Raw genomic sequence first — 60,948 nt, 5'->3', positions numbered from 1 at the left:
GTCACAGATTCTGAATGTATATTGCAGGACAATCATTCCCTAAAGAAGGTTGGTATTGCTAAGTTGAAGAATGGGTTATACACTTTGAATGAGAATGCAAATAGGACTAGTGAATATCCTTGTATAAATTTGTTTCCTACTAATAATAGTGATATGTGGCACATGAGAATGGGACACCCTCCATAAAAAAGGATGCATGTTATATCAAAATTCTATAATTTTCTCAAAACTAATAAAAGTGCTACTCCTTGTGGTATTTTCCATTACTCTAGACAAAAGAAACTTACATATGATATCAATGATTCTTGTGCATTACATGTTTTTTATCTTATACATGCTGACATTTGGGGCCCTATATCCATTCCCTTTATTCTTGGTCATAGGTATTTTTTGACAATTGTGGATGATCATGGTAAGCATTCTTGGGTGTTTTCATGAAAAACAAGTCTGGAAGATCTAATATTATTAAATTCTTTGTTGCTCTTGTTGAAACTCAATTTGACAAGTTAAAGGTGTAAAGACTGATAATGGTCCTGTATTCAAGCTAAATAATTTTTATGATTCCAAAGGAATAGAACATCAAACATCATGGGTGGAATGCCCTCAGCAAAATAGGAGGGTAGAAAAGAAACACCAACACATTCTAGCCATTGCTAGAGCCATCATGTTTCAATCCAATGTTTCTAAAGTTTTCTGGTTTTTATTGTTGCACATGCAGATTTTCTCATAAATAGGTTGCCTAGTTACAAGATAGGAAACAAGTCTCCATATCACTTAAAGGTATTTGGAATTTTGTGCTATGCAAGTACTTTGAATGTTAACAAGAAAAAGTTGGACACTTGAGCTAGAAAATGTATTTTCTTAGGCTTCAAGGCAGGTGTAAAAGATTACATCATGTTTGATCTTAATAACAAAGAATTATTTCTCTGTACAAATGTTAAATTCTATGAATCAATTTTTCCATATGCTACTGATCAAACTTTTGTAGATACAGGAAATAAGAGCATAGTTGTTGATGATCCTTTGGAGGATTTGTCAACAAATGCCAAATCAGAAGATAGAGATTCAAATGAGGTGAAAGTTCAAGTTGCTAGGCCTAGAAGGTCAAGGAGGGTGAGATCAACTCCATCATATTTAGAAGACTACCACTGTGAGTTGATCAATAAATCAAATGCTACTGACCATTCACTAAATGGAATTCAGTATCCTATAAGTGACTATATGTCCTACAGTAAGTTATCCAATAATTTTAGACATTTTTGTTTGAACATTTCTACATATATTGAACCATAGAGTTCTGAGGAAGCATTCAAGAAAAAATGTTGGAGAAAGGCAATTTAGGTTGAGTTAAATGCTCTTAAGGGGAACCAAACATGGAAATTAACTTATTTACCTGCAGGAAAGAAACTGGTTGATAGTAAATGGATTTTCAAAATAAAGAGAAAAGCAAATGGGGACGTAGAAAGGCACAAATCCAGACTAGTTGCAAGAGGTTTCACTTAGACTGAGGGTCTAGACTATACTGAGGCATTTAGTCCAATAATAAAAATGCCAACTATTAGAATTTTTTTTATCATTAGTTGCTAAAAATAATTAGTTTTTGCATCACTTAGATGTTAACACAACATTCCTCCATGGAGATCTAAAAAAGGATGTGTATACGAGGCTTCCTTATGGTTTAAAAGTGAAGGACTCATCTTCAGTGTGCAAGTTGTAGAAGTCCTTATATGGACTCAAACAAGCTAGCAGGGAGTGGAATCATAAACTCACTTCTTTTCTTGTTTCCTTGAAATATAAGAGATCCAAAGTTGATTATTCACTATTTTCTAAGAAATGCATAGGAAAAGTAACTTTTATTTTGATTTATGTAGATGATCTATTGGTGGCTGAAGATGATACAAAAGAAATAAGAAAGTTAAAGAAATACTGGATGAGAGTTTCAGCATTAAAGATCTTGGACCAGCAAGATTCTTCTAAGGATTTGAGTTGGCCATATCAAGCAAGGGAATTCATTTATGTTAGAGAAAGTATGCACTGAATTTTCTACAGGATTTAAAAGCTTTAGCCATCAAGCCTAGCAGCACACCAATGGATTACAAATTAAGATATGAAAAAGATATGGGGACACCTCTCAAATATCTAAATCAATATAAGAGAATGATAGGAAAACATGTACTTGAGTCATACTATACTAGAAATAAGTTTTGCAGTGAACAATCATAGTCAATTTCTTAATTACCCAACATATGCTCATCTACAAGGAGCCAACAAGATCCTTAAATACATCAAGAGTTCACTAGAAAGAGGAATAATGTTCACTATAGAATCATACAATAAACTTAGAGGATTTTCAAACTCGGATTGGGCAACTTGCCCTAATATCAGGAGGTCAGTCACTGGTTATTGCTTCTTCGTAGGGTCATCATTGGTATCCTAGAAAAGTAAAAAATAGGCGACTGTGTCAAAATCCTCCTTAGAGGTTGAGTATTATGCCTTGGCACATGCAACTTGTGAGGCACAATGGTTGATGTATGTTCTAAGAGACTTTGGAGTTGATCATCTTCAACCAATACCTTTGTATTGTGACAATCAATAAGAAATTTACATAGGAAACAATCTGGTATTCCACGAAAGAACCAAGTACATTGAGCTTGATTGGCACATAATAAGGGAGAAAGTTCAATCAAAGCTCATTAAGTTGATACTTATTTCTAATTCAGAACAAATGGTAGATATCTTCACTAAGAGTCTAGCTCTTGGTCTTTTTCATAATCTTCTTGACAAGCTTAGAATGTATAATATCTACATTCCATCTTGTGGGAGGGTGTTAGAAGACAAGGAAGATAAAAAGGAATAGAAGTGATAGTTGTGTAGAGGTTTACAACTGTTTTCTATTATTTCTGTTTTTTAATGTTGAATTTTCTTTTCTAGTTTTGGGTGCATATATAAGCTTCATTGTGTATGATTGGATCAATTAAGGAATGAATCATTTTATTTTTTATTTTTTTCTTCCTTAACCATAGTTTTATCACAAGTACTTTGTGTATTTTAATGTATATTGTATATATGTATAAGGTATATATGTAACCCCATAAAGGGGCTAAGTTTTTCAAATTTATTAGTAGGAACTATTTTAGGATTTTTGCACTCTTAAACATATATCTGTTGCATGAATATTTAAGTGGCTGTTACATGGGTATCCTACTATAGTTGATTATTTTATATTTTTCATTGTGTAGTAATGATTTTATGTTAAGTGTGATGATATATTAGATTATTACAACATCTTAAAATCAAAATTCATTTACATATTTTAAACCATTCAAGAATGGAAAATTCATTTTCAATGATTAATTTTAATTACTCGACAACTTTCTATTTTCTTCCTTTTGATTGTGGTATACTAGTCATTATGACTTATGTTAATCTTTCACATTTTGTAAAACAAATAAAAATGTTTATTACTAAAACATATTGAAATCCCATTTTTCCCTTTTTTATTTGTTTTTTTAAAATTAAATATGTAAATAATTTATTTTTTTTTGTGTTAAGAAGATGCCTAAGAACAAACCCAAAGTGTTTTTTTAAAAAATAATAAACCTAGAGTATTAGCCCAGCCCAAGTACTGAGTAGTATCGTTTAAACCCACCAAAAGAAAGCAATAGCAGATTTCCAAAAAAAAAAACACTACTGGATTGCTTCTTGCTGAGCCCTAAGCTTTTACTTACATCCTTATCTGGACTATATGTTTTTTCAAAAGAAAAAACCCGTTTACTCATTCAGACCAAAAGAGATGACCACTGGTAATATGCTCAACCCCGGCAGTTTTACTTTACAATTCGACTTTTTGTTTATAAGTAAGTACTATAATATTATTTAAGTAGTAAAAAAGGTCACTTGAATAAAAATTCTTTTAAATAAGTTGTGTCACATTTCTTTGTGAAAAATGTCATATTTAAAATCAAATTCTTAATTTTCAGGGTGATCACGGGTAGATTAAGGTATGTTTGAAGCTTTAATTTTATTTGTTATCTCTCAATTAAAAAAACCTATCTTATTCCAAACTTAATTTAAAAAAATTATAGGTCGACCGTCTATTTAAATGCGACCCCTACCCAATTAAAAATAATAATAATAATATGTAGAATAAGATTTGATTAACTTAATTTGTTGCTACAATATATCAATTTTAATATTATATATTGATATATAATCATAGAGATAAATAAATTTAAAGCTAAAATTAAAATGTTATAATTTATATTTTTAAAAAAATAATATTCATATATAAATATAATAATATCATATTATATGTAAGTTTTTTTTGTCAATCATATTATATAAGTTATAATTCATTAAATTAAGAAATTTATTTATCAGTATATAATTATTTAATATATATAAAATTGAAAAGAATATAATAAGATATCACATTGAGGTGGAATAACTCGAACTTAATTTTAAAATAAAACCTAATTCCATATTCAAGACAAAGAAATTAAGTTTAATTAAGTTTTGAACCCATTAAAATTAACTTTAGATCGGATTACTTCAATGGGACATAACCTAAGCTGTAAAATTAGGTTTAGGAAAGGCTAGTTATCTAAAAATTCCTGTACTGCACTCAGCTTGTGTAGTTGGAGAGATGTTTCAAGACAAATCTATGAGTAACTTACAAATGAGGAAATTTTATGCAAAGGAAAGAAGAAAAACTTTTGGGACTTGATAGTTACATTCTAGAGTTCACACTTCACTATATGGCCACCGTAAAGTCCACGTAAACATGAACTCAAAGTTAGTACAGACAAGCTGGAAGATAAAGAGAAAGAAAGTAAAGCATTTTGCATTCTTAAATTAACATATTAAAATTTGTATAAAGTGGTAGCTTTTGCATGCATCATTACCCTATAGCAATAGATGGATCTTCTGATGCATGGAAAATTAGAGACCGTCGTACGATAGGTATAATAACTCTTACCAACTCAATAAAGAGAACATTAACTCCGACAAAAATCTTGCATGAAAGAAATGTTGGAGTGTTTCATTGCTTTTGGGTTTGGGCACCGCCACAGTTGACTCAAAAATCACACTTGGAGCGGAATAAGGGGGATATCTCCACCACTTTATGAACAACAAAAAAGTTTGTTCTATAAAAAGCAAAGCAGGGACCAAAACATTGTCCAAAGTCTTAGAAGACACGAGTCACACCCTATGTTACGCAGTGGAATCCTGCCAACTTCGTACTTACTCTGAAGTTTCTTGGAAATTCTTATCCCATGCATGTGTTACTTTCCCAACCACATCGATGTATATTAATTAATTTCGAACCAATTAATTAATTCATATTCTGAAAAGGAAACACCCCACCCATATGGCCAGTGCCCCACATTTTTCCCTTTCGTTGTTGCATATGGAAACAATAATGCTCCCTAAGGGTACAAATGCTGAAACATATAGGGTAATGTCTTGACAATATCTCCATTCAACTAAAGCTAACCCTTTCGGCAAGGGAAAAGTTAGAACGTAAAAGAGAAGAACAAATGCTTTCCGCAACTAGGCACAAGGAATCCATAATTGAAGTCTTCGTCGTCCTCACCTTTGAACTTTTTATTTATTCTTAGTCCACGAAACATATACTAATTCTTTGTTTGTATTGCTGATGGAAGTGATGGATCATGCTGGTCAAGGGACAGAATCTGCAGCATGTTGTGTGACTTTGAAAAACAAGTTCATGGATAACTGGTGGACTGCATGCGCATGAGCAAAAGTAAAATCAAATATATAATACACGCACTCTCGGTGCATGTTTGGATTGGATTTTCAAACTTGATTTTACACTCTCTCTCCACGTTGAAGATGAATTTTACGTGGAAGCAAAATTTTTTTGCTTCAACTAAACGTGAAAATTCACATTTGCATTGAAACCCAAACATGCACTCAGTTGGACTATACCCATAAGTGCTACCAACAAATCAGTTTTCGATCGGAGTAACCACAAGTAAATAATTCATTATATAGTTTATGGATTTCTGAAACCAAACCTTTAGGTTCTTATTCGCCTTTCTTTTAGAAAAGGAAGAGATTAATTACTGAGAATATGAGAAGCATATATATATACAAATTATTCATAAGAAGGTGACTAGAAGTTTCAAATAAAAATTTCAGTTCTTTAGTGTAATATAACTCCTTTAATTTGGCATAATACGAAAATGAGTAATGGTGTCATACATACATACATATATATATATATATATATATATATATATATATATATATATATATATATAAAATTTGAATTTGTCTTTACCTTAAACTTTTTAAAACTTTTTAATTTGCTATTAATTTCATTAAAATTTTATTTTGAGCTTAACATTCTTTAAAAAAGTAAAATTGCAAACGTAACTTTTAATTAATATACAAGAAAAAAAATGTTGCATATAAATTTATTGAATTAAATAATAATAATAATAATTTATACTATTAATGAAAAAGGATTATTCCATTACGCATATACACTTTTTTCGAACAATTTTGTTCTTATAATTATGTCTCAAATTATTTTTTCTTTCTTCACTATTTTTAAAAACTGTCCTTTCAACTATAACTAACAAAAAAAATATTCAAATCCTCTTATTATTAAACGCTTATTATTATTTTTTTTAAAAAAAAATTGAGACGAGGTGTTTTTATTTTTTACACTAGTAGTAATAGTAATGATAAAATGATTCCTTACATATTTAACTTCTTTTATCCATTTATGTTCATTCTTCCTCTAGGTCAGGATTAGGCTCACCTCCACTCATATGGCCGAAAAAGTTAACATGTTGGCTCAATCACTAGACCAAAACTGGATTCACAACTCAAATTCCTCCTTCTTTACTTAAGAACCTTCTTATTAGCACAGCCTAGGAGCCTATACGGATGTCAAGTATGAGAATAAAATCTTGAATAATTAGTAACGACCACTCGAAAATCAACATATTTGAGATATTGAGGCATCGATCCTTCACACAACCATGCATACTCAATGAGAATTTTATAAGTCTAACAAGTTTAATTAAGATATTCACCCTTTAGTTTCATCTTACTTTATCATATATATCTCATATATATCTTGAGTTTGGATATCCTTACAAGTGACCACATCACACTTTACCTCGCAGAAAATGACTGAAAATTTCAAATTCTATCATGAATATTCCTCGCCACCTTGAGCCGTTGAACTCTAATAAATTTCGTATAGCATATAGATTAAATTTCGTCGTGAATGAAACTGTTATATAAACTTGTATAGTGAATTTGTTAACCCAAATAAAATGATATTCCGCGCTAACATGTCATGATAGATGTTACAAGGTTATTAATTAAGCTGACAATCAAGGATGCATGGCAATCCCATATATGGTTTCATATGAGATAATTTAGTAATTGATCAATGTATGATTCAGTGCGAAATCTCTACATCGTGATGGATTATCCGGAGCAGACCCATGGGACCCAAAATTAGAATACTAAAATTGATGTATGGCTTATGGGTGAAAGAGCATTATTATGAGAAGCAAAAGGCCATGTTCATTTGACCCTTCATGTCGCCATCAACAACGGAAGGCCTTTATCTGCAGCTTGCTATCTAGCTCCTACCATGAGGAACAAGGAAACCCTAATAGTCTCTCTCTCCCCCCCACTTGCAGTATTCAACTGGTGCAGGTGTTCTCTGTTCCCTAACATGTGCCACATCATGTGAAACCCACATGTCACCCATACCACGTAATCAAATTGTCACATCCTGCCCAAATCTCTATATCAAAGGGAGGGGGTAAGATCCTACCTAGTTTCATTTTCCCACTACCTTGTTTTCATTATTTGCATATGCGGCCAAACAAGGAGGATAATTTACACCATTAATACCAACGTTTTTTCATCATAGCCATTTTTTTTTTTTTTTTGTGTGTTATTCCCCCGATACTAACTTTTTTTTTTTTTTTTTTTAAAAGTTATTTTACTCGACAATTCATTATATATATTAAATTTTAATAATTCAATCATTAAATTAAAAAATTTTAATGTATAGATCAAGTTTATAATTTTTTTAAAAATTTTAAAATCATATGATACTTTGTCATATAGATTCAAATCAATGTATAAAATATTTTTATGATTATCCGTTCATTAGAATTAACGAAACGAAATATCAAATAATTTTTAAAAATTTTAAATTTGATCTATACATTAAAAATTTCTGATTTAACAGTTGGATTATTGAAGTTTAACACATCATGAGTTATTCAGTAGAGTAACTTAAGTAAAAGTTACTCTTTATATATATATATATATATATATATATATATATATATATATATATATATATAAGGAGGGATACACTTACTTGAAGAATAAGTCTACCTTGATTTATTTATCCTCGATAACTTATATTCTATATCAAATTTCAACAATTAAATTGTTAAATTAAAATTTCTTAATGCATGAATTAAGTTTGTAAAATCTTAAAAAATTTAAAAATTATTTGATATTTCGTTTCATTAATTCAAATTGATGGATAATGATAAACAAAAACTTTTATACATTGATTTGAATTAATGAAATAGAGTGTCAAATAAGTTTTTAATTTTTTTAATTTTATACACTAAAAACTTTTAATTCAATGGTTGTGTCATTAAAATTTAATGTAGAATATGAGCTATTAAATAAAATAAGTCTATATAAATTTACTTTTGTAATAAGTGGATATCACTCTTATACACACACATAAGGGATCAAATGACACTAGTATAATTTTCATCAACTATTACATTGTTAAATAACTTTCTATTAAGTGATTACTTTTTCAAAAATTAATCTCAATTAGATTAAAAGTTTCTTAATCCTAAATTATAAATACAAAATTCCATATTAATATAAGATAATTTGATACCTTATTTATGTAGATCAAAATTAACCTAATACACAAAATTTAAAATATATTAAAATATGAATACTTTGATTACTTTCAAATTATTATTCAATTTTAACAATGTTTGACATAAATATATAAGTTGGTATGAAGTTATAATTCAACAGTTAGAATGAAAAAATTTACATTTAATTTAAAATTATTGAACGGTGTAATAGTTAGTAAAAGTTATATTGGTGTGATTTAATCTCATATATATATATATATATATTAGTATCTAAATTTATTTTAAGGATTTAGAATTTGTTTTAAAGCTATTGTATGTTGATACAATACCGCAAATATATGCGAGTGTCACCTAGATATTTAAGAAAAAATTATATTTTGATTAGTTAAAAATTGGTTTTAAATAGTTCAAGTTTTAAAAAATAGATTCTTATTTTGATGATAGACTTATATAATATTTTACATTATCCTAACTTTCCCCTCTTAAGTTTATAGATTTTTAATAAATATGTATTACTAATATAAAAAATTTAGGCTAAATTAATTATATGTTGGTCATTTGTGTTATTTTTAAGATTTATTTTGATGTTTTATCTTTTAAATTTAAATTGATTTGATTCTTTTGAAATAGTGATCATTTTCAATTTTTGACATGATTTTAAATTTTTATTTGATTGATTTAAATTGTAAAACTTGTCTTATTAGATTCAACTAGAAAAATTATGAAATCTAACAATGTTTAAACCCAAAAAAAGAGTTATATATATAGATAACGTAAATTACTTGAAAAATATATCATATAATTAATTCAAAAATAATTTAAAATGAAATTTTTTAGTTATTCCTTAAACTTATTTTCATTGTTTATGAGACTCTTTTTAGTTTAAATATTAGTAATGTTAATAATTTTCATGTAAGTAAATATAATAAAACAAATTTTATTTTAAATTAATTAAATAAAGTCGTATTTTAAAATTAAAATTGATCATTATTTTAAAAGGATTAAATCGACTCAAATGTAATAGATAAATAATTAAAATAAATATTTTAAAATATAAAAAATTAAATTAAATCCTAAAAATGAGATAAAAGACAAAAAAAAAGTAATAATTTAACTAACTTTTTTAATTTAGATTTATTTTTTTTATAGCCAACATATACGTAAAATAACTTGTATATACGTAAAATTTTAGTAATTTAACTGTTAAATATTTAAATAATTATGCATACCAAAATTTAACTAAAAAAATAATTTATAATTTAGAAATTTTAGAGTTTATATTATTACCTATATTCTAGTACAACAGAAAGTCGCGTTATTTAAGGAGTTCATTAAAGTAAAAAAAAACATGATATAAACTATCAAAGATAGAGGACAAGAGTGATATATGTGACTCTCCTTTTATAATTTGTTCTTAGTATCCTTGACTCTTGCGTTATCTCAAGTCCATTAATATATGATTAGTATCATTGTACTCAAAGTATAATCCACTTAATTTATCACTCAATATGAACCATTACAATTTTGTCTTAAAGATGAATCTTAGTGAATTAAAGAAAGAAAGTGTTTATAAATTAATTACTATTGATCTTAATTCTTAAGCAACATTAAACCTTTTAAGATGCTGAAATAATTTATAAATACATTCATCTCTCAATTAATTAACTTAGGTAAGGTACCCAATAAAATTAAGAATATTTTATAATCATTTTATTCTCTTAATAATCCTATATATGTCTTTCAAGTCAAAATTATAATTAAGTCTCAATAAAAAAATGTTAAAATAGACAACATCTCATTAAATAACTTATATCTCAAAAAATAGATCATATGTTAAGTTGCATTTATTATATTATTAGTATAAAAATATTAAACAATTTTAAATTTTAATAAAAAATGTATATTTAATATGTTAAATAAAACTTTCTAATCAAATAGTTAAATTGTATATAGAAATATGTTGTATTTATAAAGATTGATTGAACAGGGAAACTCTCAATTTATATCCCTAGACAAACTAGATTTCTACCTAAATTATATGGAGAAATTAAATTGCGTTGATATAACTTACATTAATTATTACAATATTGATATGTTATACCGTTTATTTTCAAATTTAAATGATGTTATTTTAAATTCTTAACTGCCAAGGTGACATTCATTTTAATTTCTTTATTTATGATATTTAGGTATCTTTGTTAAATAAATTTTATTTTAATAATATTTAATTTCTTAATTTTATTTGGGAGTAGATTAGAAGTATGAGACGTAGATTTATTAATTCTCATTTTTTATTTTTTATTAATAAAATATATAAAATTTTCCATGTCTAACAAAAAGTCAATTATAATGACCAAATCATTACTCTTTACATTTTTTCTTTCTAAAGAAGAACTTCCAGATTGATTTGTTTTCTCTTTTCTTCATAATCAGTAATTTAGAATCTCTCTCTAGCAAATGATTAATGCAAAGAAATTCGTCTGATATCAATCATTACATGTAGCTAAGATTATAATCAAATCAAAGAAGAAGAAAAGGAAGAAAATCTTTAAGTGGCCCCCTTGGACGTGGCCGGATAACTAGAATTATGGCTAAACAAGCTTTTTATTGATCTTTTCTCCTTCATGATATTGTATATATTTGGATTCTCCAAAATGCAATAGATATACTTCATGTTCTGCTGCCGTTCGAAATCTGAGACGCGTTCAACAAATCTTAACAGAAAACCGTGTTGACATGTTTTCTGTTTTGAGTTCTAAGGGACGATAATTATTTTATGAGAATATCAATATTTTTAATACATGGTTATACAATCATGCTCAAACCTACCACAAACGAACCTCATGATATGTTAGTTAGTTGTACCCACAGAGCATTAATTGTTCAAAGTGAAGGCGTATATGTAGCAAAAAAACAGATTATTTAGCTTCTTGAGCACATGCATTAAGTTGACAAGAATGTTGAAATCGACCAAAATTCCCACACCTTGAAATTTTATAAACTCAATATAATTATAATTTGTTAATTTACTATATTATATTATTACTCTTCAAGTCTGCGATTAATAATTAATGAAGTCCTGAGACTCGAAAAGCTTTTCTTCACATGTAAGGATGATGACTGGTATATAATAAAGGTCGTAAAGCAATTAAGAACATTTAATTATTTATTAAAATACATGACAAAAGAAATTAAGAAACAAAAAATTTAAATATTTTATTTAGAAGTAATGAGATCTTGTATATACACACACTAATACGGCAATATCTTATTAATTCAAGTGGATCCGCCACATATAATTAAGTCGTATGGACATAGCCCATGGGATGGTGCAAATTAGGTTTCTTAAGGCAACCAGCAGCGACCTCGATTATTGACACCTGTGAACATGCCATCAAGATGTTGAATTGACAAAATATATATGAAATAAGACACCCCGATTTTTTAAAATAAAAACTACGTTGGTTTCCGACGTAAACAATTTTGTATGCTTTTTTCATTGAATCAATGTTACGTTATGAAACTGTCAATGGACTTATTTGTCTACAATTTAGTATCAAGAGATAAAACAAATCCGAAAAATAAATTGTATTCTTTAATTCCTATACTTATAAACACCGTGTTTTGTTACAAGTGAAAACGGGTTTTACTTCTTTAATATTGTAGTCTTAATAAACTCCTGGGATTGATTTCAAAATTTGTGTATGAAAAAAAAAATACTATTTAATTTATGCAAGACTCAAGTGGAAATTTATACATTCATCTCGAATGAAATGTGCAATTACCTTGATTTTTTATTATACAAGTAATAAGTGCAGTGGAATGCTAACGACACTTATTCTAGCATTTTTTTAACTAAATTTTTGTAAAAATTAATTAAATTTTTTATTAATTTTACATCCTATCTAATGAATCTTTATTGATTTAGTAATAAGAATTATTAAAATGTGAGTTTTAATTAATAGTATAGAGAGTAATAATTAATATAAAAAAATGTGAGTAGCATTTCTTCGAGTGACCAAATTCAATAAATTAAACTCTATATATCTGGAAGAAGAAAAAAGTCGGAATCATCAATTTCATCATTGCACTAGCTAATATATATGTGACAAATACCCCCAAAGAAAATGAAAATAACCTCTATATAGTTGTTTAGTTGCACTATTGTCTTAATGATTTACTGCTGACTAGTCAGGGAAGAAGAATAAAATGATTTTCTCAAAATTTTCTTTAGACCTGTTGGACAGCCCTAGAGAGTACAATAAATACGCTGATCCAATAATAACTGGTATTTTTGGTGTTAGCTAGAAGTACAATAAAAACAAAATAATGTATGTTAATCAAATAAAATGTTTGGTTTAAATTATTTGATTTTTTTTTAGTTTTATTGATATTTTGAAAGAGCTTTTAATTTGGAAAATTAGTAATTATTTCCTATAAAAAAAAATTCCCACACATGCTTAAAATTTATATATATATTTAATTTAATTCATGGGATGATGAATTCAATCTTACCGCCCTCAGCATGTTCTTCTAAATAAAAAATTGAATAACTAATTCTATATATATCATTGATTTATGAGACAAGCAACGCCAATCAGATCCATGTTTAATGGTTGTTAAATGTAACTACGAACATAGATATAGTAATTATTCTCTCGGTATCATTTTGTACCCAATATTTTAGCTTAAAATTTGGTTGACATGACTTGGATATTCAAGTTTTTTTCGCAATTAATGTTAAAAATAAATTAACTAACAAACAAACAAAACACAATTTTATTTACTTTAAATTATTGTTGTTGTAAAAGGAATTAACTTAGGTTTAGAATAAATTAAAACACACACATACACACAAACCTTTTTTTGTTTTTTTTGTTTTTGGTACACAAACGTTTAGTGAAAAATTAAAGGTTGTTTATTGAAAAAAAGTCATCGATCGAGGTCGTTAGTAGATTCGATTTAGTTGGAAAGAGAATCACCTAGATTTATCCGGTTCATGTTGTTTTGTTATTATGCGAACCCAATTTGGTACATATGAATATACATTTTTATTCGCATATTATTCTCAAATAAATGATACGGAATATTAATTATACCCTAGTTTTGCGATAGGTTGGTGCTTAAAAAATTGTATGAGTGCGTTGTAGACTTGTAGGGAAGATATATGATTTCTATTATTCAAGTGTGAACGCATGACCATAACAGGAGTTATAAAGGCAGGGTCTGCTGTTGCTAACATGGGCATAGACAATTAGGAATGAAGATTAGGGGTCTATTAGCTAACTTGACACTATTTTATTTTTCATTATAAAAACACTATTTTGCTTCTATTCTTTTTTAAATATATAAATATTTAAAAACAAAAAATATAGAAATATTACATTTTTGTAATTGTAAATAAAGCTAAAAATATTTTCTCAAACCAAATTGTTAAAGAAGATTATTTTTTCTCCAATAAATGATGTAGTATCTCTATAGATTGAAGAAACAAAAAAATGTACGAGTCTGGAAGCTGGGCTAGCGTGTGGAAGCGACATATGTGATTGAACTGCATGCGTCAATTTAGTGAACGTGTCATGTGTGTGTGGGTGAACTGAGAATGTACGTGATGACTAATTAGGTAGAGTGATCCTGGGATTTCACCACCTCAACGAAATTCCAAACATCAATTCAAACAGCTTTTGGCTTTCTTAATTCTCTAAAAGTGACTCAAAACAAAAGGATACTCTAATTGAGCCAGCACATACATACGTACTCCTCACCGCAAAAGATGTTGGAGACAAATTTACTTTTTCAGCACTGATGATTATGATTACTCCCAGAAAGTTCAACATACCTAAGTGTTTTTCAACAGTTTAAAATATGATTTCTTGCAAGGAACTCCAGCGCACTTTTTGATTGCGTAGTTGGTTGCCAGATTTTTAAAAAGTGTAATTCCATTTTTTAAACTTCATCAACGTCTTCCCCCACAGATTTCCGACTTATATATTATTTTATACTATTATCCATCGTTATTCTATAATTCTTTTCCTAATCACAACATTACTGAAATTTTACATTTTTACTTGGTTTAAGCGTAGCCCTTTCTTACGGTCCAAGAGAAAAAGGTGGAGGTCGCTCGATTCGACCTTGTCTTAAAGCTAGCATTAACCCATATAACCCATAAAAAAAATTGTTAATATATGAAACCTTATTGACTTTTTGTCCTCTGACCCACTCACTGCAAATTCTCCTATTCATACGCCTTGAAAAATGTTATGGTTGAAAACGGTGAAACGGGTACGAAGGTCGGTTTGTTGAAAAGTGACCGTCAACGGCCGTTTATCTCGCCGGTGCCACTAATTACGTACAAGTAAGCTCTTATAAGCACTGCGCCTGTTCAACACATGGCAGGGAAGAAGCTACAAGCATACACATAATACTAATATAGTATAACATGATATTAATTAATATAGGAGTATCAAACTTTGTAATTATGAGATTTTTTGGTAACATTATTCTATTATTTAAGCTGTGATCACATTAGCTAACATTATACAGTAATCAAACTTTCTGGTTGATTATACCAAGAAGATTTGCATATGATAGGGGGGATTAATTAATCATTAATAATTAATAATATAAATCAAACTCTTCATTAATGACTGAGATATGGAACAACTTATACAAATTATGAAGGCTGACTAGAAAAGCCCACACACTTCACATCCACATGGACAGAGTGCTTTTTCTCTCTACATAAAAAAATAATAATAATAAAGAAAAACTAAATGGACATTCTTTTGGACTACTCCACCAAAAATATTGGGGAGACCAAAAAAGAAAAAAGAAAAAAGAAAAAAGAAAAAAGAAAAAGTGAAATGAATTTGTGCATGGGTACAGGACCAGGCTAACGTTCTTCCTGTTCACGATGATGATCGCGAGACGATAACCGGAAAACCCACTTGGTGAGAGACTTTCTCTTGTTGCTAAACAGAGGACTAGTCCTCTGAGTGCAAGTGGACTCTGCGACGAAGGCTTTGAAGCGCTTCATGGCCAATCCGAGAGTGTCCTCGGACATGTTAGCGAAACAGACGCGGAACCACCCTGGCTCGGTGCAATGGCACGACGACCCAGGGGAAATGTTTAACCCAACTTTGTACACTATCTTCTTCCACAGCTCCATCTCCGCTTCGAAAGTGTTGGAATGCAAAAGGTGCCTCATGTCAACCCAGCAGAACAACCCCGCATTGCTCTCCAGGCAAGAAATACCAGCTTTTTGTAACCCCGAAACCAGCATTCTGTGTCGTCGTTTAAGCCTCCTCTGGTTCTCAGCGGTGTAGTTTCGTCTGAACTTCTTGTCCCCCAGCATGGCAGAGAGCAGGTACTGCGTTTGCGAGGAGACAAGCCCGAAGCTCGACATCTTGGTTGCCGCGGCAACCACAGTGTCGTTTTCGGAGTAGATGGCGCCCACGCGGAACCCCGGCAAACCCAAGTCCTTTGAGAGACTATAGACCACGTGAACTCTGTCCCAGACTTCGTCAGCCACGTCGTTTCGCTCCTTCAGGATCTCCATGACGCTGACGAAGCCCGGGGAGCTAAAAACGGTCCCGGAGTAAATCTCGTCGCTTATCAAATGCATGTTGTTTTTCTCTTTGATGAAGTCCACCAGAAGGTTCAACTCACTCCGAGACATTGTCGTGCCTAGCGGGTTTGACGGGTTCGTCACCAACACGCCTTTCACTCTTAGGTTGCGCTTGCGTGCCTCCTCGTACGCTTCTCGCAATGCCGGCTCCGTAATTTGGAAGTTGTTAGAGCTTCTGCATTGTATTGGAACTATCTCTGCCCCGGTTCTCCACTTTAGGTCTCTGTCAAATCTGTATAACATAACATTAAGCAAGGTCAGGGGAATGTGTATGTATGATTATTTAATATTTAATATTTAATATTTAATATTTAATATTTAATATTGAAGCTAGCGTATGCTTGCTTTTATACTTGGGAGAATATTATATTATATATGTACGCACCCTGGGTAATAAGGAGTGGGAAGGAGAAAAGCCTCTCCTTGTTCAGCCAGACAGAACATTAAGGTTTCGTTTGCGGAAGTGGCACCCGCTGTGAGAACGATGTGGTTGGGGTCGAAAGTGACTTTGTTTCCTCTAATCTCAGCCATGAAATCTACCAATGCCTTCTTGAAGGAAGGGAGACCATGGTAGTCTTGGAAGAGACCTAGCTCTCTGAATATGGATTTCCCATCTCGCTTGAACCCTGCCACGTCAGGGTTCTTTTCGAGCCACGACTCTAAGAGGTCGAAAGAGAGCTGCATATGAAAACATAAATTTGGTGAGCCAACATGTTGATTATACTATAAAGTTTGAACATATACATGTTAGCTAGTGTGTGGTTAATGGTTATGAAAGAAAAAAACAATGAATGTCTAATTACCTGATTCTCTGCGAGGCCCATTTGGATAATTCCTTTGGGATTATGAACCTCGTCGTAAGGGTTTTTCTCATATTCCTGCCATCCTAGAAAGTAAGAAGAATCTTGGCCGTGACTATTGCACGTAGCTTTTGTGGACAAGAGCCTCATTTTTGTGTTAGGATTAGGAAGGAATGAAGAGGTTGATATGCGAAGGAAGGAGAAGGGAAGTGAGAATTGAGAAGAGAAGAGAAGGAGAATGTTTGGAGACGAATTGGTGTGTGGAGTAGTAAGGTTGGGTATATATAAAGTCGTAGTGGGATAGAAGGCCACGTGGTCTTGGGGAAACTATTTTGACTAAAAAATATGGGGAGAGAATAAATAAATAATGGTTAATCTAAAAGCACCGCCCCAACCATGTCACGAGAAGTCCACGCTCTCTAGTATCACTCAAAAAAGAACAGCGACTAAAATGTTATTGACACTACTTGTGGAAAGTGTCTCTTCCACCGGGTATTTTCTCGCGTGGGGTTTCGAGTTTATACGAGTCAAGAAATAATGAATGTTTTCCTCTGTTTCTTGTTTTCATTGCCATCAACTCAAGCCGTATTATTATGTCTACACTGGTTAATTCAATTCTGTAGATGCAGATAATGAAGTGAATAACATTAACGAATAGAAGAAGGTGTATTTTTTGCGTACTTGGTAGAGACGCATAGAACTGCCGACAGCAAATCTCATGGAAAGTGGGTCATTGTGACCCACGAGGTCCATCAAGACTTAATATGGACCCTAAGGCATGGTCCATGTGCTCCCTGGTTACCCTAACCCCGTCCAATTTGTGTCGGCCATTTTCTACGACTCACTTTTTACATACCCAAACATGCCCCCAGTGTTTCTCCCTCCTCGTTTAATATATTGGCACTAGCAAACTAACAAATTTCTTGATTTCGAGTCATGACTATAGAATCTCAATTCGGCATCAAGACAATATCACTCATATGTTCCTCCCCTTTCATATACGTTTTAATAATACTCTCGCAGCAACAGATTGCATCACGTAATAAGCATATCAATTTCATTGGTCAAACTTTGCAATTTATATTAATATATATTATTATCGCCATAATGGGTTTGAACCGTATGTATATATACTACAGAAAGCTAAAAATGTAAAATTGTATATAACTGCAAGTTGCCATGTGACATGTGTGTCAATGGCTCAATGCCCGCTTTGTTTCCCTAAAATAGGTCTTCCTTTTATGAGCAAAATTATAAGTTTCCTTTTATTTTTGTTTATAGTTTGTTACAATTGAAATAGAATAGAAGAAAAGAAACATTTTTTGGGGTTCAAGACTCTGATTTTCAACAGCTACTCGTGGACTTTATGAAGATCGGTTCTCGCAAAATTTGTTTATTACCATAAAATTAATTTGTTCCTACCATCCTTCAAAAGAAATCAAACTCTTTATTCCTGTAACCAATAAATATTGGTTAGATGATAAAAAATATGATAATATAAAATCTAGGTTTTGATTTTCTTCTGTCACGACGATGATAATAGTTTGTTTTCAATGAATTTAAAATTATGATAACAAAGATTCTCAATCAGGGGAGGCCCACGCTAAAAGGAGTTGATGGAGGGTAATACTTTCTAGATATCTATGAAGGTTGAAGATTGGTGGGTTAGTTCAGGGATGGAACAAGAATATAAAATCTAGAAAGCAAGATTAAAATAAATAAAAAATAAAAATTACAACATAAATAATAACAATTTTAAGAAATTTGGGGAAGATGACCCTTAAGCGAAGAATCAAATCTTTGGTCGTTATTCCTTGTCTGTTTCCAAGTCTCTCAAAAACTTACGTGAAAATTCTTTTGTTTAATTTAAAACTATCATTTTAGTTTGTATATTCCATATTTATTATATATTAATATATAACTAAAATTTACAATAAATTGTATATAAAATAAATAACATATAAGTTATATTTAAAATTTGTTTAAATAGATACTTTTAAACATGTAAATTATATTTTAAATTTATGATAAAGAATTTATATTGTATCGTTAGATTAATTTTATATATAGATGATTATTTTAAGATATTAAATTTTAATTAATAAATAATTATGATAAATAAAATTAAATTATATATATAGAGAGTTAAAAAGAATTTTTAAAAGTTCTCTTGTCAAAGAAAAATAGATAAATTTTTTTTAAAGCAAAATAGTCATTTATATTTAATATATAAAGATTTATAATACCTATTATTATTATTATTTCTAATTTTTTGGGTCAAATTTTGTTTTTCTTATATTTCAATGACACATTCTTAGATTAATTTCCTTTTACATTTAAATTTTCACTTTTTTTATAAAAAAATATATCCATTCATATTTATCTGCTTTTAATTAATTTACTTAAAGTTATAAATACTTTGGATGAATTGCTATCATTCTCCTAAGAGAAAAAATAGAAAAGATTAAGAAATGTGGTGATCGATTTGACTCTTTTAAAGAAAATGTGTGTAAAATAAAACAAGCAAAGGTACATCAATTCTTTACGAAGAAAGTTAAATTTATGTCTTTTTTCAAATTAAAGCAAACATGTTCTATTTTTTTTCTTCTCATTTTAAAATAGCAAATCTAAAAGAGAGAAAGTTCCTAAATGTAGATTCGCCCCTAGGTTATTGTATAAACAAGAGGCTAAATAAGGAAATACAAAGCTTAAAATTTTTACGAAGTTGGTAGGAAGATTTAAAAACAATGGAAATGAAGCAATAATTGATTATGAGTTGCAAACTGTCATCCGCCCTTAGTTTTTTTAGCTACCTGATTTCATAGTATTCAATTCGATAATTCACATGCATTAGGTGAAGTGATAGGGTCACATAAGCCGAAAAAACAATTGATATCTTTTTAGTTATATCCCTATTAGTTGGCACTGTTAAAATGTAGAGACAAGGGTGAAAGCGTTTATCTGTTTTAGGCAATAAAGTGATCAAAGTGACACTTAAATATATAGCTGGGTGCGTGTGGTAGCTGGTAGTCACTTTCACTGTCACTGCGTCACTCTAGATCTAAGACCATTCTCGCTCACTCATTTGCTTTGCCTCTTTTATTTATGAATATTTTATTATATTCAAATATTAATTAAAATCATATACAAAATCACTTAATTAACATTAATGTGGTTTGATATGAAAGTTTATATACAAAACGTGTATTTTTAGCGAAGCCCTTTGCTTTTAACATCGTTGCCAAGAATTGTGAGCGCCAGCTAATGTTGCATTTTAACTTTGGCGTTTCAAGGTTTAGGTGGGTTGCCTTGAAACAAACAACGTAATTACAGTAACCCTACCTAGCAGCTAAAAGCATGTGTAGGCATAATATATATATATATAAGAGATATTTGTTTACTTCAAAAAATAAATCTACCTATACTTATTCATTCAATAAATTATATTCTATATTAAATCTTAACAATCAAACTATTAAATTTAAAATTTTTAATACACAGATTAAATCTACAAATTTTTAAAAATTTTAAAAATTATTTAATATTTTGTTTCATTAATTCAAATTAATGGATAATTATAAAAATATGTTATTCGTCAATTAGAATTAATAAAATTAAGTATCAAATAATTTTTAATTTTTTAAAAATTTATAAATTTAATTTGTACATAAAAATTTTTAAATTCAACAGTTAAATTATTACAATTTAATATAAAATATAAGTTATTGAACGAAATAAGTTTAAATATATTTATTCTTAAAATAAAAAAATCTCAAGAATACACAAAATTATAAGTAATTTATATATATATATATATATATATATATATATATATTATAAGTGTGATTAATATTGTTCTTTAATTAAAATTAGATCTTGATAATATATAATTGTATATTAATAAATTTCACATTAATTGTGAATGAAAGTTATTGAGGTAAATTTTAAATTCTCACACTATATATATATATATATATATATATATATATATATATATAATTATATTTAAGTTCTATCTTTTTTATCGGTAAAATGAAAAAGTTAAAATAATAAATATAAGTCATTTTGATTTTACTTTAATCTATTCTCATTTTTGTTAACTTACAATATTGTTATATATGTGAATTTGAGGTGATATTATTGAAATTGACAAATTTGGAGTGGGAATATTAGTGGTAAAGAAAGGACTTAAAGTTACTTACTCTTTAGTCTGAAAGGTATATTCACGTATATCCAAAAGTTGTGCGTCTTGTTCAAGAGTTAAAACTAAAAATTATATTTAAATATTTTCATTTTTTAACCTATCAAAATATTTTTCAAAAATCTAATTGTGATAAGACAATGAACATCAAAATAATCAATATACATATCAAAGAACTTAACTGCCACTAACTTAAAAGGGATATTTTTTTTTTGGGAGGATCTGTTGTTCTAGTATAAATGTTTCTAGTGTTTAGTGCCATAATTTATTTTGGGTGGAATATCTTTTAGTTTAGTTATCAAATATTTATAACATCATGAAAAATTGTAGATATCTCATAACTTTCTACTCAAGATGCAAGGACTTAATTATTGATTATTCCTCTTTTAATTAAGGTAATTTTAATTTGAACTTCTAACTTACTCTATAAACTTTTACATTATTAATAAATAACTTTATATACGATCTAATTTTTATCAATTGTAACTGTACACCGAATGTTACTTCATTATTTGTTGTATTAAATTTTTATAAAAATTTAACAATTATCAATGTATAATAAGAGTTATTGTTTTTATATATTTTAAAAATATATTCCATTAATTTTGATGTTCACCAATAAAGTGTTAAATAATTATATGTTAATTACATAAGATTTTAAAATATAATTTATACAATAACAATTTTCTATCTAATAATAAATTTTGTGATAAAATTTACTTAAGAAAAGTAATTGTTAATGTAACTTGTAGCAATGTATTCTGAACCTTCGTTATATATATAGTGCGTATGTTTGTATACTATTTAATAACTTTTCCTTAGATAATTTTATCTCAAAATTTACTATGACTTTTTTTTTATATATTTTATTTACAAAATTTTATATTAATCTTGAATTATTTGTATGTTTCATTTGTATGAAATATTTGATTACCCAGCTATTATTATTCATTTGACGCAAACAATAAGGTAATGTATACTTTTAATTAATTAATTTACAATTTTTATTGACATAATTATTTTTTCATATAAAGATTAGTTAAATTGATATGAATTTATCTTATGAAAAGTTACTAATTATGATAATTAGTGTCATTAAGTTATATTAGTTATGTAATTATTATTATTATTATTATTAGTATCTTCTATTTATAAAAACTCGTTAAGGGTCATGTTCTATTTCTATATTTTTATTCATATTTTTTTTATTGATTAATATAATTTAATTCCTAAAATTTGTTGTGTTTTCTGAAAATCCTAAGATTAATCTAGTAGTAGAGATAGAAATAACATTCCCATGGTTCTAGATTTAATTAACACTGTAAATAAAAAGAAAATATAGGATTAATGGATCTCTTCCTTCCCCATTTTACGTAGATATAGGTTATATTAATATATGAGCCAAGCTTTGTACTCTCACCGCAGCATTTTCAATGTGACCATATATGACATCCAAATACTATCGTTTTCTGTCACCAACCACAATTCCATCATAGGTGCAACTTCATTTCTCGGCCAACATTTCATTAATTTTTTAAACCTACTCTATTCTATACCTCTTTAATTTCAAAACTGTTTCCAGGACCCTTAACAGTGTTACACTAGAAGTTTTATGATTTTTTAATGATCAAAATTTATTTATCATTCTCCATCCATTTGAATTGATGAATTCACCAAAAAAAAAAAAAAACCAATCGAATTAATGAGATAAAATAACCTTGTTAAACGTCTTTGAGCCTCTACCTAAAAGTAGGTGGTTAGTCGTAAGGAAAGTAAATTACAACTTCCAGCTAGTTTTACTCACCGTAAGTTGTTTGAATCATGAGGCGTTGAAATTTCCATATTCATAATTAGTAAAACACCCTACTTTCAATATTTAAAAGTGGAGGAAAAATATTTCCAAGTTTTAGAAAATATTATTTGGTTGAGTTTTTTATATGTAATAAAAAAATGAAATTTAAGCTTCAAGAGTAATTAGAAAGAATATATATTACAATAAATATTATATACGCATAATTACACATAACAAAATGATGTATAATATACGTAAATATAAATTTATTTAATATATAATTACACATATTCTTAGTGTTAATTATGACGAGTAAGATTTAACAACATATATTATATATCACTATAATTTATATTTACACTTTTTAAAAATATATCAACATGTATTATATTTATTGTGTAAGTAAAAATATTTTTCAATAACAAGTATTGTATTATTATGGGATGTGCCACCATATAACAATTTTTTTTAAAAGTTATATGTGCATTTTATCTTTTATATTTAGAAAGAGTATTTTATGGGATCCTATCTTACTCTAAAAATATATTTAAATACTTAATCCATTTAATTTATTCCTTTCCTTTTCAAATATTCCTTTCCTTTTCAAATGCTATTTATGTTTTATCTTTTGTACTTAACATAATTATAATTTTAATTATTAAAAATTTTATTTCCATATTAGTTAAGATAATAATTGATGTATAAAGTGCATTTTTACATTGTTTCAAATATCGATACATGAAGTAACCAACTTTCTACATCGACTTTATTTATGTTGATAAGAACTAATGTAAAAGATTCAAAATAACTAATGTACAAGTGTCTTATTGCATTAGTTCATGATATATACAACAGATGGATCAATAAAATTTATTTTTTACAAAAAAAATTATTGAAAATATGATTTTATTAACTTTAACACCCAATGCCAATGATCAATGATCATGATATGTATATATTCATTTTTTATTCTCTTCTTAATCAATCCTTTCTTCTTTTAGGTGAAAAAACAAATCATTTTAAAATTTAATATTGATTAAAATTTATATTTAATTAATATTTATTTTAGTTTTTATTATTATTGAAGATTTCACATTGATTAGTGAGATGACTATATTAATATATAAGTGGTGATCAATCATCGTCTTTTAAATCAATTTTATAAGATTGAGTTAAACTTTATATTTTACTTTCTTAATTAAGATATACAGTATCTAGCGGTGACAAATTAAATCATTTTTATCCATTATCAATTCGATCCATCCACAAGTAAATTTATCCAATCTACCTATTACAATAAAAATAAATAATAGATCAAATTCAATCCATCCATATTTAATTTTATAGATGGTTAGTGATTCATTCATCAAACTCCATCGGATTACAATATGAGATGTTTATTGAATTAAGATTTTAAAAGATTATTTTGACATAAAAAAAAGTCTTGTGAATTTTATAGACTATATAAAAATGTAATGACTTATAAAAAAATAAAAAAAAAAAGAGAAATAAAATATTTTAAAATAAAAATTATTTAATTTTTAAAGAAACTTTTATGGATGAATTGGATATCCATCCATGAAAAACATTGTTAATGGATGTATTGGATAATTTTTTTTTTTGCTTTAGATGAATTGGGTGGATTGTATTTTCATGTGAATTTTTAATAGATATGAATTGATTAATGAATTATTTTTATCTGATTCATTATAATCCACCTAAAAAATTATCCGGTTCATCTATTTATCACCTCTAATGATATTAGAGTTTATCTCAATGATTATTGATTGTTATTAGGCCTATTAGGCTATCAGTTATTGATTCACTATCAAACCACCTACAAACATATAATTCTGTAAATTTTTTGATTAAGATGTTTAGTCTTTGACACAAAAAAATGTGATGGAAATCTTACATTAATTATTGATAGGACCTTAATTAATAGAATATATAAGTGAGGACAATTCACATGTTACAAACCAATTTTATAAGCTAGATTGTGTTAGGTGGATATACCTTATTTAGATATAAGTTTAAAGTATTTTTGAGAACTTTTATACTGAAAATAAAGAATTAGTAAAAAAAATTATGTGTTATATTCTAAGCCTTTGCTTTTTTAAATAGTAAAAATATTTAATTTGAAGACCAATATGAATTCATTGTGTTCTTGGAATTTCAATAATGTTGTTATTAGAACCCCACCCACAGATTGATGGTGCTTTGTCTAAATGGATAGTGAGTAGATCATATAAATAAGTTTGACACCACAATATAACCTAAATTCTTAAGGCATTAAGTAAGTAAATCTTTCTCACTTATCAACATGTCCAATTTTAACTAATGTGAGACTTCACTTTACACTTAATCTTTAACACTTCACCTCAAGTGTGAATCTCTTTCATGTGGTGTCGCTATGGGTAGCAAAACGGGCCAGCCTATCCCGTTTTGGCCCGCCCCGCCAATGGCCAGCCAAAAACGGGCTGGGCCGGGCTGGCCCGCCAATAAAAACGGGCTGAAAATGCTGGCCCGCCCCGCTTAAGGATGGGTTGGCAGGCTGGCGGGCCAGCCCGCATACCCAAAAAATAATTTACAAAAAAAATAAAAAAAATTGCGTAGAAAACACACAAACAACTGAACCACCGATGAAATCCCAGTCATTGCAACAGAATACAAAGCCAACATAAAAATATCCTAAGATAAAAAAATATTTAAAAAAATCGATCTGTAACCCAAGCAAAACCTAGAAAGCATAAAAAACAAAGGAAAGCAAACCATAAATCTGAAAAATCAAAAGAAAAAACAGATCAGAGGTACAACCAAGCACATCAACACCCACCATACGCTCCAGAGACACTAGATCTACGCAAAAACCCCAGAATGAAAAATTTTGAAGAGCACCCACGACACAAAACCGAAAACCAAACAGACCCACGAAAAAGCCTGTTTACCTGTTGGGCCAGATTTATTTTTAATTTTTATATAAAGCCTATTATTTATACTAAAGCCTAATCACTCAATCACCTATGCGGGTTGGCGGGCTGTGACGGGCCAGCCTGCTATTTGGCCCGCCGGGTTGGTGGGTTGGCGGGCTGAAATGATAGGCCCGGCCTGCCAAAAATTGGCGGGCCAGCGGGCCGGCCTGCAGGCCACGACCCATTTTGCCATCCCTAGGTGTCGCTCCCCTTAAGAGGAAGTCTTTTTCATCCACAAGTATTCAATGATGATTTACTTGTATCATCGTTGTACATCAACAAGAGACTTCCTCTACACTTCTAAGGAGATTTTTTCTACAAGGGATGATCACACTCTTGAATCTCCTTTCAATTCTATTATTCAGGATCTTACTCTTAGATTCGTCTACCACCAATTCTATTGATTGTTATTCATTTGAGCTGGTCACTAGTTACATAATAATTTTGCAGAAGTCTTTTTCATAAAATTTTAAGTTTTGCAAAAAAGTTGGGTTCATTTTAGATGAATAAACTATAATTATATATTTTTCATTTCCCGAAATTTAAGGGTTTTTTTTTTTCTTTCTGGAATTGAGATGAATTAATTATGACAACAGTGCTTTTATTTAAAAATTAATTAATACTAGTTAATCTCTACTGGAGTTTTACGTTAATAAGTTGACTCACAATTATGTAAGAAAAAACAAGTTGACTCACAATAATTATTTATTTAAAGTGAGATCATTGTCGATCTGTATACATAATTATATGAATTTGGATCGCAATATTCTCTCTCCAGCCTCTCTCCTGCAACATTAATAACCATTAGATATATTTAATGACTCAAATTTAATTTTATAATTAATATAACTTTTTAAATGATTAAATTTGAGCTATTAGATATATTCAATGACTATTAATGTTGCAGGAGAGATGCTGGAGAGAGAATATTGCAGGAGAGAATCTAAATTGTAATTATATATAGACCGTGATTTTTTTTTTTTACTTTGGTACATGTTCTAATTATCGTGTCATGGACAGTTACTCTTCCTTGGTTGGGTACTCATAACTAAACCCTAAAACAAGGCCTACAACGCTTGATGAAGTTTTTAATTTAATTTATAGTCTAGTTAAAAGAGTCCATTGTGTGAGGATTTGTGATGCATGCTTTCTTATAATAGTTTTTCACTATATTTTTTCTTTATCTTTTTATCATATTATTTATCTTATCTCACACTCTTTCTATCTTATCTTCCTATTATAAAATTATTGTAAAAAAATGTAATAAAGAAATTACTGTTAACGATATTGAGGAGCATGGAAGACGAGTTAATATTTGAAGCACTTTTTTTTCTTTGGCATTTAGGAGGGCAAAAATCCAAGCAAAACGAATTACAGGCAGTAACTCGATTGTACTGTCTCGAAGAAGAACCAAAAGGGAGAAGCCATAGGGGGGTTTGATAAACATATCACTTTGTTATAGTACAATTCATTAATAATAAACATAATTTCCTTCAAGAAAATAAAATCTAAAAGAAGCATAGACACATCACTGACATAGTTAAAACATGTTTGGTATAAATTATTTGAGAAATAATTAATTTTAAATAAATTATTTAATGCTTTTGAACTCAAATTATACCGATACAAGCCTATAAATTTTAGTATTCTATAATATATATATATATATATATATATATATATATATATATATATATATATATATATATATAAACGATATACACATTTTTTAAACAATTTTATTTTTAAATTCTTAAATAATAAAAGGATAAATATTAAAAAATAATTATTCTTACAAATATAAAATTTAAATTTAAAAATTGATATTTAAAGATTAAGTGTAATATCAATTTATCTAATAAATATTAATTATTTTTAAATATTTTTATTAATTAAAATATAAAGATATAAAATTTCTTGACTTCACTAATTAAACAATAATATTGATAATTGATCTTTTTTAACAATTATTTCCATAAAAAAATTAAAATTTAATAATACCTAATTTAATGATGTCATGCATTATTCATTCAACCGATGGTAACGGTAATTGATTTGACATTTTGAATATAAGCCCCCACTTACACTAATAACTGTATATGCATGTAATGTTTGTCAAACTAATTACTTTTTCTTAATTGCTGGGAAACTATATGTAATAAATTATATATAGATAGACAAGAATCTCTAGAAATTGGCCCCATTACATAAATGTCATGGAAAAAAATTGAAAGCGACACAAAAAAAGTAACGATTGATGAGGTTGATAAATACAAATTAAGGGTGTCATATGTAGGGTATCCAGAACACCCCTTAATTCCACATTATCAGGCAATGCTGATTAATAATAACATTGTCCAATTAAATTTGTCTAAAAAAAAAAAGAAGAGCAACATTTTCCAAATTCATGGACGACTCTGGAAGGTGCATATCCACATGAATGCTAGCGACATATTTTACATAGCATTTTTTACCCTCACATTGTTTGAAAAAACAAATTATCAGAAATATTCAAGTGAAATTCAATATTAATCAGGAGTGTGTAAAAGAATTTTGAGCCTTAAGATAAGTTTCTTTTTATAAAGACTTAATATAATATTAATTTTTATTATTTTAGCTTGTAAATTATTTATTATAAATGTTGTTATTTTATATTAATCTTCTAATTTTTTATTTAGAAATATACTTTTTATTTGATATTTTATATATATCCATACTTTTTCTTTTCTTTGGCCATTAATAATAAATTAATTATATTATATTTTTAAATATAAAGTTGAATAAACGAAAAATTTATTACAATATATATATATATGAAATTTTCTTTTTGAGAGTCTAAAACGAAGAGCTAAATAACCTTACAATAATGACGGCTCTGTAATTAATATAAGTGTCTTATTTCTTATTTAATGCATATCACATATTTTTTTTATTTGATCAGTGAAAATACGTTAAACTGAATGACTATTCTTTCTAATCCTATCCCAATAAATTAACAACTGTTAAGGCAGTCTCTCGTTAGGAAGAATGATTTAAAGCGCTATTCGTAAACATGAAGCAAAATACATCACATAAAGCCTATCCGACAATTTTCCAACATCCCAAATCATTATTGGTTAAAATTCGAAAGCATATATTTCATAGTTTCATCTTATATGTTTAGACAAACAAATGACGAAGCAGTATATCAGCTTGTTAACCGCTATTATGATATTTTCATTTCTCCACAAATAAACGTCCCATTTTTGAATTTGGAACTTTGCTTTAACTAAATTAAATGAGGACAATCTCTATCTGGAATGCGAATGAATCAGCCATGAGATAAACGCAGAAGTGTTATAAAGAGAGGGCTATTACTCCGGTGCCCTCTTATTTGAAGGGGTTTTGGTGCCCCTCAGTATAAAAGTTGGGTTTTTATGGGTAATAAGGTAAATTAATCAATTTATCAATTTATTTTATTGCCCCTAAAAACCCAACTTTTGTACTGAGGGGCACCAAAACTCCTTCAAATAAGAGGGCACCGGAGCATTCCCCTAAAGAGAGGGATCGCGAATAAAACAAGAGACCACGTGGTTTGTAGTAATAGAACGTTATTAGGTCATGTGAAACCCTCGCTTAAATGCCCCCATAACACCCTCCGAAACGTACATAGACATTAGTCACGGGACCATTAGAAAGCTAGCTAGTCCACCATGACAACGTAACATGAAGCTCACGTTAGTCCATTCTTCACTCTCTTGCCAAGAGACATTGCCATGGCCCAACGACCTTCTTTGTTCCCTTCTTTCAATATTGTGGGTCCCACTCATTCCCCACCATGTTATTTTCCATCTCTTCCCAACCTTGCTCTTTCCACATTGCATATACATACATGTATGGGTGAAATGGATGAGTGTGTATGTCTATATTGTACTATTGGTTGCATGAATCAATTGATGTGAAGTTATTTTTACACCATCAATAGTCTCAAATTTAAATTATGTAACCTTTTTTTTTTCTTTTTATTATGAGTATTTCTAATAAGTCCATATTACAAGAAGTATTATATATAATGACATATAAAATAATTATACATAATTTTAATATTAATTTTAAATAAGATTCAATAACATATATTATGTTTCATTATTATAACTTATATCTATACTTTTTAATAATATATCAATAAATATTTTATTTATAATGTAGGTAAAAATAATTTTTAGTAACAAATATTATGTCACAACAAAATGTATGTCACTACATGACAATTTTTTTTTTTTGGTAATTAACTAGGTCAAAAACTAAATTCATTATTAATAATGTATGTGTCACTTGGATGCTCGGGGACTAAACATGGTCCCGATTTAATTTGGTTGGACAATTGGACTAGTGGTGATTACCTAGCTACAAATTTTCCTAGGCTTTTCTTAAACTCTTAATTGAAATTGAATCTATTAGCTGACATGGGATGTTGGATCGATAATAGATAGGTTTAGGAGTTCAAATGGAGAAGGAATTGGCTCGCATGGGATTAAGCCAGGTTGAAGCTTTGTAATAGATAATTAATAGCATTGTACCACAGGGAAATCAATTAGATTCATGGGTGTGGCTGGTAGATCAATCTAGTATCTTTTCGGTAAGATCCACTTACAAATCATTACATGATGAGTAGTTCGAGGGGCAAGTGGAGCAAAAATTTGCAGATATTTGGAAGTTGCTAGTGCCACCAAAGGTGCAAATTTTTATGTGGAGGCTAATGCATTCTACTATTCAAAAGGTAGAGAATTTACTAAAAAGGAACGTGGTGCTACAACAATATGCTCTTTTTGCAATTCTAAAGCTAAGTCTACTTCTCATATCTTTTGCACATGTCCTATGGTGGTAAACATTTAGAATCAATGGTTAATTTGGTTAAATAGCTCCTCACCATTACATCCAAAACCAATTCAACATTTCAATTTCATACCGGGAACTATCAAATCAAGATTAGAGCTGGAATCATGGTGAGTAATCTGGTGCACGAGAGTTTGGTGTATTTGGAAGCAGAGGAATCAATGTGTCTTTAATTAGAGGCAAACAATTTACGGGAAAACTTCTGAAATAGATTCTATTTTATTCTTGGTCCTGTTAGCACATGTTGCAAAAGTCTCTAACTATTGCTTTTCTAAATGGTGTATTAATTCGAAGTTATGCTTAATCAAAGGCAACTTGTACATATAATGTATCTGCATTTCATCTATATTAGCAGGATTTTTAGGTTGTACTTGTAGTAACAATTTTGTTACTTAATTAGCTAGATATTTAATTGTCATTTCTTTTTGGTTTGGGTATGATAGGGGGAGTGTCTTTAGTCTTTAGGGAAATTGAAATAAATAATTCTCTTTGACAGATTTTTACGAGTTGGGTATCCCTTATACCTTGTATCTTCTTCCTTAATATTATATATACATATATCTTCTTTACCATTCAAAAAAAATAGTTCAAAGAGTTTTTGCATACAATATAAATTAAACATGAGATTTCATGTTAAATAGATTATTTTAATGAGTATGGATGTATAATGCTTAAACACTACGCCAATTAATTCATCATGTTAAACAATAAAAATAAACAACTTTGTTAAGTATTTAAAAAAAAAAAACTTTATCACATAGTTTTACTAAAGTTGATGAATAGGATTTTCTCTTATTGAAAATTCATGTGTGAACTCTATATATATAAAAAATTAAAAATTAAAAAAAACGTCTTAACATGTAATATAGAGAAGATTAATGATATCTCAAAAAAAAAAAAAAAAAGACGAAGAAGAAGATTTAGGGCAATTAAACATACTCAAATTAATATAAAAAATCAATGATATGTTATGAAAGACGAAATTTTAGACTAGTGGGACTCGAGACTTAATTTGAATATAATAAAGCTTGCAAATTAATGTATGCGCAACTTCCAACTTCTAGGGTTTGGTTTTCAAATCCGTGGACTTGAATGCAAATCGTGACAAATTGAGCTGGGTCGAAATTCAACACTGATGTTATATCATGTGTACAATTTTTTGCTTTCTTTTTTTCCAACTTTCTGGTCGTACGAGGATTTTACCTTTTTCACAATCTTTGAGTGAGACTAATCCTCACCGCCTCTATCCGAAACAGTATTGCTGCCGTTCCAAATCGGCAAATCCTGTCATTGTAGTAATTGTGAAATGTGTATATGCATGTGGTTCTCATTCTTAAGGAAGAAGGAAAGTTGACGAGTTTGACCTTTGCCTTGATGATTATAAGCAACAATCTTTCATAAAAATAGTTTAGAAATATGTAATTACTGTTAATTACTTTACACTCTCACTAATAATATTTTCTCATATATCTGAAAACTAAACTGAACCTCCTAGCTAGTTTTAGCATAACTGTAAATAGTAGGACAATTTTTCTCCTTCTACCAACTTCTAATGTTTACTTTATTTCATAAGCAAGATATTACTTTGCGATGTTTTTATTTTCATAATAACAGCTTTAAAACCATTGCAGAGACGTTTAAAGTAAACTTGGGTAATCTAAACTATATACATATCGTTTCTAGTTGCTTCTTTTTGAATGAGTGTGGGAAAAGGGTTTATGAGTAGGAATAAATGCAGTCGACAAATGGCAGAACGATAGAGTGTTGCAGTTGATGGTGGAGACTTGGATGATAATGCAATGCACTTGATTGAGGTGACAGGGGTGGGGAGGAATTTCACATGGATGCTTTAATAGACATTTGATGGTTTGGTAGTTTATAATTTATATGTGTTTGATGTTAACCACTCCAAGTGCACTCAGCGTCTTGCTTAGTTTCAAATACTTTGATAGTTACCAGTGTCGTAGTTCGATATCATTTATGTGGAAATATGACTCAACATATGTTGTAAAACATGTTATAGAAAGTTGAGCTTGGATTGCAAAAGATGAAGATAATAAAACAAAAATTTTAAGAAGATTCTCGCCTGTTACGTAGAGAACAGTAGCACAATGTCAACTCACAATAATATCAAAAGAACATTGATAAAAAGATAAAATATTGTAGCAAGATATTGGTATTTGAAATCAAGGAAATCATTGCTAATATAGTGCAATAATGTTGCATGTATACTGCGCAAAATTTCCTGGTTAACTGATCGTGTATACTGAATGCAATGATAGTTGGAAAGATGTGGTTTACAAATGTCCAATCAAAACAAACATCATCTAATTAAAAGTAGGAAAATGTTAAATGATTCAACACTATTTTTTTTATATAGTAATGAATATAATAAATGATGTAATGAAAAAAAATTATAAAAAAAACGAAAAATGAAGTAAAAATGAGATGAAAAAAAAAAGATCATATACAAGTAAAACCATGTGAAAGAAAAAAAATCATTATAGATACATTTTCTTTTCTATTTTATTTTTACTTTATTTTTTCTATTTATTTTATTTTATTTTTATCTTATCATCTATTATATATCTACCATTTTTTTTTTCATTTCTTTTCTTTTCTTCTTATCCTCTTGTTTTCATCTCAATGAGCCCAAATAGTCCCAAAATTAAATGGACGAATAACATATTATTCGTGTTATGCGGAAGAAAAAATGTTATAAAATATTCCAATAACGTTCTACATTATTCTTGTATTCTTATATACTGTTTCTGCGTCTTATCGATGGATAATATATATGTATAAATATCAACTAGAAATGACATTCATTTCATGAAATTTCTATACGTCAACTTTCCATAAGATAAGGATTGAAATTAACAGCTAACACTCTTAAGTACATCTCTCTGGTATTTTTCTTCTTGGATAGAGAAGAAAGTATTTTTAGCTGAACATAAATATGTTCGAATCAAATATTATCATGAGTGATAATATTTTTCAATAATTTATACATTATTTATATAAGATTTAAACTCGAGTCCATTAGTTATAAACTCGAGTACATAAGATTCACTTTATGATATTATATATAATGTCATACAAGAAACATTTCACTTAAAATTCACAGTTAAGAAATTATTTGAGGTTATCTTATAAATTGCTGTTTAACATAATAAATTAAGAGTTAATCATTCATACACTACCAGTGTAAAAAATTTTACACTGACAATCAATCATATCTTTTAAATTATTTTATTTTATTATTATTTCATTAAATAAGTAACTAACATGACACTATTAAAAAATATGATTAGTTGCTAGTGTAAAAAATTTTTACACTAAAAGTGTATAGGTAATTAACTCATAAACTAATACTAGTTTTAAATTAAAATCAATAATGATTTTCGTGCATAAAAAATTTATATAAATTATAACGCAGGCATAATAAGAGAAAAACAAAAACCAATTAACTTTATGAACAAGTAAAAATCATTAAATTTTATTTTCACTAACTTTTTTGTTTACAAAATCTTGAAAGTAAGAAACTAAATAAAAATAAAAGAACACTTAGAATTAAATAAATGAAAAAAATGCATGTCAAATTAAAGGCTAGGTAGCTAACTAAGAAAAGAGTGAATGAGCATGAAATGGACTTGGTCTGGTTTGTTGAATGGAATAGTGGTGTTGTCTGAGTGCGGTCACGTGGGTCATGGTAATTAAGGATCATATCAGAAAGACAATAGCATTAGCATGTAGTGTTGGCCTATGAAACATTAAAGGGTCTCACTTCACTTCCAAATAAAACCAACCTGTGGAGGACAATTATTTGCAGAACCAGTCCAAATCAAACAAGAGAAGTCGCACTCAGGTCGTGTTTCGGATGGGGACTTTTACGCGTATAGCCCAACTTGAAGATCAATATGCATGCAGTCTTCTTCGGCCCACATTCAACTTCATCATACCTTCGATCTCCTGCATGTAGCCAACTTTGATTTGTTCGCTTCCCACATTACTAGGAGTCACTCAGACTTGGATTCATATCATAATTAATGATCCTCATCACTGCTTATGTGGCAGTGTATACTTTTTCTTCACCTGTCAAAATTTTCCTGAAATATGCTGTCCTTCTTCAACACAACAATGCAACAGTTTTATCATAAAGTTTATATATATGTAACACATGAATAAGGTTCTTATCACCTCATATGGGCTGGATTTATTTATTTTTTCCACTCTGACAGACAAGATTACTTTGGATAACATACTTGCTTAAATAAAAAAGAGATAGATAACACATTCATTCTTTTCCTTGTGTGTATCTCTCTTCTGCTATAAAAAGAGATAAAGAAAATCCTGTCAAAGTTGGTATTTGATTTATTAAAAAAATATCCTTAAGTGAGATAATCTTTGAAGTGCGCGAGTAAAAACACACTTATTAATTACTAATTCAAAGTAAAATATTTCGTGAACTTAGTTCATTTTATTTTGAAGAATAAATTCCTTAGAGTCTTTAATTTGAGAAGAGCCTTATCCTTTACTTCAAGGAAGTATATGGGAACCGTTAGATTGCATCAGATTCTTTTGTTACAATACACAAAAATCCAATGTCAGCAACTATTCGGCTCAAGATCTCAATTAAAAGCTAAAATTCATGCTTGTTAAGATCATAGTTTCAAAAAAAATAAAAATTAATAACATGATATAATAATCGAATGCTATCATCTCATGTATAAATGGAACTATCAAGTATCAATCTACATAAATATGCTACCATCTATTTTCACGCGTATATTTAATTATTACTGTTATGGTTAAACTAATAAACAATAAACCGATGTCTTTACTTGTTCAGTGACCAATCTTATTTTTTAAAATATAGTTAACAAGGTGCTTATAACAATTCAACAGCTTCTTTAAGGGGATTGGAAAATCTGAGATAGGATAATTTTCCGTTGTCTAGCATTTGATTTTCATGTATGGAAGGGTAATATATATATATATATATATATATATATATATATATATATATATATATATATATATATATATATATATATATATATATATATATATATTATATATGTGTGTGTAACTAGTAATCTGCAAGGGAAGTCAACTTTTGGAGGAGAGGATGGAGCTATATCATCATATATCAATCACAAATTTGTAAGGGTGGGTACCTCTTGTATCTTTATCCTCTTTCATTAATGAAATTTTTTTGCTGTTCAAAAAAGAAACCAAGGTGCTTATAAGATATTTTATTTTTATTTTTTCGATACTTGAAAGTTTAGATGAATTAGAATCTGAGGATTTATAAGAATCATCACAAACTTCAAGATTTAAAAGTACTTACAGAGACATTTATAAATTATCTTTATAACAATAACAAGAATCAAACTCACATATAAACAAGTTTATTTTTACTAATTAAATCACCTTTTGTTAGTTCGCATTCTTTATTACTAGATGATGCCTATCTAAATTTTACAAATGATATGGATCCACTTTTTATTTAATATTATTTTTTCCTTTGCGCAAAATCCTTTATAAGAGACAATCCAACCCAAATAGGATAAAATCACTATAAATAATTTTTTTTTCTTTTAAGTACTTAATGATATTACATATCCAAGATATAAATTTATATTTTTATGTAATACTCCTATATTCTTAAATGAGAAGAGCACATGGGATTTTAGATTAAGGCATTTTTTTTTTGTGCAAGTTTTATTTAGGGTACCAAAACCCTATGTGATTAGGACCACATAAACGATGACATGTGTTAATTTTGTAAGAACTTTTATTTTTAATAATTTTTTAATATTTACTATTTAACCCTCTAACAACAACAACAAGACCCTCACACCTTAATGAAACAAGACCCAATCCAAATATGCAACTCTCTCTGGGTCAAGACCTTCTCCTCCCCCAAAACCACCTCCTTCCCCAACCTCACTGGCTTCCTCTCAAACTTCGAACCACGCTTCTCCCCCAAATCGCATGCATTTCCCACATTGTAATTCGCACAATCCGGAGTAACTTGGCCGGTTACTTGTGGTTCCTCAAAGGGGATTTGACCGAGATTTTGGACCGCATCTAAACGTTGTAATGAATTCTCTCTAAAAGGGTACTAGGGATAAGAAAATTCTAAGGCTGATAAAATTTGCTCAGTGAAGTTACCATCTTTGATGGAACTTTTGGTAGGGAGAGTAGGTTTTAGAGCACCGGATGAGAGGTGAGCAGAAAGAGGAAGAATGAAAATGAAACAGGTAGAAAAATGATGATAAAACATATTTAAATAGGCTGAAAGTTATTATTTAAAATGTTATAAATTAATGAGGGTTAAATAAAAAATATTAAAAAATTCTTAAAAAATAAAAGTTTTGACAAAATTAACACATGTCATCGTTTATGTGGTCCTAATCACAGAGAATTTTGGTACCCTCTAAACAAAACTTGTACCAAAGGAAATGCCTTAGATTAAACCAGAACCAACTCATTGTCTAGACTGTAGCTGTTGAAAAGTCAATTGGAGGCTTGGCAGAAAGCAAAATCAAAATTGGCAGCTGAAAGCAAAATCAAAATTGGCAGCTGAAAGCAAAAATCAAATTGAATTTGGCAACAAAAATCAAAATTGGAGGCACCGAAATGTGGAGCGTTCACACTACAATCTTTCCTTATAAATAGCAAGCCCCTCCATTCATTTTGATTGATGATCCCAACGAAACCATAAACACTTAGAGAGTTAGTATAGAAAAATTGAGAGAGAAACTCTTAATTTTTGGGTATAATTGGGTTGTGGGTTGTGAGGGGTTGTGAGTATTTAGAGAGAGATTGTGAGTATATTTTGTAAACACTGCTTATATTTCCTTTTCAATAAAATATCTGCAGCAGCCCGGAGACGTAGGTAGAGTTGGCCGAACTCCGTTATCAATTTTGTGTGTGCTATTAGTCCACAGTTAATTTGTTCCATTTTCAAAATCTGAAGTTACGGGGAAGATTAGTGTAATTTTCCTAACAACTGGTATCAGAGCCTGGTTCGCAGAAGCGATCCGAGAAGTCAGATTTGAGTGGGAGCAATGGCAGTAGATGAAGAAAAGGTGAAAATTGAAAAGTTCGATGGTACGAACTTTGGCTTTTGGAAGATGCAGATCGAAGATTATCTGTACCAGAAAAAGCTACATCAACCTCTCGAAGGAAAGAAACCAGAGGGCATGAAGGATGATGAATGGGTCCTTCTTGACAGACAAGCCCTTGGAGTTATCCGCTTGACATTATCTCGTAATGTTGCTTTCAATATTGCAAAGGAAAAGACCACGGTGGGTCTTATGACGGCTCTTTCCAGTATGTATGAAAAGCCGTCAGCTTCAAACAAAGTTCACTTGATGAGGCGATTGTTTAACCTGCGGATGACGGAAGGCGCATCAGTAGCGCAACATTTAAATGAACTCAGTATAGTCACAACCCAGTTGAGTTCAGTTGGAATTGAATTTGACGATGAAGTACGAGCATTGATACTTTTGTCTTCTCTACCAGAAAGTTGGAATGCTACTGTCACAGCTGTGAGTAGCTCATCGGGAAGCAATAAGTTGAAATCAGATGATGTTCGTGATCTGGTTCTCAGTGAAGAGATCCGACGGAGAGAGTCGGGTGAATCCTCAACCTCTTCAGTATTACATACAGAGTCAAGAGGGAGGACTCCAACCATAGGAAATGGACGTGGAAAATCAAGGAATAACAGGTCCAAATCCAGAAATCATCGTAATTCTAACAACTCAAAGACTATCAAGTGTTGGAACTGTGGGCAGACTGGACACTTTAAAAATTAGTGCAAGAATGCACCGAAGAATTAGGAGGCGAAAGTAGAGGCAAATATTGCTTCCACCTCAGAAAGAGATGATGCATTAATATGCTCTTTGGAGAGCAAGGAGGAGTCTTGGGTGTTAGACTCTGGAGCATCTTTCCACGCTACTTCGCAGAGAGAATTCTTTGAGAATTATGTTCCCGAAAACCTTGGTAAAGTCTACCTTGGTAATGAACAATCTTGTGAGATTGTTGGTAAAGGTGTAGTGAAGATTAAGCTAAAAGGGTCTGTATGGGAATTGAAGAATGTCAGACATATTCCCGACCTGACGAAGAACTTAATCTCAGTAGGCCAGTTGGCCAGTGAAGGCTACACAACAACCTTCCATGGTGATAATTGGAAGATTTCCAAGGGTGCAATGACGATTGCTCGTGGTAAAAAGAGTGGTACTCTTTACAAAACAGCTGGAGCATATCATTTAATTGCAATTGCAGCAAATGACAATCCCAGTCTATGGCACCAAAGACTTGGCCATGAGTGAGAAAAGGATGAAGATCATGCACTCGAAGGGAAAATTACCAGGTCTTCAGTCAGTAGAAATTGAAATGTGTGAAGACTGTATACTTGGAAAGCAGAAAAGAGTCAACTTTCAGACAAGTGGAAGAAGCCCAAAGAAGGAGAGACTCGAGCTTGTTCACTCAGATGTGTGGGGTCCAACAATTGTCTTATCCATCAGTGGGAAGCAATACTTCGTGACTTTTATTGATGATCACTCTCGGAAAGTATGGGTATACTTTCTAAAACATAAGTCAGATGTATTTGAGACTTTCAAGATATGGAAAGCCATGGTTGAAAATGAGACAGGATTGAAGATTAAAAAGCTCATAACCGACAATGGTGGTGAATATGAAGACACCGGATTCAAGAAGTTCTGCTATGAGCACGGAATTAGAATGTAGAGAAACGTGCCTGGTACACCGCAACACAATGGTGTAGCTGAGCAGATGAACCGAACGTTGACTGAGAGAGCCGGAAGTTTGCGTATGCAGTTAGGCTTACCGAAACAGTTTTGGGCAGAAGCAGTCAACACAGCAGCATACTTCATCAACCGAGGTCCATCGATACCATTGGAGTATAGAATACCAGAAGAGGTATGGAGCGGAAAGGAGGTAAAACTCACACATCTTAGAGTTTTCGGTTGCGTAGCATATGTGCACATCAGTGATCAAGGCAGAAATAAGCTTGATCCAAAATCGAAGAAGTGCACTCTCATTGGGTATGGTGAAGATGAGTTTGGCTATCGCCTATGGGATGATGAAAACAAAAAGATGATCCGCAACAGAGATGTAATCTTCAATGAGAAAGTGATGTACAAGGACAGACATAGCACTAATGCCAGCAAGTCAGAAAAGAGTTGGCCAGTGTATGTAGAGGTGGATGATGTCCCAGAAAGTCCTATAGTTGAAACTTCTCAACCAGAGGAATCAACAGAACAAAGTTGTGAACAACAGTCTAACACACTAGAGTCTTCAACTTCAGTTCCTGTAAGGAGATCATCTCGGCCTCATGTACCTAACAGGAGATACATGAACTATATATTGCTGACTGATGGAGGTGAGCCTGAAGATTATGATGAAGCATGTCAGGCCATAGATGCCAACAAGTGGGAGCATGCCATGAAAGACGAAATGAAGTCTTTGATCTCCAATCAGACATGGGAACTAGCTGAGTTACCTAGAAATAAAAAAGAACTTCACAACAAATGGGTGTATCGAGTAAAAGAGGAGCATGATGGTTCCAAAAGATACAAAGCTCGATTAGTCGTCAAAGGATTCCAGCAAAAGAAAGGAATTGACTACACAGAGATTTTTTCTCCAGTTGTGAAGCTCAATACAATCAGAACAGTGTTGAGTATTGTTGCTAGTGAAGAGCTCTACCTAGAGCAGTTAGATGTGAAGACCGCATTTCTTCATGGAGATCTAGATGAGGAGATATACATGCACCAACCAGAAGGCTTCTCAGAGAAAGGAAAAGAGAATATGGTGTGCAGATTGAAGAAGAGCTTGTATGGTCTGAAACAAGCTCCAAGACAGTGGTACAAGAAGTTTGATGGCTTCATGCACAAAGAAGGCTTCCATAAGTGCAATGCTGACCACTGTTGCTACTTCAAGAGATATAAGTCCAGTTATATCATTTTCTACTTTATGTTGATGATATGTTAGTAGCTGGTTTAGATATGGATGAGATAAGAAGCTTGAAGCAGCGGTTGTCAAGAGAATTTGACATGAAGGACTTAGGTCTTGTAAAGAAGATTCTTGGAATGCAAATCACTAGAGATAAGCAAAGAGGGATTTTGCAGTTATCTCAAGCAGAGTACATCAACCGTGTTTTGCAAAGATTTAACATGGGCGACGCCAAGCCAGTTAGTACACCTTTGGCTAGTCATTTTTGCCTATCCAAGGATCAATCCCCTCAGACGGAGGAAGAAAGATATTTTATGGCTAAAATTCCATATGCTTCAGCCATTGGAAGTTTGATGTACGCAATGGTCTGTACAAGGCCAGATATTGGCCATGTAGTGGGAGTTGTTAGCAGGTTTATGTCGAATCCAGGAAAAGCTCATTGGGAAGCAGTTAAATGGATTCTGAGGTATCTACGAGGCACCACAGAAAGGTGTTTGCACTTTGGTAAAGGTAAAATAAAGGTGCAAGGATATGTAGATGCAGACTATGGAGGTGAAGTCGATCACCGAAAAAGTACCACCGGTTACATTTTTACTGTTGGTACTGCAGCTGTTAGTTGGATGTCGTAGGTACAAAAGATTGTCGCTTTATCCACTACAGAAGCTGAGTATGTAGCAGTAACAGAAGCCGGTAAAGAATTGATATGGCTTCAGGGATTGTTAACAGAGCTGGGATTCATTCAAGAGAGGAGTGTTTTGCATAGTGATAGTCAGAGTGCAATACATCTGGCAAAGAAATCAGCATTTCACTCTAGGACAAAACACATTGATATTCGTTATCACTTTATCAGATCTCTGCTAGAGGATGAGGTGTTAACATTGAAGAAGATTTTTGGAAGAAGGAACCCAGCAGACATGTTGACAAAGGTGGTGACCATTGACAAACTGAAGTTGTGCTCAACTTCAGTTGGCCTGCTAGAGTAACAGACCAGAGAAGGATGCTGCATTGATCAAAGTGTGAAGACAGATTGAAATCAGTCTTCAAGTGGGAGATTGTTGAAAAGTCAAAATTGGAGGCTTGGCAGAAAGCAAAATCAAAATTGGCAGCTGAAAGCAAAAATCAAATTGAATTTGGCAACAGAAATCAAAATTGGAGGCACCGAAATGTGGAGCGTTCACACTACAATCTTTCCTTATAAATAGCAAGCCCCTCCATTCATTTTGATTGATGATCCCAACGAAACCATAAACACTTAGAGAGTTAGTATAGAAAAATTGAGAGAGAAACTCTTAATTTTTGGGTATAATTGGGTTGTGGGTTGTGAGGGGTTGTGAATATTTAGAGAGAAATTGTGAGTATATTTTGTAAACACTCCTTATATTTCCTTTTCAATAAAATATCTGCAGCAGCCCGGAGACGTAGGCAGAGTTGGCTGAACTCCGTTATCAATTTTGTGTGTGCTATTAGTCCACAGTTAATTTGTTCCATTTTCAAATATGAAGTTACAGGGAAGATCAGTGTAATTTTCCTAACAGTAGCCTCACTATCCAGTATCCATTGGTGAGGCAGCTTTTCCAGGCCACTCAGTTGGGCTACAAGGCTTGGGTTCTGCTTCCCCTTTAACGGTCGGCAAGCCCATTTATCAAGTCCTTAATCCATGCGTTCATTTCCCATCACAATGTTGTATCAGCTATTCAAATTTATAAAAGGAGGCATACGATACAATGGTGGAATCGAGTGTTAGTCATTTTTTATTCCAATATTTTATAGTTTGATCAAATGTTAAAACACACCTCTAACTTTAAGCTCCAAGAATATTCATCTAAATTACTTATAATTTTGTGTATTCTTTTAGTAAGCAGACATATTGTAAAGCTTGTCCATATCTGGTAAAACAAAATTGCCTGATTGATGACATATACTCACATGTTTATATTTTATAGGATTACAAAAAATACAAAATGCTGAATATGGTGAATAATCAATTAATCTAATTTCAATATATCCAATTATCAATGGTATGAACTGAGGTGGAAAATTTGGCAAGCTGGCTTGTATGACATCTTTGAGGCAGCTTGCTCAAACTTCTTGATGGCAGCTTCATTTTCTTCTAAGCTTGTATCAGTGAAAAATTGTTTCCACCAAGATTGACTCCGCATTTTAGCCTTCACAGATAAAGCATAATGTTTACAAATGAGGCTAAGAAAATGGTCTTCTAAAACAGTATTACTATTATTTATCAGGTGAGCATTGGCGTGACTATAGAGTTGATTTGTTGCCTTATAAAGTGGCAATCAAAGGTCCAAATTCTGAAAACATTTCTATTGTTACCTATTATATTATATCGAGCTCTAATCTAAAGAAGACAAATCACAAAGAACCGAGATTATTATACGGTTATTCTGGTTAGCTCATTTAGCATTAGTCATTAGAAGATAATTATGCATGTGCCTTGTTGATTATCTTACACGTTCCAAATGATATTTCATTATTTCAGTCCTTGACTGCCAAGTTCTAAAGTCATTTTTATCATCTTATGGCCAGTGTTCTCGAGATAATTTGGAAACGGAATTCATCATTAGGTTATATCCGAACAATTTCTTGTTAAAAGAAAAAAGAATTAGGAAAAGCAAAACTTTTTGGTAGATAAAATCAATTTTTGAACATGAAACACCATGTCACATAATAACTAATCAAAATGGATCAGAAGGCATTGGATTTTAATCAATGAAAATAAGAAATGCAAATTAGAACATGTGAAAGAAGCAATTTTAGTCCAATCAATAACAAAGAGTACTGGAAAGGCGTTAGCCAGTTGGAGAATGCCACTCACCGGGCGGCCAAATTTGGATAATTGTGCTATTTTAGCTCTCCGTTGACCTGGGTAACCTGAAAAGACATGAAAGCACCAAACTTACAGAAAGGCAGAGTACAATAGGAATACCATCATCAAGAAAAATACTATTCAAGAATCAGTTTGGCAATGGACAAAAAGTTTGGAGATGAATTTTTCAGACAATTTCACATATCAAATACAACTTAATCCCTGAATATGTGATCCCTATTTTTAAAGGTGTACCAAACTCATAGCTAAAATCATTGAAATACATAGCACATCCAACACACATAAAAACAATGATACTCTTGAATGGCATTCAGTGTTTGAGAGGTTACATTTATTTCATAATCAAAATGAAGTACCTGTGAAAATGATAATACCATCAGCAGATACCCTTGCAAGCTCAGGAAGAGTTTTGTTCAAATATTTAGGAGATAGGTAATCCAAAGTATCTGACACTATAACACGAGAAAAAGACTTTGGCCTGTATGGTAATGGGAATTTTATATCTGCAACACGTACAATGCCTTTCTGCACTAGAGACTTGCAGTTCCTATCAGCATCTTCTATGTCATATGGCTCCACACCCCATGCTTCAGTTTCCCCTTCTCTTAACAATATGGAGACCACTGAACAACTCTCAGGGCCTACGTGCAAAATATTTTTCAAGTTGCCACCATATGCATCCTTCAAAACAGGAATTGCACTTGGAACTTCAGAAGTGCATGAAAAATCACCTGAAAGATAAAACAATTTTGAAATTTGTTAATAACAGAAGTTTAAGGGATGCCTTTCCAAGGAAATGCACGTAAAAGGACAAGTTTGTTCATCCTAGTTAGAAAAATAATAGGGAGATGGAAAAAAAACTTTAAAAAGGCAAAAAGAAAAGATGCCATCATTTGAAAATGATCAAAATAAAAGGCATTTTATTTCATAGTTTATGGTTCCGAAAAATTTTCAATATGCAAGATGATTGGGCATGTTGCAAATTAAAAGGAAAAAATATATTCCAACTTCTGAATATAAGATACAGATTTTTTTTTTTTTTAAATTCTAATAAACCTCTAGTCATCCTCCATATTCATGATAATCTATCTCTCTGATTATAAACCTCCTCTATGTGAGTATTGTTTTGGAGGTTACCTCAACTTATATTGATTATAACCAAGGCACGCGTTGCCCCTATATTCCTATAGCAGCAACCAGTATACTTTAGGTGCAAACTACAATAGCTATATCTAGCCCGACATCTAACTAACAAGCTCGAATCTACCGAGACAGGCTATAATAAGTTACGGGCTCTGTAAGCACCTAGTGCATTCTTGCATCTAACACCCCATGTGGCATACCTAAGCTAACAGATACTCAGAAGACTATCTATCATATACACTGATATAAAATCCAAAATCAGGGGCAAGTTCCCCATTATGTAAATGGATTCTAAATATGGATGACGAAACCAAAAAAGGGTACTAAAAATGACAGCAGTTTCTATAATAAACAGGATGAGGAGTTGTTCTAGCAACCAGTGATCCCAGCTTATGGGATTCATAACTTCATATCCTGAAAACTTTCCACGTTCCCTTGTTGCATTCTGATTTGACAACATGGAACTTTAACTATGGCTAATTCTCATATTATTTTGCAATTGTTGCCTAAAATAGTTTCCAGATGCATGGAACTTGTTCCGATTTTTATTAGCAATTTAGCATGCTTCCACTTAACTTTCTGTTGCAACGAAATGCTAATTCTTTTTACCAAGCCTTAAGGCTTCTTAAAACAAAAACACCAATAAACAACCAATAATTTTACATAAAGCAGTCCCAATAATATTATTAAGACATGGTGACATTCTTACCTTCAAGCCTGCTAACCACACCCTTTTTTCCTCCGAATAGACCTGTTCACTTGAACATATAAGATTAACCAGCTCATAAACATAAATACAATAAGTTACTAAATTTGAGAATTAGTTTAGTATATCCATAAAAATGGGATACAAAGATGACTTTAATTAGAACACATTGACAGTACAAGATTTTTTATATCGTTATCATCCAAATGATCCAATCAAGGATCATCATATAATTGAAAATTGAAAGCCATATCTATAGTGATTTCTTATTAGTGTATCAAAATTTCGCTACTAGTGTATCAAAATTAAACTAAAAAAATACTAAGAGATAGGATTTTGCTGTTAATTTCACATAAAAAAAAAAAAAAAAAAAAAACTGGTCCATTGGTTTGTCACCCCCATTTTTACGAATATACAAAGTGGCCACAAACAAACCGTGACATTAACGAGAATAAGCAATAAAAACTAGTTACCTGAGCCACTAAAAGCAAAAATGATGAGAACCAAAGCCCCCTGAGATTTTGAAAAAAATTAGAAATTGATAACATCATAAGCATATTACAAAAGCAGGATCAAGCCATTTGATGAAATAACAGGAAACAGATGTGAAATTACCAAGAGGACAAGGGATATGGATAATAGAGAAGAATTGGATTTGGAATTGGAATTGAAGACTCCTGAAAGGGGAAAGATCCCACCACCACGTCTCGTGGAACCTGCTTGTCTCCTTGTCATAACTTCTTATTGTGCCTGAAAAACAAACATCACCACGATGTCCTTTAGATGCAATAATAATGGAACCAAATTGAAGAGTGAAGATACACTGCACCTTAGATCGCATTCATAACATAACATAACATAACCGCATTCAGCAATGGAGTTAGATCTAAATGAAATCTATGAAAAATGAGACATGACGTGATGACATAACATTCGAGAGCACTAACTTAAACAACAGATATCTGGCTGGCAAAGCGCACTACACTCTTTCTATTCTACAACGCGGCGTTATAATAAAATACTATCAAAATAAGTCGGTTACCCAATGAATCACATTCTTTTTATATATGTTTTAAAGTGATTTATGTATGTATTATAATTATTTACTTAAAAGTGAAAAAAAAAAATATATATATATATATATGAGATAGTACTGACAATTTTGAACAGTCAAATAATAGGAAAAACTTTCTTATATATTTAAATTTATTAAAAAAAATTAGTATGATAGAAAAATTAAATTAAATTTCAAAAATGCTACTTATATATTTAATTGATTACTTTTTTACCTCACAATATACTATTTTATAAATTTATTACAAAAATATATGCAATCTAACTATTCTAATATAATAGTATATTAATTGTGTTATCCGTGTGATGCACGGACATGTTGGTATGAAATTTTTTTTAATATCTAAGTTAACCGTACAAAGTGGTAAAAAAATTTCAATTAATACTTGAAATAGAATTCTCAATTCCTTTTAATGTTATATTTTTTTTTTTGAAAAGTAAATTTGTAAATTAAATTAAATATTACATTCCTACTAATAATTGATCAGACATTTTTTTTATCAGACAATTGTTTGTATACCATAAAAGTAAAGATTTATGAAAGTTTATTATACCAGTAATTGATCAGCTATTTTTTAATATCGCAATTAAAATTCAAAAGAAATGTATATAATACATATTCTTTTCTAAATAATATAATATAATTTATTTTTTTTTATATTAATATTAGTTTCTATTAAGAATTCCGATTTCTATTATTATTATTATATATTCATTTATTTGATAAATGATAAAGGCACTGTTTGGAAATGTTAAGTAAATACCATTAAATCCAACCTTATACATTATAACTACTTATCAAGAGATTTGGTTTAATAATAATTATTATTTGCAAATACTTTTGAGTGTACATAATTTTTTTATAATTAAAATTAATAAATAAATGCTTTTAAATATATATAAATTATATTATAATAGAAATTTTGTAATAGATAAACAAGTTTGATCATATAAATTATATTTTAGATTTATGATAAATATTTTATATTTGATATATTCTTGGAAGTTTGGTATGGTAGCTTGATTTTGCAGTGAAAATTTTGTAATGAAACGTGATTTTTAGTGTTCTTGAATTTGAATGGTTATTTATTGTGAAGGATTCATGTGTTTGAATTTCATTTGAACATGTTGTTTTGATTTTATTATGAGCATATTGTAAGTAATCAATATGCTAAGAATGAGGATATAAAATTGAGAATAAACCATGAATATTTGGATCCAAAATAATGAGCTTGTGAGACTCCAAATTTGGGTTTTGCAAGGGTCAATGTTAAGTGTGAGTATATGCATACTAATCATGAGATTCCTAAGAGAACATAAGTTATCTTTGTTCTTTTAGTATTAAGTGAGACAAAAGTCTCATTAAATGCAAGAGTTGCATAGAGGACCCTTTGTGGATACTGAAGACGCAAGACCGTGCTAAGTGTCATTTGATGTAAGAACTTTACAAGTTTGGACGCTAATAAGAGTGAGTCTTGTTAAGAGCATACCTAGAGTGTCCTATGGGTGTTGACGCCAAGTTCAAATTGGTTCAAGCTAAACGTGACATTCATAGAGAATAAGAGTTTCTTTTTGTGCTTATGGCATTAAGCGCAAATGATTCCACACGGAATTTGTCATGTGATATTGAACTTTAAGAGGACCTATTCTAGCGAATCAAGATCTAATATGAGAAACTTGAGGATATTAGTGGTAAGGATGAGAATGGGGTGCAGTGAGTGTAGATTTCAAGATTCTCATCATCGTCCCTATCCTCATACCATATATTCATTCCTATACTCATACTTAATGGATATGAAATTTATGTTTCATCCTCGTTTTCATTAGGTATCTGATATATTTGTATTTGTCTTATATCTGCTCAGAAATTAATTAAAATTTTCATATATATATATATACATATATATATACATATATATATATATATATATATATACATATATATATATATATAAACAAGAATTCCAAAGTAGAAAAGAAATTACAAAATTATATTAATTAAATTTTATTTGATATAAATTTAAAATAGTAAAAATTACATAAATCTCAAATAAATTTTAAAAAAAATAAGCTCTTAAAGATTAAAAGCGAGGATGGGGACGGGGACGGGGACGGGGCGGGTAAGTATATACTCATCTCCATCATCGTACGGATTTAAAAAATCTAGTATCACTTGTACCTGATCAAACTAGATATTTTCTGTCAAAGTCGAGGTGGGTTCGAACATAACCCACATGAGTATGAATTTACTTGTCATCCCTAATTAACAGCGTCACGTGGTATTTAGAGCGATTGAAAAGTTTTAAAGTTGACAACTAATGACTAATTTGTACTTGCAAGGTGTGACTTTCGCTAGTCAAACATTTTGACACAAATGATAATCAAATTTAAGAATACTAGGTCGACCCTGTGTTTCCTAAGGTAGGTCTTACAATCACTAGGTCCAGAAACTTGATTTGATGATTATTATTGTTTATGAATGATTTTGAGTATATATAAATTTTATTTTTATAATTTAAATTTATAATAAATAAATACTTTTGAATATCTCTAAATTATATTATTATTAAAATTTATAATAGATAACAAAATTTGATCGTATAAGTTATATTTTAGATTTATGATAAATATTTTATATTTTTTAACTATTAGATAATTTCTTTTATTGAAGTATTAAAATTTAAGTTAAAAATAAAAATGATGTATTAAAAAAATAAAATATTAAAAATTTAAAAATCATTCATGAAAGAAAAATAACAAAAAGGCTATATTATTGTTCAAAATAATTATTTTAATTTACATAAAAAAATTAATATGAAAAAAAAAAGCTAAATAGTAGACATTGTTCGCAATAGTTTCATTCAATTCATATATTTTTCCATTTATCTTACCTATAAAAAAAAAACTATTGATCAGTGGTCACAATTATGAGAAGCACTAGTTTCACATCAACACTACTATCTTTTATGATTGTAAATTTTAACTTTTGTTTATCCTATGTTCAATATGTTAATTTTATTTTTTTTCTTTTTCTATCACAAATATGTTTTACTATGCTAGAGACTAATTTCACTTGTCCTATGTGAGCATATGATGTCCTTTTTTTAAAAATAAATAAATAAATAAACTTGGCATGTAAAGCATCACTATAAGATAGAGACATTTTAACAACATTAACATCTCAAAAATTACCATTCATTTGTAGCCGCCAAAATATATAGAATGAAAAAGGAAGAATGGAACAAAGAGCATGGGGGATTATATCAAAACCAATTAGAAAACTAACAAAACCTAAAAGAAGATAAACTACAATGATTACAAAAAAAAACAAAATCAACTCTAATAAAAAGTGGCATAGAGTCCAACCAAACAAAATCATTTGTATGATCTAACTCATAGCCCACCAACCTATCAGCACACTGATTAACTTCTTTGAAAATATGATGACTAGAACTGCATCTTGGAACACAAAAGGTAACATGTTTCCATCTACTACAGACAGTCCATGGCACCAAGTTAGGGTTGCAAAAAACTTGAAGAACCAACTTAGAATCACATTTCAACCATAACTGGTGCCACCTGACAACATAAGCATGCTCAAACAGCCATCATAATAACTACTAGCTTTGCCTATAAAGTATCGAGAATACCAATGTACAATGCATACCTCCCGTAAAAGCACAACTATTATCCACGAATAGAGTGCAACTAGCAGCATGTCCTAGAGAACCTTTTGCATCACCATTTGTGTTACATTTGATAAAGCTACAAGTAGGGGGTGCCAGTCCACTTGTTTCACTCGTACAAGTTGTAATGGATGAATAGAGACCAAGATATACTTTAGAATACAAAATAGAGTGTGATACCTATCCCTTTGATAACATACATAATAATGAAATTGCCAAGATCACCGTAGAAATTGTAGATAGGTTAGGGATTTTGATATTATGAAATCATAAGATATTTCGGGATAACCAAATCACCCATATAACACATGTCACCGCAAACATCAAAACATCCTTCACTTGGGTGCTTTATGTCTTATCAAAAAGAGACAACAAAGACTCAGTTAACGTGAGGTCTAATTGCATGTTCAACACATGTTGCAACCAAGCCCACAAGGAGGAAGCAAAACCACAATAGAGAAACAAGTGCCCTAAAGACTCATTCAACAAGCCACAAAGACTATAAATCAAGACCATAATCATGCCCTAAGATCGTAAATGATCATTTGTAGGAAGTCTATCCTACAAAAGTCACCCAACAAGACACGAACATAAAGGTGAGATAGAGTTGGATCATAGACAGTCATCCAAGGATATTGGTTGAGCATCAGACCGAACATAGAGGTATGTTTCTTTGAGATAGAGGATACCCAATATTGGTTGGCTGCCATACAGGCTAGTTAGGACCTTGGCCATAAGGAACAAACATATCCATCAACAAAAGAGGGAGCTTTTGGAGAATCATTCAGGGAATAACTCAGGCAAAATTGTGTACAATAGATGCTCTTAGACTTGGTTGAAACCTTGTAAGGATATGTAATGTGTTAACAATTGAAGTTTCCAAGAACTAAACATCAGTCAGAAATTAACCACAGAACCACTTTCCAAAACCTATCTCTCTTTAGCATTGACAGTAAAAAGAATTGCGTCCTAACTATCAACTATAGCTTTTGACCTAGTAGTAAGCGCTCGATCCAACAACTGGTATCAAAGTCAAGGTTGCGTGTTCGATTCCCAGTGGAAGATATTGCTAAGGGGGAGATTGTTTATCGAGTGACATCAATTATCACAAGGTGGAGGCCTATGTGAGTCGTCACAATCGAGACATGTAAGGTTTGGGTTGCTACGATTAAGTAGAAAACATTACGCCCTAATTATTAGCTATAGCTTTTGGCCTAGTGAGAAATACTTAATCCAACAAAGTTCTATGCTAGACACAACGTAGCAGCTTCATTTAAAAGTAAGAAATACCTCAGACCAACACCATTTTCCTATAAAGAATGACAAAACTTCTTCCAATTGCGCAACCTTAGAAGGAGACATAAAACCACTAAAAAATTTGCACTTCTCTTAGTTGATGTGTTGCCCAAAAGCTTAAGCATAACATTGAAATATATAAACTCATTATGTTTCACAGATTGGTTGTAGTATCTTGACAAAAAACCAAAATTTCATCTACATAAAAGCATGAGTAGGAAAGCCCCTAAGACTCACCTTAGGAGTGAGAAGGTTATTTTCAACCAAATAGGAAATTCCCTTACTCAAATATATTCTGCCAAACAAAACAATAATAGAGATAGAGGGTCACCTTATTGCACTCCAAGCTTAAATGCCATGTAGCCAACCAAAGTCCCATTCACACTAAAAGATAGCCTAGTTGACAACAAAATGGTGTGAATCCATTAGCAAAAGACACCATTAAAATCAAAGACCTCAAGCACCAAGAGAAGAAAATCCCAATCAAGAGTGTCAAAATGTCAAACTTTATGGTCAGGTTCCTACCAAAAGCCTTTCGATCCAACATGTTAATTGCATCAAAAGAAAGGAAAATAGAGTCAATTATCTAATGTCCTTTTTATAAATCCACGTTGTTGACTTGACATGATCTTGGAAGCGATTATCACGTTAATCCACCAGTATTTTAATTATGATTTTAAATTGAAAATTAGCAAGGGTAATAGGCTTGTAATTCTCAATCTTATATGCCTCAGGAAACATTGGAATAAGTGCAACCAAATTGGAATTAAGACCCGAAAGTAGTACCCTAAATGCATGATAAAAGTGGCCCTCAAAACCATGAAAATCCAAGGTACCAGAATTACTCATGAAAAAGATAATTGCTCTCACTTCATTCCTAGTAAGAACATTAGTGAGCATTAAGTTATCCTTTGTAGAAACTAGAGGGGGAGTAACCATATGTAAAAGAGCATTTAGAACTCATTGATAAGAAAGAGCATACAAAGACAAGAAGAATTGCAAAACATGATTTTGCATATCTTCTATTGATGTCAAAAGTCACCCGCCATCCCTAAGCAAACACATAGATCGTGGCTCTTCTATATTTAACCATCTTGTGAAAGAAAGTTGTATTACAATCCCCATTAAAAAGCCAACCCAAATGAGATTTCTCCTTCCATAGTAGCTCCTCAAAATCTAAATCTTGTTGAAGGGTCACTTGGGCTTTAACTTCTGCCTCAAAAGCTAAAGCTTGTTAAAAGGTCACTTGGGCTTTAACTTCCGCCTCAAAATAGTTGGGTGAATCTACTAGAAACAATTGTATTTCTTCAAGTTCCTTTTTTGCAAGTTCCACTGTTAGGTGAACATCACCAAACACTTCCTTGTTCCAAGTTTTGAGAGCTAACTTCACTTTTTTAAGGTTTTGTTTAAGTATAAACATAGGACAACCAATCATAGAATTATCCCAGGCCTCTTTGACGAGGCGACGATAATCCCTATGATCTGCCACATAGCTGTAAATTTAAAAGGGAAGGAAAATGATTATTGTCTTTTAATTAAAGACACTAATAAAGAATGGTGACTACAACAAAATGGACTTTTAGTGGCATTTAATATGATTTTTAGTGGCAATAAAAATTGTTGCAAAATCTTTTACAGACATTTCCACATTAACCATTGTTTGCAATGTCACTAAAACATTTACTATCAATTATTTCGCATACTAGTAAAGACCCTTATAATGGTAAAAAAAATGTATAAGTTTTTGTGTCATTTTTTAATGGCATTTAATATTTTTTTTGTTATTATCACTAAAAGTTTCAAAAATGATTCATAATACTCTTTAATTACTCTTTAATCACCTTATCTCTAATCGATATGAGACTTGTAAGATGAGGGTTGTCATTTACTTATATATTCTTTAATTTCCTTATTTTTTTAGTTATCTTATCTCCTAATTAATTATTTTATCTATAGTCGATGTGAGATTTGAGTTTTTTCCAATATACTCCCTCATACTAATACCAACTTAGAATAGTAAGTTATAGGTTTAACTCAACCCTACAAAACAAACTTGTAAGGTGAGAGTTATCATTTACTTATATACTTGTTAATTATCTTATCTCTAGTCGATGAAGAACTTAAGTTTTTCCCAATAAATAATTATCACTATTAGTAAATTTTAGTGTGATATAAATACATTTTTAGTGGCTATTATATATTAGTCGTTAATATTTTTATTAGATAATAAAATAACGGCAATTAATTTATTATTGTTAAATAATTGTCGGTAATAATAAATTTTGTTGTAGTGGTGAGTCGATTTACTATAAACCAACATTCATCAAAAGATGGAATACCATACGTCCATACAAGCCATGTTACAAACACTCTTATCGAGCCTTATCTCAATTCATTGCAAGCTTAACCTAACATTAGACCAAGTAAATTCAACTCCTTTAGAAGGCAGATGAACAAGTTGAGAAGTAGCAGTCCAATATGCAAATTAGCACAAGATACAACTTAAGGAAGATTGTCCAACACTTTTCATGATCACCGAGAACTACATTAAAGTTAACAACAAAGAGTTAGGACTTGACATGAAGTTGTTGCAACAAAAGAAAATCTTTCCATAGTTCCCTCCGCCTCGCATAAGATGTGGCACTATAAACGAATGTAATGTAGAAACATCAATTATGTAACATAACTGAAAAAACAACCAATTGAGGACTCACAGATAATACAATTGGTGACATAGAAGGAGAGCAAAAGCACCAAATATTTGGGTTAAGAAAACCCCTATCATTAACAACCACCAGATTAAGAGCTAGCTTTCGCCAAAAACCACCAGGGAATCGATCAAGTGAGATCTAAGGTTCTAAGCGTAACACCAAATCAAGTTTATGAGTAACCCAGTGATTCATAAGAACCTGCCTTGTTTCCTCATTAACTAGGTCATTAGCGTTATATGACAGTACTTTCATTATGTAAAGTTTTGAGGATCACCCCTGGTATGATAAGGCTAAGACATAACCAACTTCTTTTGAAACAACTTGTGTTTATGAGATTTAGTAAGCACATTCTCGAAATGGGAGTCATCAGAGGGATAATCTGAACCCTCCTTTAGGACCTCCATTTTATCCCCTTAAAAATGAGATGCCACCAATAGGTCCTACTAAACCACCGGAACATCTGTATTCTTGATGGAAACTTGCTTTGGAACCAGATTGATGTTAATTCCTCTTCAAGCTTCTCTTTAGACCTTTGGCTCCTTAGTTCTCCTTAAGCTTCTCCAAAGCTTCTAATGGAGGAAGAAGCTTCGGATTTCACCTTCAATGGTGAAGAACACTCTCAAGTGGCGCCACTCCTTGGAGGAAGATTAGCCACTTCAAATCTCACCACACTCTTGTATGAAGAGGATAAGAGAAATGGATTAAAATCAAAGAGGTTGAGACTTTTGGAAGAGAGAAAACCTGAACAATTTTCGGAATTCTCTCAATATATGCTTCAAAAGTGTTTATAAAGTGAAGGAAAAGACTTATATAGTGAGGGAGTGGCTTATGGTGCAAGCTAGTCTAACTATGGTTCAAAGAGAACCATGGTTAGCCTTTTTGCACTCAAGCTAACCGGTCCAGTAACTTGGAAACTTGTGGAACAAGATAAGCTTCAAAGCTTGTGAAGAAAGCCAAGCTAGAAGCTTGTAGGACAAGCTAACCAATTGTGTGGGAGAAGCTAGAAGAGCTAGGCAGCCCATCTTGTTTTCCTTCACTTAATCCAATCCAAAAATGTTGGAATTGGTTTAGTTAGGTTCACCTAATGAGGGTGAGACCTAGCTAAATCAATTCCTTGGATTAAATGGAGCAAAAAAAGCCCAGTATGTAAAAATTAGCCTAGGCCCACTACATGCCCAATTGCTAGCTTCACCTACACACTTTATTATTTGTCACCCCACTTCTACTACTAAAAATATGAAAATTAATGACCCTTAATACAAGGTCAAATGGAGCAAAAGTCTCCAAATAACATAACCTAAAATCCTAAAGGAATAACCTATAAGAAAAGGAAAAGGTGCCTTACAAATACAAAGACAAAATACATCTATACAAGTATCTACTATATACAAGGTACAAGAACTCAAACTATACAAGGTATGTACAATAGAAACTATGAGACTAAAATGAGGAATCATACTCAATGTTCATATTGAGCATAGGTCTAAGAAACACCTCCTCTATAGAAGTCTCTTCTAGCCTCCTAACCATGGACAAGGCCTAATGGTCTTCTAGTGTGAGCCCTCCTATAGATCAACCTTCACCCTTCTTGGACTTACTTCTTCCAAAGGGATCCTTGGAGATTAGATTTCCATCAATTCTTGTCTCCAAACAAAATACCACCACAAGAAGAAAAAAAGACAAAAACTCGAGAAGGAGTTTCTACCCTCATACTAGCAAAACTATGACCTACATCCTTGATGAGCTGCATCCTTGCCAAGATCATCAACAACGACTGTAATATGCTCCTGATTAACTACATCGATCATGAGGATTAGCCTCCACCTCCATGTTAGGAAGAACAATATGCTCTTGATTACGAAGATCAGCCTCCACCTCCATGGTAGGAACCTCATTAATAGACCTAGCAACAATAACCTTCACAACCTCCCTCACACGAGGAGTGATCTTGTTTTACTTTTCCGCTTGAACACCCTACCACAACTACATTTTAATTCTTTAGCAACATTTTCATTCTTACATTTGTTAAAATGTTACTATATATTGAATAAATAGGTTATTTTATAACATTTTTTTTTAAAAAAAGTTACTATAGATAGAGTAACATTTTTATTTCAATATTATTCTTTCCAATTGTTTTCAAAAATCAAGGTCACATATCAAGTAAAAACAATTTACATAGGTTATTTTGTAACATTTTTTTTTAGAATTGTTACTATAGATAAGTAACATTTTTTTATTTCTACATTATTCTTTATAATTGATTCTAAAATCAAAGTCTCACATCGACTAATAAATTTTTTTTCTCTCATCTCTAATTATTACCCATAATTAAAGTTTCACATCGAATAAATGAATGACTCATAAAGAATATATATAATTATATATTTATACTTAAGATAATTGAACTTTGATATTTGATATATAATTAGTGGTGACTAATTAAAAAAATCTTCAACTTTCTCTTAAAGAACTCTTAGAAGTTTAGGAGACATAAAAATATAATAATCAATTGCAATATCTAAATTAAAACTAATTATCATTTTATAAAGTTAACAGAAACTTAGCGACATCATTAAAATGTTACAAAAATATCACTATAATAACATTTGAAAAATGTTGTCTAATTATATAAAAATGTTATTAAAATTTTTTAGCAACATGAATTATATATAACATTTGATAATATGTTGCAAAAATAAATTAACTACATTTATATATAATTAAGTAACATTTTTCAAATGTTACTAAATACTCTTTATGTTATGTTATAGTGTACATATCATTCTTGCTTCTATAGTCTACCTAAGAATGGCCAAGAGATTTGTAGAAATCACATAACTATAGAAGGCGTTCACATACAAGATCAACAAAGAAAAAATAACTTGCCCGTTCCACTAGGATTTTATCCTTGACCTCATTTTTAAGATCAATATCCACTAGAAGATGGGCAAAGTACCAAAGGTACGTTAATCAATATTGCATCATCTAGCGAAAGAGGGATGCCAATACCACGCACGATGGCGAAAAGAATAAGCAACCTCTCCAGTACTCTTGGAGCAAGCCAAAGATCTAAACCCAACACTAGGTGTTAGATTGCCTCATCGAGAATGGATTGAAGTCTGGTATCCATGAAAACAACTGCAACACCCCAAGATTTAAGTTATAGGAACCGCCAGCCAAAACCTTGCACAAATCCTCTAGAGATGAAAAAGAAAATTGATAAAAGCCCTTCCTAATGGATATGATCATGTGCCAGCGACCAAGAGACTTCCAAAGATTATCCAATTTGGCACAAAGATATTGAAACTTTGGTGGAGAGGCACCTTTGGATAATAGTAAACGACCATGAAGGCTCATTTTGTAGCTTGTCAATCCCGCCACATACTCCACTTCCGGGATCGTCACAGCAAGCGCCTCCCCTTTCATGCAAGGCACTAACAATTTGGACAAAAGGATATTACAAGCATTGTGAAGGCCTGTACAAAATACTTCTTATGATGAATGTTATCTGTAGTCAGAGCAGATGTCATCTCTATCACATCTGCAACAAGAAAATTCCAAGGAATGAAAACATGATCATCCATAATTGCATGCAAAAGGGTACATAAAACTCTAAAATTCACAAAACTCTAGTAGATACATGTGATATCCTTTTAATATTTCATGTGAGATTTTATCAAATATTATTTTAATTTTAAGAAAATATGAATTCATTTGAGTATATATCAATTCTGACTCTATAATGCCTTCTTATTATTTTTTAGAAAAATAATCAATCTCTTTAATTATTAAAGTGGAAAATTAATAATTAATTTGAAATAAACAAAAGTTATAAAATAATAGTCATTTAAAAAAGTTTAAATAAGAGTTACTACTGTTTTAAAAAAAATTACTATTGAACCTAAGTTAAGCAGTGAGGTGAAGTCGCGTCACGAAACACAAATAAACTAGATGTTGGATATTGAGAGCATAGCACCTAAGTTGTTGTATCAAGATTTAGACTAATTAAAAGGTTCAGACAAGTTTCCATCCATGTTTGTTGTCTCCCAGCATCTTAACCTAGCAAAGCACTACACTTATCAGGATGTGAACAAACATGACATTTTCTGTTGGAAAAATGAATTGCACCATTCGTTTGAGTTTGTTCAATTTTAGCATATTATCAGACAAGTTTGTAGTTTCACGACGCCATGCTTCTTCACTATACGAGTTCCACAGTGGATTTAATGGCGCCACTGCTACACAAATATACACGCAAATCATTTGCATGCACCAACATATTACTTGATGTATCTTATTCTAATTTTATAATTAAATATCAATAAAATTTAAATACAATACAATAAATCATAAGTAATTTCTATCATTGCTTAATAATGATGTAACATACACATATGCATGTCAGGCAACTACTATAATGGGTTAAATTTGACATGATATGTCTTGATACATGTCATTTTATCAATAAATGAAAATGAAACTTAATTTTAAAATTTTGAAATTTATGAAAATCAAAAACAAAAAAATATATAATTTATACAGATTAAAAATATATTTTACCAAAATTATAATAGGTAGATATTACACACCTGTTTAATATATATTTTTTACTTATTTAAGACTAATCTATATAATTCCCCTTAAAAAAAGATTAATCTATATAATAAAGTATGTATTTTTTTCAAATTCATTCAGATTTTTTTTTTTACTGAGATTTGTTTAAAAAATTCAATAATTTGAAATAAAAATATAAATATTTAAAATGTAATTAAATAGTCTGATAAAGAAAATAAAACGATGTGATAAATTAAGAGAACTATTTTTTTAAGAAACAAAATAGGTGACAAACTTTAGTGAAACAAGTTGTTTACTGCTTGGTTCATGATATATGCACCTCATTTTTTTTTATAAGTGTACTTTTTCAAAAAATATATATATATATATATATATATATCTTTAAATTTTATAATTTTTTATTTTTTATTTTACATCCCAATATTTAATTTAGCATTTTTTCCTTATTTTTCACACACCTTATTCTCTCCTCTTTTCGATTTTCACATGCTCTCCTTTACCTTTCCTCTACTCTCATATGTTTTAATAAGTAATTTTAATTCTTTCAGTTTTATGTTATTATCTTCCTCCGTCCTCTTTCAATTTTTTCATTATTATCTTCTCTCTCCCTTCTCTTAGTTGTCACATGCACCCGAAATGTACACTACAAGAAAAATCTAAATTTTCGACGAAAAATTTCCGACGGATATGGATCCGTCGGAAATTTCTGACGGATTTATATTTCTGTCAAAAATTTCCAACGGAATTTTCCGTCAGAAATTTTCCGTCGGAAATTTCCGACATAAACTTTCCGACAGAAAATTCCATCGGAAATTTTCGACGGAAAAATAAATCCGTCAGAAGTTTCTGCCGGAAAATTTCTGACAGAATATTCCATCGGAAATTTCTGACGGAATTTTCCGTCGGAAATCTTATTTTTAATTTTTATTTTTAATTTCTTTTTTAATTTCTTATATATATATTTGTAGTATTAAAAATTTTATATATCTTTTAAAGGTATAAATATATATTATAATTATTTATTACAAGTTTTTTATATCTACGATTAGTATTAAAGATGAAAATAAATTAGGTTATACTATATTTTATTATAATTTACTTGGTTTGAACCTAACTTTCTTTAAAAATATATATTTTAAGTGTGACTTATTTATCTATCATAGATAATTTTTAAATATTTGGGTAGAACTACAATCATATAGACTTATTTTATAATAATTTAACACTATTAAAAATATAAAAATCTATATGTTAAATTTATAAAAATAAAGTTTAATTTATTTATGATATAAATATGTTTTTAATATCTAATATATATTTTTAGATGATAATTGATTTTAAAATATATCTTATAATAACAATTCTAAATGGAATATAAATCTTATGATTTTTCTTATTTTGATTTTTTTAATCAATGTATATAATTTTACTATTTTGATTTTTTCAATCAACGTATACAATAAATAAAAAACACAAAAGAAAAACATGCATGCTACAAATTTTATTTTATCAAAAAATTATTTGTTTTAATATATTACATTATATATGTGAATATTCATACATATATATATATATATATACATATATATATTATAATTAAACTTTTTTTAAAAATTAATTCATTATTAAGAAATTTTTTTTTATCACATGAGAATTAATTTCCTTCAAAAATTTGACAGATATCAAATAAATAAACATTTTTTCTGAATTTATATATTTATTTTATTAGAATATAAT

The 60,948-nt window shown here is 30.4% G+C and overlaps 2 protein-coding genes across 2 annotated transcripts; both read right to left on the bottom strand.

The window, feature by feature from the left end:
* Nucleotides 1-15,537: 15,537 nt before the first annotated feature.
* Nucleotides 15,538-18,364, bottom strand: LOC109810552 (1-aminocyclopropane-1-carboxylate synthase 3). The gene is made up of 3 exons (XM_020374035.3): nucleotides 17,349-18,364; nucleotides 16,931-17,223; nucleotides 15,538-16,777 (listed from the first exon to the last, which is right to left on the bottom strand). Exons 1-3 carry the CDS (start codon nucleotides 17,493-17,495, stop codon nucleotides 15,811-15,813), a joined length of 1,407 nt encoding a protein of 468 aa, XP_020229624.1. The 5' UTR covers nucleotides 17,496-18,364; the 3' UTR covers nucleotides 15,538-15,810.
* Nucleotides 18,365-43,059: 24,695 nt separating this feature from the next.
* Nucleotides 43,060-46,865, bottom strand: LOC109810553 (putative pectin methylesterase CGR2). Its single transcript, XM_020374036.3, has 7 exons — nucleotides 46,696-46,865; nucleotides 46,482-46,616; nucleotides 46,340-46,379; nucleotides 45,870-45,911; nucleotides 44,374-44,748; nucleotides 44,006-44,061; nucleotides 43,060-43,337 (listed from the first exon to the last, which is right to left on the bottom strand). The coding sequence occupies exons 2-7, from the start codon at nucleotides 46,599-46,601 to the stop codon at nucleotides 43,185-43,187; spliced, it is 786 nt and encodes a 261-aa protein (XP_020229625.1). The 5' UTR covers nucleotides 46,602-46,616; nucleotides 46,696-46,865; the 3' UTR covers nucleotides 43,060-43,184.
* Between the last annotated feature and the right edge of the window lie 14,083 nt (nucleotides 46,866-60,948).

Source organism: Cajanus cajan, chromosome 5 (assembly GCF_000230855.2).
Source record: "Cajanus cajan strain Asha chromosome 5, NIPB_CcT2T_4, whole genome shotgun sequence".
Taxonomy (NCBI): Eukaryota; Viridiplantae; Streptophyta; class Magnoliopsida; order Fabales; family Fabaceae; genus Cajanus; species Cajanus cajan.
This window is presented reverse-complemented; position numbering and strand designations above follow the sequence as displayed.

Excerpts from the sequence above, each read along its gene's own strand:
- LOC109810552 (XM_020374035.3), bottom strand. The coding sequence starts at position 17,495 with ATGAGGCTCTTGTCCACAAAAGCTACGTGCAATAGTCACGGCCAAGAT. Across the intron at positions 17,224-17,348 it reads TGGGCCTCGCAGAGAATCAG|CTCTCTTTCGACCTCTTAGA; the intron begins GTAATTAGACAT and ends TTTCATATGCAG. Across the intron at positions 16,778-16,930 it reads CCCACTCCTTATTACCCAGG|ATTTGACAGAGACCTAAAGT; the intron begins GTGCGTACATAT and ends TATGTTATACAG.
- LOC109810553 (XM_020374036.3), bottom strand. The coding sequence starts at position 46,601 with ATGACAAGGAGACAAGCAGGTTCCACGAGACGTGGTGGTGGGATCTTT. Across the intron at positions 46,380-46,481 it reads CCATATCCCTTGTCCTCTTG|GGGGCTTTGGTTCTCATCAT; the intron begins GTAATTTCACAT and ends TCAAAATCTCAG. Across the intron at positions 44,062-44,373 it reads TGGTATTATCATTTTCACAG|GTTACCCAGGTCAACGGAGA; the intron begins GTACTTCATTTT and ends ATGTCTTTTCAG.